This window comes from Dipodomys spectabilis, unplaced genomic scaffold (genome assembly GCF_019054845.1).
Source record: "Dipodomys spectabilis isolate Male_0828 unplaced genomic scaffold, ASM1905484v1 ptg000649l, whole genome shotgun sequence".
NCBI lineage: Eukaryota > Metazoa > Chordata > Mammalia > Rodentia > Heteromyidae > Dipodomys > Dipodomys spectabilis.
Window position 1 is genome coordinate 212,030 of NW_024871326.1, and position 70,540 is coordinate 282,569.

General features: G+C 52.7%; 1 protein-coding gene across 1 annotated transcript; it reads right to left on the reverse strand.

The window, feature by feature from the left end:
* Window positions 1-14,829: 14,829 nt before the first annotated feature.
* Tbx5 (T-box transcription factor 5) lies at window positions 14,830-52,948 on the reverse strand. The gene is made up of 8 exons (XM_042671636.1): window positions 52,802-52,948; window positions 51,143-51,237; window positions 49,010-49,129; window positions 48,111-48,258; window positions 44,656-44,808; window positions 38,056-38,147; window positions 25,097-25,323; window positions 14,830-15,404 (listed from the first exon to the last, which is right to left on the reverse strand). The coding sequence occupies exons 1-8, from the start codon at window positions 52,946-52,948 to the stop codon at window positions 14,830-14,832; spliced, it is 1,557 nt and encodes a 518-aa protein (XP_042527570.1).
* Window positions 52,949-70,540: the final 17,592 nt, after the last annotated feature.

Here is a 70,540-nt window from a genome sequence, read left to right on the forward strand (position 1 = left end):
AAGCACCAGGCACCCAGTTTGAGTCCCAGTCTCAGGCCTAAAAATAATAATTGCAAGAATGTACCCAGAGCAGGGCACCCGGGCCCCTCCAGGCCCCAGCCCTGCCCTCTCCCACCCCCAGCGGGTTCTCGGTGCTCCACCTGGGGGACATCACCATGTCCCACTTGTCTGTGAGCCCCCTGTGACCCTGGACTCCACCCTGGCAAGAGATACAGACTGCCAGACAGTCAGATCCAGAGCCCCGGGCAGGAGGGGGGGGGGGAGGATGGGGCAGGGAGGGGTGAGACTCAGCCAGTGCTAATAGAGTCAAGAGTCATCTATCACGCTGCCATCCATGACAGCTGGGTGGATGAATGATCCTGCTTGCCCTGGCAGCCTGGCTGGGCTTAGGAATTCCTGTGGTGGCAGCCTGGCTGGACCTCATCCACCTCATCCCTCAAGGGCTACTCAAACCCCGTCTCTCCCCAATGCCCCCATTCCTGCATACTTCCTGTCTTCCCCCTGCATTGGGTCTAGGGTAACCCTGTCTTATGTTCAATTCTTACCTAATTTCTTCCTATCTTTCAATAACCATTCGCCCCCTCTGCCTCCCCACATTTATTCTTTCTCTGCTGCATGGATTACGGGGGAGGGGAGGGACATGACCTTGTGATCCCCACCACCGAAACCCATTCTACACACCACAGCCAAGTATCTGATCTAAAACATGATCTGACTTGGGCCATCTTGGATCTATGACTTTCAAGTGATTCAGAGTAAAACTTCAAATCCTCATCATGGTGTTTAAGCCTCTCCAGGAAACGCTTCTAGCTGAGCCCTTGACTCCAGCCCCACTTCTGACCCATCCCTCCCCTCCGTAGTACCGGCCTCTGTCTCTCCTTCAGCAAATTTAATGCTCCTACCTCAGGGCCTTTGCACTTGCCATTAGCTCTCCCTGGCGAGCTCTGATGCCCACGTCTCCGCATGGCTGGTGCACATCCATCGTCCAAATGAGCAAAGAGCTGAGACCATGGATGGGGAAGAGCAGCCATTTCTAGCATCTCCCACCATCCATCCTCCAACACCAGTCCCCAACGGAGCCCGGGGTCATGGAAGGAACACACCCGGAAGCAAAGGATGCTGGGAGCTACGGTTGTAGCAGCTGGCCATCCTCCGGCCTGAGAAGCCCCTCCTAGTCTGTCTGACTTCCTGTCTGTGCACGTGACCTCTCCCTCATGGACGAGAACCCCTCTGCCCCGTGGCACAGGGTCCCCGACCCAGCCAAGCAGGTGGGGCACTGTGCTATGGGGTGTTCAGAACTCTGCCCTTAGGAATCCTTTCTTCTTTTCACATGACCAGTCTTGGGTGCTTCATTACCGAACAGAGCCAGGATTTGTCCAGTTTCCCTGGGGTCCTTGTTGGCCTCCAACATGGCAGCCGAAAGGGGCAAAGTTGAATGGAAAACCAATCAAAGGCATGGCCTGGAACAGCTATACCCCGTACCAAGGCTCACCCAGCCAACCCACAAAGTCTTCCAAGCCTGCTGGGAACTGGAGGCCTGACTTGGCTGTGCCTCTGATCACCAGAGGCAAAACTCAACGCAGGGCCCAGGGCTCTGGGCAGTGCGGGGAGGGGAGGTGGGGGCAGAATTCCAGCCCTTTTCCTGCCTAGAGTTCGATGCATTCTCTGAAGAATGGCTTCCACTCAGAATTAGGAACGGCTTGTGCAGCTCGGCCATGTGTGTGTTTTCTTGGTGGCAGGCCCGTGCTAGCGCGGCTCCCAGAAAGTGGCACGTGGACCCCAAATGAAAACGGGGAGCCCACACTCATTTTGTGGAAAGATTTTATTTCCATATGAGTCCACTTCAAGGCTTTGCTAGCTTTTTGACCCCCCTCCCCCCCAGAAAGAAAGCACGGCTGGGCCTTGGTGTTGAAGTCACTGGCAGTCACATTGCAAACTCTGGGGACCCCCGGAGCCCCTCCTCTGACATTGCTCCAAATTCGGGGCGGGGAGAGGGGGGGACTTGGCCAGATACGGACAAATGAGAAACAGCCTTCTAGCCAGGCAGGGCTGTCCACTCCAAGTCAGGGCCCATGGATCGCCAAAGGAGTCCGGCCCTGTGTGCTGGTTGAATTTAAGATGGCGCAAAACACTCGTACAAGTTCAAGTAGGTATGAGGCTGACAGGAGTCCTGGAACAGAGGAGGGGTTCCGCTGCTAGATCAGCTGCCCTCAGGGCTGGTTCTTCCCTTCCCCCTTCCCTCCCCTCCCCCTTGCTCTCCTCCCTTCCCCTCCCCTCCCTTCCCCCTTACTCCCCTCCCTTCCCCTTCCCTCCCTTCCCCCTCGCCTTCCCTCCCCTCCTTTCCCTTCCCTTCCCTTCCCTTCCTTCTCCCTCTTCCTCTCCCTCTTCTTCCTTTCCTTCTCTCAGAAAGTTCTGGTCTGTGAAGGCTCCTTCATGCCTCTAATCCCAGATAATCAAGAGGATCCCAGTCCAGGGCTGGCCCAGGCAAACGCGTGAGACCTTACCTGGAAAACAAACGAAAGGTCTAGGCTCAAGTGATAAAGCACCTGCCTAGCAAGTATGGGTCCCGTCACCAGTACCGAACCCAAGAAAAGAAAGCATCCAAAGGCGGGAAGAAGCATTTCAGGTTCTAATCATTCTCTGGGTTGTGTACTGGTTTGGACATTCACTGGCTCGTTATTCAGACATCCATCCAGGTTTGAAGAGGGAGAAAACCGTGGTTGCACCTCCCCCCTGCTCACAGGGGTCCCGGAGGAGGGGGGGCGCTCACCCCTGCTCACGGGGGTCCTGGAGAAGGGGGGGCGCTCCCCCCTGCTCACGGGGGTCCCGGAGGAGGGGGGATGCTCACCCCTGCTCACGGGGGTCCCGGAGGAGGGGGGGCGCTCACCCCTGCTCAGGGGGGTCCCGGAGGAGGGGGGGCGCAGACGCCAGCGACAGCCGTCCCGTGACACACGTGGCTGACAGAGCAGGGTCCCGGCTTCCCTGGGCCCGGGTGAGTTGTCTCAGTTGGGGTGTGAATTCTGGGGAGCAGTCGGGGAGGGCCAGAGCCTGACATGGGTGTCGGAATTTTTAAGTCGTAAGCCAAAAAAAGAGCCTGGAATGAAAATGGTCTCGCTGGCTACAGAATCCCAGGATGACCGGTGTGTGTGTGTGTGTGTGTGTGTGTGTGTGTGTGTGTGTGTGTGTGTGTGTGTGTGTGTGTGTGTGTACCTCTGTCCCCTTCCCCCTCTATCCTCATGCCGATAGAGCTGACCTTGGACCCACCAACACGGTTCTATTGCTAGGCCCAGCACCCAGGGCCTAGCAATGCCCCCATGAGCGCCTACCAGGCCTGGGTTCAAACCCAGCATGGCCCCTCCAGCTCTGTGGCCCGGGGTCTGTCTGTGGCTTGTCGAAGGTGCTTACTTCCCGCCCCCCCGCCCCCGGGGATGGGCACAGGCCTGCCTAACGCACCAGGTATTTGTGGTCGGAACGCCACTTGCTGCTGTGTGGGTTTGGCTGAGCCGTCCGGGCATCCCAGAGCTCGGCTCCTTCGGCACGGCAGAGCGCCGGTGAGGAAGTTCCCTCCCCAAATCCAGGTCCAGAAGGGGTGAGACATCTGTGCTGTGTCTACACCAGCTCCGTAATGAGAATCATCTTGCTGGTCCTCACTAAGGATTTAATGTCATAAATGCATATTACTAAGTGTTTTACTATGTGTCAATGTGTTATTAATGTGTTAAATGTGTGACCAAATGTCTTTGTGTTTAAATGCAGTAGTACTAAGGACCATTAGCTTCATGCCCTAAGTGTATTATGGAATCTTAGCTATGTAAAAATGTGTCGTGATTAAATAGCTTAATGCTTTAATGTCGTGTTTTTTTCATGGTTACTGAATAAATAACTTTAAAAAATAAAGGTTATGTGTCAGGAAAACGCAAATCAAAGTGTAATCCTAGCTATTCAGGAGGCTGAAATCTAAGAATCAGGGTTCAAAACCAGCCCAACAGGAAGGAAAGTCCATGAGACTCTTTATCCCCAATTAACCAGTGAAAAGTTAGAACTAGGGGCATGGTTCAAGTAGTAGAGCACCAGTCACAAAAAATAAGTGAATGGTGCTATAGCTCAAGTAGGTAGAGTGCTGGCCTTGAGCTGAAGAGCTCAGGGACAGTGCTCAGGCCCAGAGTTCAAGTCCCATGTCTGGGAAAAAGAAAAGTAAGTGAGAACACAGGGGCCTGAGTTGAAGACGCTCAGTATCAGCACACACATGTGCACGCGTGCACGCACGCGCGCGCACGTACACACACACACACACACACACCAGACCAGCCACCCTGGAGCTCAGTATACAGGTTCCTAAGCACCTAAACCCCTGTAACTGAGCTACTCCACCTCTGGGCACATGCCCAAAGAGTCAGAGTTGGCCTACAAGAACAGCACCTTCAGGTGTGAGTTTACGACAGCACAATACCTAACAGCCAAGTCTTGGGATCCACCTCGGTGCCCAACTGTGGAGGAACAGATACAAAAATGTCATATATATATATATATATATATATATATATATATACACACACACGACAGAGTATTATTCAGCCATAAAAAAAGGAACGAAATCATGTTGAAGGCTGAGGCATGGAGAGACTGGAAACCGTCGCGCAAAGGGAAATAAAGCAGACCCAGAAAGAGGAGTTCCTCATCTTCTCTCTGGTGTGTGGATACTCCAGACCGAAGCACGATAGGCCCTGTAGAAGGAGGACTGTTAGAACAGAGGAAAGGGGTCAGGGAAGGGAAAGCAAGAGACAGCAACGGGGCACTGGGCTGGGCTAAGTCTGTTAGGTGTCCGTGAGAAAAAGTGGCACAACAAAATCCATCCGTCTGTGCAATATGTGCTACCGATAAACAACGAAGTAATGCAATGAAGGCTTTTATTTCTCCCTCTTATTTCCTCCTCCCTCCTTCCTGCTCAGATCATTCAGGGTTCAATGCAGTTAAGCGTGAAGTGGAACACTGTAATGTCTGAGCAGCTCCAAAGAGGAACATTGCTCCTGACTCTCTAGCCTTCTTTCTTTTTTGTTTCTTTCCTTTTCTTTTTTTCCCCAGTCAAAGGGCTTGAACTTGGGGCCTGGGCGCCATCCCTGAGCTTTTTATTGCTCAAGGTTAACTCTCTACCACTTGAGCCCCACAGCGCCACCGTGTTCTGGTGGTTAATCAGAGAAAAGAGTCTCACGGACTTTCCTGCCGGGCCGGCTTTGAACAGGGATCCTCAGCTCTCCGCGTCCTGAGTCCCTGCTAGGGTGACAGGCGTGAGCCGCCAGCACCTGGCTCCATCGCCTTCACTTTTCATCGACAAATCTGCCCACCCTACCAGGAGTCGATTGACACGTGCTGGGAAATGGTGGATGGCTTAAGAGTCTTTTGGTGTGGAGCAAGAGGAACACAGTGCACCATGGCCTGAACCTCGGCGGAGGAGTCCTAAAGACTGAGCCCTGCCCTGGCCCAGCCCGGTCCTTCCGCGCTGTTCACTTCACTCTCATCCGACCATCACATGGAAGCACCCAAAGCTCCCGGTTGGCCTCCACCCTGCTTTTCCCTTTCATTCGTTTAGGCCTTGTACTGCTTCACCAATGAACATTCTATTTCAGGTGTGCCACAGATGTCCTTTTCCAACGGTTTCTAGCAAAACCACAGGACAAAACAAGAGTGCAACCTCAAGTCTGGATGTCATCGGCCTGCTCTAGAGTCTCATGATCATCCCTGAGCCAATGGCCGTCTCTCGTGGAGAGGGACTGCCCCGATTGGCCGGATCTTCTGGGAGCTAGGTGAGCACAAGAGGAGATAAAGATGCTTGATTCTCCAAGAGAAAAGCGTGAGAGATTCTTCCATAAAAAGAGGCAAGCACACCCCACAGGAAGACAAGCATGCCCCCTCCCCTCGACCCCCGACACCCCACGTTGATATGAAGAAATCCAGCTCCCAACTCCGGATCTCCCATCTGATTCCCGCCACCTAAGTAAGCGTTTCCAGAGGTGTCCCGGTCTCCCCGAGAGGTGCAGAGGAGCTGGTCAGCTAAGAGAATGGACTTGAGGGTCTGTCCATCCACAGGTGAGCCACGAGCACGAATCAGAAACCAAATGCCACAGACTTCTTAATTTCCTAGATGGTGCCGGAGAAAGCATGCCAGTCAAGGCGTTCGGAGCTACCTTCCCTACCCCCACCGCCCCGGGTTCTATGGACGCCCAGAAGTGCTCTTCTGCTAGGATCGATTCATCCACTTGATATTCATGGATATCCCCTCCTACTGAACACCCATGCCTGCGAACCCCTCCAGGAAAATGCTCTTCAGGCCACAGAAAGTGAACATGATGTCCAGGCTCCGTTCTGGAGAAGAGGAGCCCGCTGCACTGCGTGAATCAGCTGCAGGAGATCTTGCATAGGGGCACAAAGGTCCTCAAACTTCTCCCCCGAAGCTGCCCACAGGTGTACCCCACAGGGCCCACAGACAGATTCCCACTTCCTACCACAGGCTTTTCTCCATCCTCCCTGTTCTCACTCCGTATTGTTTCAAATCTCTGATTTGGAGTTCGGGGGATGAACCCAAGCACTTTACCTGTATCATTGAATCCATTCGTTCAGGTCTGAAAAGGGTAGATCTGATTTATTTCATGGGTGAGTAAATGAAGACTCACTCAGAGAGGTCAAGTGATTCACCCAAAGCCACACAGCTTGTAGGGAATGGAACCAGGATTCAAATGCACGTCTGTCTGTCTTCAACAGCCTCGGCTTAAGCATTCAAGGTTTAGCATGCACTCCATCTTTGCATCGCCCTGGGACGCAACAAAGTACAAATGGCTTCTCCTCGTTTGGCAGACGATGGCGGTGGAAATTCATAAGCAGGCCCAAAGAGCTCCCAAAAGGCAGAAGGCTCGGCTCCAGCTCTGGTGAGCGGATGTTGTTATTAATCCAGAAAAAAGAGCGAGGCTCAGGGAACCCTCGCTCTCCCCAACATGTCTGGTTTCAGACGCGTGTGGGATTTAAGCTCTTGGCACCAACCAGGCCCTGGGCAGACGGTGCTGAGGCTGGGGCGGTGGACGGGAACGGGTGGGCGCTGAGGCCTCCTGACCAACAGGATGCAACACAGAGCCAGTCATCAGCATGATCAACGGGAGGGAGGGGGCCTGGGCCCCGGGGTCCCCTAGAAACGGGATCCCCAGGCAGGCACCTCCCTTTCCACTTGCATTCAGAGACAGCTCCCAATCCCTTATCTTAGCCTCCAGCTCCCGACTCAGAAGTGAGCCCTAACAGCACCTCCCCACCCCCCAACACACACACACACACACACACACACACACACACACACACACACACACACACACACACACACGAGAGCCCAGTGCACCCTGGCCACAAAATCTCCATCTCATAAATCACCGTGCCGTGGTAAGTGTCTCTCAATCGATCTCTTCCAGGTGTTGGCTCAGACAGTCTCTCAGGGTGAGTGTCTCCCCTGGAGGCTTAGGCACTAAGAACCCCGTCGTCTGGGAACCGTTTAAAGCCGGATCGTGTCTCTGTCTTCGGATCTCTTGGTTCTGACTTGACACCTTCCTCCAGGCTTCACAGACTTGCGGAGGGGCTGGGGGGTGGGGGGGAAGGAGAGCTCTGAAAAACCCTGCAGAGGTTTGAACAGACAGGGGAGGCCGGAGACACACAGTCTATCCACAACCTTCCCCGCACCCCTGCGCACGCATAGCTTGGTCAGTATTTCCAGGAGCACCAGGCTGTGCCTCTAACCCGTCATAGATGTTTGTTCGAGGGAGATGCCATTCTACGTGGACGCCTGGGCACGTGTGGCAGGGACGATGCTCTGTCCGTCTTTTCTTTCCCAAGATTCCTTGTTTGGTTGAAGACCTGGTACCAGGCCTTGGCCAATGGGAGGCAGAGAGGCCTGCCCACAACAGTCCAGATTTGGCAGGGGTGGAGGGAGCCTGGATCACTACGTGGAGGAGGGCAGCCATTCTGACCCCAATCCAACAGATGCTGGAAGTAAGAGGGTCAGACACTGGTCTTATGCTACATCACTAATACAGCGAGGTTCACAACACAACTCCTCCTGTGGGGAGCGTGGGCGGGGCCTACGGCTTGCTGCTAGCCAATGGGATGCATCCAAGAGGGTGACCTCAGTTGGGTGACATCATTTGGGCTTTGTCAGCCAATGTCACAGACTATAATGTGCTGCTTGCCCAGAGACTCACCCTTCTTGGATTTGGGGGGGGAGGGAAGGCACGGTGGGGGAAGGAAATAGCTGGGAGAAACTGGGTTCTCCTGACAGGCACAGGATCTGGGATTTGAAGAAGGTGCTATTTTAAGTGCCACCATTGCTACTTGTTGTACAGATAGACAATGAATGCAAGCTTCTCTGTGAGGTGGTCTCCCTCCCCCCACCCTCCCTCCCTCCCATTTGCCTCCTTTCCTTCCCTTCTCCAATGGTTGATCTTAAAAGCACTCCGTGATAAGCTCTTGACATTAAATTCCTTCTTGGGGGTCTTGCTCATTGAACCTGAGCTGGGTCGTACCCAATACCTTGCTGGCTCCCTGTTGCATTTTGAGGGAAAATTCCTACTTTGTTTGATCCTGCTCAAAAGGACTCTGTACTCCCAGAGAGGTGTGTCCCAGAAAATGGAAGGACCTGGTTGGGTTTGGGAGGATTAAAAAATGGAAGGATGGATGGATGGGTGGGTGGGTGGGTGGGTGGGTGAGTAGATGGTGGGTGGATAGATGCATGAATGGATGGATGGATGGATGGATGGATGGATGGATGGATGGGTGGGTGGGTGGGTGAGTGGATGGTGGGTGGATAGATGCATGAATGGATGGATGGATTGATGAGCTGGTAGGTAAGTGTGAGTAGATGGATGGATGGATGGACCGATGGATTGGCTGGTGGATAGATGAATGGATGGATGTTGGTAGATGGATGAATTGCAATCCATCCTCCCTTCTCCCTTCCCTCTTCTCTCCCTTTCTCTTCTTTCTCTTTTCCTTCCTCTCCTCCCTTCTCTCTAGGTAACTGGCTTGGGGAGGTAGGTTTGGAGACTCTGTTTCCGATCTCCCATTCAGTGCCCCAGCTGCCTGATCTTCCTAGGTAATAAGCAGATGAGAGGGAGGAAGACAAGGAAAACTCTATAGAAAGAGAGATCCTTCTCCGGGTGGGTGGGTGGGCACACACACACAGGCGGCCAGCTAGGCTGGCCGGCTGGGAAGGAAGGGGAGAGAGCAGCCAGTTTCTTTCAGCGAGATAAGAAGCCCATCCATCCGGCCTGACACTATCGGTCTGTCTGCGTGGCTCGCAGTCCTCTCTTGGGAGAGGAAAGGGGGTGACACTGGGGACAGCGCCCTGGCCGGCCACTTTCCCACACAGCTGAACATTCACAGGCTCAAGGGATCAGCGCCCCCTGACCCCGCCTGGCCAGGGGTCTGGAAGGTGTCCACCCGGGTCCCCCACCTGAGGCCCCTCTCCAGCAACTGGGGCCACTTGAAACAGCAGCTTGTCTGTCTCAAGTGTGTGTGGGCAGAGGAGCGGGGGGAGGGGGGTGGAAAAGAGAGAGTGAGGGAGAGGGAAAGGCCCTGGGACTTGAGCCTCTGCTCCTCATCTTCGCTGTGTCTCAGAGATAAGGAAACCAGCAAAGTAAGCCTCGGCCCTGCTAAAAATCTTGCCTCCGGTGGCACACAGCTCACCAGAGGGGAGACTAGAACCCCCTTCTCCAAGGTCCAAAGCAGATTTCTGACCACTGTCGCTAGGGTCTTCTTGCAAGCACTCTGATTTAAGCTGGGTGCTACTATCAGCTGAGTGGCTCACGCCTGTAATTCTGGCCAGCCTCCCCAGAAAACCATCCGTGCTCAGGAAGAGCGAAAGACCCGTAGGGAGACCACAGGGCCACAGAGGCCAGATGCCGTTTGGTGGCGTGCACCGGCTTCTCTGCGCTTTCTGGTTCTCCAATTGTCTTTGTAGTTTCCTCAAGTTTTTATTTAGTCTGAACCTTGATGTTCTGAGCAACTACTACACGAATGATTTCTTTCCGGGGAGCTCACTGATTGAACCCACCACCCCTTACCCACCTCTTATCACCAGTAAAGAAACTGGAATCCAGAAACTCTGTCTGGGTTCCGGCTCTGATAATCACGCAAACTATTCAGCCCTGGGCTGCACGTAGTTGTTCACTCCTGTAATTCCCAGCTAGCCCGGACTGCCTAGCGGGCCTCTCTATCTTCTTCCTCTTTCTTTGCCTCTGCAACAAGGCCTCCTCAGTGCATTTGGTGGTTCAAAGGCCAACGCAAATCTCCCTTAGAAACACGATTTCCCCAAGCCTTTGATTTCCTGAAGCCAAGATCTTTGGGCCAAATGTCGGAGATGGGCAGTAAACCAGTGCTCAGCGTGTGTGGACCCCGTTGAGAGGTGCTGGGAGGGGGTGGTGGTCCAAGGGGGTTTGGAAGACCACTGGGGAGGCCCGCAGAATTAGCTCTCATGGCCAGCTCTCTTGGCCCAATTAGCACCAATTTTTTTTTTCTCTTTGTATTTCTGATGTAGGATGTGGCTGGGTGAATCAGGAAGAAAAGAGAGGCTTATTCTTTGCTCTGGGAAATATCCCGAATATTTGGCTCTCAAGTCAAACGCCAGCTCTGGGCTGAAAAAAAGCTAAATCCAGATATGTTATATATTTATTCAAGGCCGCAATTGGCCAGGAAACGACTATAAAACACACATTTTGAATAAAAAAAAAAAGAGGGGAGATTTATGGGACATTTGCGAATCTGAGTCATAGCTAGCTCTTGCTCTCGCTCTCTTTCTCTCTCTCTCTCCCTTCCCAAGCCAAGATCCCTAATCACTAACATATCCCCAGCTTGTACACTCGGTGGGCACTGAATTGCTTCCTTCTGGTCCCATCCCGGCTAGAGATGTGCCCTGGTGATTGGACCATTTCATGTGATGGCCAGCCGGCCAATGAAGGACCAGTTCACTGGGAGCTTAGACAGGGGCTGCTTTTCTCCTTGAGATTTTATTCATACGTATCTTTGATCAGTGGGGATTTGACAAATTATTTTCCTAGGAGTATCTCTATCCGTAATACGATGGGGAGGGTGGGGTGCTGTGAGGAGCAATGGATTCACATGTACAGCATAGCCCTCATGTCTCAGAAGTTAGAATAATGTAAACGCTTTCTTCCCAGTGTTTAGATCTCTCCTTTCCCGCTCTCCTCCTCTCCCTTCTCCTCCCTTACCCTACCTCTTTACTGGACGTCATTCAAACCCTGAATTGGTTGGCTTTAAGTCACTTCAAGGGGGAATATTCCAGAAAACCTGGTGGGCTTGAGTCAAACAGTCAAAGGCCTCAAAAGGTTTCCCCCCAAGAGAGGAAATCCTGCCATTGCGAGGGGTCTTTGCTCATGCTTTGAAGGTGCTAGCCTGCCAGTTAGGGACAGAGTGACGCCTGCCATCACAGAATTCAGAGGCTGAGGCGTTAACCATCGGCATGACTTAACGAACCACGGAAATGAGGCCAGCATCCAGTCCTGGCTGTGACGCTGGTACCAAGATGTTACACGATGCTCCAGCCGGGGGGTGAAGAAGGATTTCTGGGATCTCTGTGGTGGTTCTTTGCAATTGCGTGTGAATCCATGCTTATCTCAAACTTCAACAATACTTTGGGTGCCAATATGGAGGCCCTGTCCCTGAGCTTCCTTTTGCTCAAGGCTCGCGCTCTACCTTTTGAGCCACAGCTCTACATCCATCTTGCGGTGGCTCATTTGGAAATGAGAGATGGCTGGCTTTGAACCACCAGCCCTCAGCTCTCAGCCTCCGGAGTAGCTGGGATTTCAGGCGTGAGCACTAGAACCCGGCTCAAACTAAAATCTGTAGGAGGAAGAGAGAGAATCTGGCAGCCAGGGAAGGTCCTGTTCACAGATGGCTTGACCCTGCCTTGCTTTGGGCTCAAGAGTCTGGTGGATTTGGAAGGGACCCTTGGGGAGCAGGAAGAAGAGAAAGAAGCAAAGCCATTATTGGGTGGACATGCCACTCCAGGTCTCTGCCTGGTGCTTATGTACCGGGGCATCAGCTCCAGCCTCCCGGCCAGGACTGAGGTTATACAAGTGTGTGGTTGAACGGGCGGAGAGTTACAGCTACCATAGCCATCACTACCACTTGATAGCTGGCATCAATAACAGGTGACAGGCAAGTGTGACACATGCCAAGTTTTATGATTTAATGAATAATTTGTCATTGGCAAGCAAGTTGCTCCTGCTTCAAGAAGCAACCGTTTCCGGGGTGGACTGGGGGTGTAGCTCAGTGGTACCGCACTTGCCTAGCTGGCCTGAGGTCCTCGGTTCAATGCCCAGCATTGCAGAAGGAAGGGAGGGAGAGAGGGATAGAAACAGCAAAGAATTCATGGCATTAACTTTGCTGCTCTGGCCTCTTGTGTTACATAGAATAAATTCACAAATCTGAAATTCCTGGGGTTTAAAAACACATTGGCCAGGCACCAGTGGCTCATACCTATCATCCTAGCTATTCAACAGGCTGAGATCTGAGGATCCTGGTTCAAAGCCAGCCTGGACAGAAAAGTCTGTAAGACTCTTATCTCCAATTAAACATCAAAAAGCCAGAAATGGAACTATGACTCAGGTGGTTGAGCACCAGCCTTGAGTGAAAAAGCTCAGGGAAGGTACCCAGGCCCTGAATGCAACCCAAGTACTGTCACAAAAACCACACCACATTGATCCATGGGTAGTCCAAAGTGGTTGTTTGCACTGGGACTCCCCAACCCCCACCCCCCAAAAAAAAGAAACACCTGATTGGAACACAGAAAAACAAGCATTAGTTGTTACCTACTTGTGATCAACACCACTGTGCAATGCATTGGAATGCCTAAAGCTGCTTGTTTTCCAATGCTAATACAGATCAAAAATGTTTTTAAAAAAGCTAGGGCGTACGTAATCTCCTTCTCCTTCTTGCTCAACTGCAATGGATCTGAAGGCCCCTGAAACCAGCAGAAAAAATCAACTACATGAGAGTAAGAATCACAGGGGGACATACCTGTTTCCCCCACCCAATGTCCCCTCTATTTTCTTTATAGAAACACGAGAGAGAGAGAGAGAGAGGATGCTCAAGTCCACTGCACTTTTTTAAGCACATGGTATTTATTAGGCATTAATTGGCACACAAATATAAGGAACGAGTACTTGATTCTCACCCTCCTCCCCCCCCCTTAGCAACATAAAAAGACAAAAATCGAATAAAGACACACATTCAAACGTACACACTCACATACTTGAACACACTCCTTCTCACAAATTACCCTGTTCTCTTTATTAGGGTCAGTTTTAAAAAATAAACAAAAGAACAACAAAACCAACAGCAACAACAATAACAACTTCTTAAATCGAGAAAGCAAAGCACATTCAAAAGAAAAGGGGGGGAAAAAAGGAAACAACACAAAGTTGATTTTGAGTATCAATAAAATTAAAAGCTCTTGGTCAGCTTCCACGCTGAGTGTTCCTGTTTATTAATTAGAATTCCTATTTATAAATAAATAGTACCAGGAAAATATTACATCTGAGGAACCCTACACGTTAGGTACACATTTGGAAAAACAAAACAAGAAGAGCCAAGACATTTTTACTTTCCGCTGTCCGTCCATGCAACTTCGTGTGGGCATCATCTTGGCAGGGACCTGATGGAGGAAAGCACTCTGCCTCTTCTTCTGAAATTGTCGATTTTTCTCAGCATCCCATTCTTGGGGTCGTCGGTGATGACGTTGAGAAGCTCCGGGCTGGCTTTTTTCTTTTCTCTCAAGGAATATTTATTTTGGCTTCTTTTTGGAAAACCCATTTATCAGCACAGGGCTGGCACGCTGTAGAACCACAGTCTCGCCCGTGTGCAAACCAAGCTTTTTTTTTTTTTAAGTCTTTCAAAGCAAGATTTCCGGACAGGAAGCTATAGGCCAACATTGTAAGGACAGATGGCTGGACAGCACAGTGGAGCTGCGGAAGACAGGATTTCAGATAGAGCCTGACTTTATCCTAAGGGCATCCTGCCTCCCATCCCTAACCACTAGGCAAAACCAAGCGCCTAGAGGCTGGGTCATCAGAAGAAAAGAAGAAAAAAAAAAAGGAAAATACCCAGCGAACCTTTGTCAAAACATCACATGCAGAGGTAGGTGCTGCTCTTAATCAGAGGCTGATGGTGGATGGATGTGGGGGTGTGGGGAGGGCTGGTTTATAAGAAGAGAACCCCACAAGTACATGTTCTGAAACATACTTGCCTCGGTTCTCCCTCTGATAAGGGACTGGGTCCCATTAAAAAAAAAACTAGAAGAAAAAATATATATATTATTATTTATTATATAACAAAGTCAACATTAACACCAAGACAAGGAAGGATTCCCCACTGCAAACCAAGACTGAAATGCTCAGTGAGGCCGGATGTGCTAAAACCCCCAAGAATAAAAAATAAGAATAAAGAACTGGGGAAAACCTGGATGGGGAGGGGCGGGGAAGGCTTGTGGCTGGCCAAGACTAGTGGGGGCTGGTGTGGGGTGGCACTCATCTCTTTTTAAGTTTTGAGTCGAGGTGACAGTCACAACTGGTTTTGAATTCTGCTAAGGAGCAACTGATTCGATCAGTTTGAAACCACCTTGGGTGTTCCTGTGGCACTGGGGCAAGATGGACAGTCTTCTTCCTGGTTCTCTTGGCTTCTGTGTGTGTGTGTGTGTGTGTGTGTGTGTGTGTGTGTGTGTGTGTGTGTGTGTGTGTGTGTGTGTCTTTCTTGCTCAAGCGTCTGTAGGAGACAGGCCGACTCTTAGCTATTTTCGTTCCATTCCGGCACCATGCCAACTCCATGTGCCGAATGGTACTGGTGGGGAGAGAGGGCCCTGGATCCCCCGTGTGGGTACAGGAACTCCGGAGGTTGAAGGCTGCCGGGGGACTGGAGACCAGTCTGGGGTCCACACTGCCTGACCACAGGCTGGTGGGCCATGGAGGTCTGGTGCTGGAACATTCCTTCCCCCAGCTGTGGGGAGCCGTGGTTGGCCATGCCAGCCAGCCGGGGGACCAGAGGCCCCGAGGTGAAGTGAGCAGAGAAGGGCTGGTAGGGTAGCCGGTCCATGGGCTGCACCGTGGTGACAGTGCAGCTGCTGTAGGATGACATGCTGGGCCACGTGTTGCAGCTGATGTCCTCCAGGCTGGGCACGGGCTCGCTGGGGGGCGCCGAGCTGGCGTACATGCACGCCTGCCGCTGGGCCGACTCTGTCCTGTAGGAGGCACTCAGGCCTTGCTGCTGAGGGTACCCCGAGCGGAAGAAGGGGTCCTCCTCGCTGGGAGATGTCTCCATGTAGGGTTTCTTATAAGGATGGTCTGTGCTGGAACATTCTTCCTCTGTTAAGACAGGAGAGAGACACCCCTGAGGCTGAACCAGCCACCCAATAAATATGCAATAAACATTCGCACAACGTGTGGATGGATGGATGGACGATGGATGAACGGATGGGTGGGTGGGTGGATGAATACATAGATAAAGACAGGGATGGATGAATAGAAAGATGGATGAACAGACAGATGATGGATGGATGGATGGATAATGGATGATGGATAGATAGACAATGGATGGATGGATGAAAGATGGTTGAGTGGGTGGCTGAGTACATAGATATATACATGGATGGATGAATAGAAAGATGGACAGACAGATGGAGGATGGAGGATGAATGGACAGATGGATGTATGATGGATGGATAGTCAGATGGTAGATGAATGGATGAAAGGATGGTTGGATAGGTGGATGAAAACATAGATAAAAAAATACATGGGTGGATTAGTAGAAAGATGGATGGATGGACAGATGGTGGATGGATGAATGGATGGTGGATAGGTGGATGGAAGATGGATGGCCATATGGTAGATGGATAGATGTACATGTGGTAGATGGATGGACGGATGGATGATAGGTGGACAGGAGGGCTGCATGGGTGGGTGAGCGGATGGATGGAGAAATGGATGGTTGTCTAAATGAGGTCCCCTTTCCTGATGCCTTGTATAATTGAGCACCCAGTTAATATTTTCTGGGTCACTATGAATGAATGCAGTACTGCTTCTTGGAGAACAAGTTCCTTTCTTCCGCTGGGTACTAGTTAGCTCCTGGTGCTGGGTGGCAGAGACAGTCTCTGAAAAGAGACCTCCACCAACTTCAGGGGGCTCAGGGTAGCTAAGACACAGAGCCCAGCCTCTAAAAAGCCTATCCCAGCTTGGTTCTGCAGCTGGCGCTTCTACCCTCTCCCTCTTTCGTGACTCCTGATGGAGGTGGGGGTGGAATTCCCTCCCCCAGCAGGTGATCCTCGGGTCCCACGCCTCAGAACATGCTCTTGTAGCTAGGGCACACAGCCCGCCATTCTCCAGGTAGAGCTCGTCCAGCCATTTCCTTGAAACTACCAACCAAGCCATGCACCACAACCCTTGTGTTCATTCCTTAGCCAGAGATTTCTCTCTCCTCATCTTCTGATCGCTAATAAATAAATGTCCAGGAAATCAGGTGGTAAAGAGAGGCAGAGGTGACCCAGTTCCTGGAGCACCTCCCCGGATCCCTCCATCCTCTCTGAAGCTGTGAGGAGGCCAGCGGCCACCCTTGACCATGGGCCTCACACATCAGCCATGGAGCGGTCATGCACATTAACAATGAGTCCCTTGGCTTTCTCCCCTGAGCTTGGATTGGTTCCGCCATTCTCACAGGTAGACCAGAAGTCTCCCCGTCCGGTGAGGCTCTTAACCGCAAGCCAGATTCTTTTCAGCTCAACTCCTTCTGGAGCCCACCACGTACCCAGAAACTTGCAACACCCTCCCCAAACAAAACAAAACTAAACGATAACTACAGTCTCAGGTGCTCTGCCTAACACCCAGAGGTTTGAAGACAACCAGAGGAGCGAGTCGCCATATTGTTCACCTCACAACTGGATGGGGCTGGGTTTTGTTTTAGGGTTTGGGGTTTTGTTGTGGGTTTTTTTTCCCTGACTCATGAAGACATTGCCACACTCCAGTTGTTTTTGTCCTGCTGGCTCCTCTCTTGGTTCTTTCCCATCTGTTCTTCCTCCTTCCAACCATCAGATCCATAAATCTGAATGTTTTGTTGTTAGACTCATAACCTTTAGGATTTTTATTTAACTAGGGCGTTCCCTTTTTTCAATAATAGAAAGTACAGCTGCAGGGTACCATTGGCATAAGGAAGAAAAAAAAAAAAGAAACCAAGGCAAGCGAACCATTCTCGACCTTCTGATCCCTTTCCAGATTTGTTACAAGTAAAAAAAAAAAAAAAAAAAAAAAGAATAATAAGAAAAAGACCAGAACATATTTTGGAAAAATCGTAAAATGATACATTCCAGTCTTTAATATCCCGGAGCTCTGATACAGAGCCCTAACAAAAACTAGATGCTGGCTTATTGATGAAAGTAAGACCTGGGCATTGTCAAATGCCTCTCAGCCCTCATCACATTGTAAAGAATTTCCAAAGCAAGGATCCAAATGTCAGATCAGCTATGATCAGTGATCTGGATGCAATCTCGGGGTGCGTTTTGGTGAGGATTTTGTTTCTTTCTTTTTATTGGTTGAGTTGTGGTTACTTTCCACAACTGGGAAAAAGGGTGGTAGTCAACGGTTCAATCTCCTGAGGAGATGAGTCATAGACTTGGGTTTAAAAAGTGCTTATTGGGCTGGGCAGTGGTGGCTCAGGCCCATCATCCTAGCTACTCAGAGGCTGAGAGCTGAGGATCATGTGTTTGAAGTCAGCTCAGAGAAGGAAAGTCTATGAGACTCTCCTCTCCAATCAGCCAACCAAAAGCAGGAAGTGGAGTTGTAGCTCACGTGGTGGAGTGCCAGCCTTGAGCAAAAAAAGCCAAGTGAGAATGGAAGGCCCTGAGTTTAAGTCCTAGTACCAGCACTAAATAAATAAGTGTATAGTCAGCGTGACCAATTGTATGCCAGCCCCACAGAACCCAACTGCATCTCTTGGATAGCAGGGAAGTTCCTCCTCATTCTGGCCTGTAATTTTTCTACACTTTTTTTTCTTTTACACTGGACAAATTGGCTCAAGCAACAAATCCAGAACACATATTTTAAGGCACTGTCCTATGTGTAATGTTCGCTCGAGCCCCATGACCTTGGGCCAACCTTGGACCATTCCAGTCTCAGTCCTCGACTATAGATGGGGTCATACCCAAACTTCTTGTCAGGATTCCTTGAGATCATAGTAAGTGCAGCTTGCTTTCTGTCTGACATCCTCGCCTAGTGAGTCAGCCCTCGGCTTTCTGAACTCTCTCTACTCTCAGCTTTATCTGTCCATGTAACCTGGATCGACTCTCTTTCTCTTTTCTCTCTCGGGAGACTAGGCAGATGGCTCTCTCTCTCTCTATCTTTCTCTCTGAAGGTCATCCAGTCCCAGGAGGTATCTGGGTGGATTCCAGAGCTGGAAAGCTCCCAGATCCACTTGTAAATTGCTAATTCCAGTGAGGGAATATGGTCAGCATTCTCAAGGGGGTCATCTGCCTTGCCAGGAGTGTTGGTTCATAGACTAGTCTTCCTGGATAGAGACCCTGGAGGCTGGAGGGGCACACAGCCCCTCCCTCGCCAAGTGAGATGGGGGAGGGCCTGCAATTCAGGCCTTCTGCCCCATGGGACAGTGCTCTTCCCGACTGATGGCTCCTGGACTTCTGTGTCCATGCAACTCCTCCTCTTCAGCCAACATGGAAAGATAACAGCCTTCACCCTTACAATGCATGCATGCATGAGTGGGTGTGTGGATGGATGGATGGATGGATGGATGGATGGATGGATGGATGGATGGATGGATGGACAGGAGGATAGGCCAGTGAAAAGATGGAGTAGATAGATAACGGGTAGATAGGTGGGAGGGCATACAAGTGGATAAATAGGTGGGTGTGTAGATGGATGGTTGGATAAGTGGGTGGGTGGATGGATGGATTGATTGTGGGTGGCCAGGGAGATGGATGGGTGGATAATTGGATGGACAGGTGTAGGTGGGTGAAACAATGGGTGAATGGATAGGTGGGAAAGTATATGAGTGGATAGATGGATGAACTGATGGATGGATGGATGGATGGATGGGTGGATGGATGGATGGATGGATGGGTGGATGGATGGATGGATGGATGGATGGATGGATGGATGGATGGATGGGTGGATGGATGGATGGATGGATGGATGGATGGATGGGTGGATGGATGGATGGGTGGATAAATCAGTAAATGGATTGAAGAGTAGGTAGGTGGGTGGATGAGTGAATAAATGATGGATGGGTGGATGGATGGACTGGTAGGTAGATGGGTGGGTGGGTGAATGAATAGATGGGAGTAATATGGGTAGAAAGATGAATGAATGGGTAGATGGATGGACAAGTGGATAAGTGGGTAGATGGATGTGAGGGCAGATGGATAAGTGGAAGGATGGATGATGGATGAGTAAATGGTATATTTCCTATGTTCTTTCCACTTAGACTAACATGAGAGAGACTGAAACGGTATTGTAGGAAGACCCTCACCCGAGAATCAAAAGACTCACTTGAAACCTCATCTCTTCACCAGCTGAAGCATCTCATTTGTGGGCTAGCTGAGCCCCTAGTGTTTCCTGATAACAGGGCTGACAGCACCCAGTTCATTGGATGTGGTCAGCGTGTAGTTGATGACCGCCCCCAGATCTGCCACTGGTCCATCAATCATATAACCCTAGAACCCAGCCCGGCCCTCCGTCTCTGAGAAATGGCCGTGGGGCACTTCCTCCCCATCTCAGTCTGCCAGGAGAGCTGGAGGGAGGGCCCGAACATCGATTTGCTGAACCCTACCTCTCATACACACAGAGCCCTGAGAAAATGCAGCCTGGGAGCTGCCCACGCCCCGCCCCCTCCACCTCTCAATCAATAGCTGACTTCCCTCTTGAATGTCCAGTTCTGCAAAGGCTCTCCTATAATCTCAGCTGTTAACGGGAGGGACAAGGAAAGACAGACAGAGTGCCGTCCGGGGCCTCGCATCCCGGCTTTGATTGAATGACGTTGATAAAAGACCTTCCCAGCTTTTTTGACTCCATCCATGGGGGAGAGATAGTCTGGAGACAGCCGGGGTCCACACACAGGGGCGGCCGCAGGGCCGCCGGCCCTTTGACATTTCACTGGGGCTGGCAGACAATGAGGGGAAACCAGATAGCGGGCAGGCAGGGGCCCCCGAGGCAGAGAAACCACCCTGGAGCGCCCCAGGAGTACAAGGAAACCCCTGCAATGCCTTATCGGGTCGCATGGAGACACTGAAGATGAATGACTATTTGTTGTCTCTCAGGGCGGGTGGGACACACAGAGCGCCGGCTGGAATGTTCCCTGTCACGGGGCTCTGGGGTGGAAGGAGGTGAGGAGGGCAGAGGTCTCCCAAAGGCAAACGGCACAGCCCACACTGCCCACCCAGTGGGCCTCAGCAGGCCTCTCTGGCCAGGATGCTAGCCAGTCAGGTGACCGGCGAGGAAGCAGGGCTTGATATCCCATCTGATGTGGGGATGGATGAGTGCCCACCTTGCTACACAAAGTCCATCTCCACTGCTTTCTCCAGCTCCTCCACACACAGAGCAATCCTTTCTGTTAGAGTGGCTGTTTCAAACACAATCACCATTTGACGGGAAGCTATTTTCCCTCAGCCACCTCCTGTTATTATAAGAATTGTTTTTCAGCCTGGCGCTGGTGGCTCACGCCTGTCATCCCAAGCTACTGAGGAGGCTGAGATCTGAGGATCACGGTTCCAAGCCAACCTGGGCAACCAAGTCCAGGAGACTCTTCTCTCCCCAGAAAACTGGAAGTGGTGCCGTGGCTCAAAGTGCTACAGCACTAGCCTTGAGCAAAAGAGTTCAAGAACAGCACCCAAATCCCGAGTTCAAGCCCCACAACCTACCCCTCCCCTCCCAAATTTTTTTTTCTTCTGGGAACTTTAGGGACATGGGTCCAGCAGTAGAACACCAGCTGAGTAAGAATTGTTTTTCCTGGCAGGTTTTGGCCAGGTGGTGTGGCTCAAGTGGTAGAGCACCAGCTGAGTGAGAATTGTTTTTCCTGGCAAGTTTTGGCCAGGTGGTATGGCTCAAGCAGTAGAGCACCAGCTGGGTAAGAATTGTTTTTCTTGACATGTTTTGGCCAGGTGGTGTGGCTCAAGTAGTAGAGCACCAGCTGAGTAAGAATTGTTTTTCCTGGCAGGTTTTGGCTAGGTGGTATGGCTCAAGTGGTAGAGCACCAGCTGAGTGAGAATTGTTTTTCCTGGCAAGTTTTGGCCAGGTGGTATGGCTCAGGCAGTAGAGCACCAGCTGGGTAAGAATTGTTTTGCCTGACATGTTTTGGCTAGGTGGCATGCTCAAGCAGTAGAGCACCAGCTGAGTAAGAATTGCTTTTTTCTTGGTGAGTTTTGGGCAGGTGTCCTAGTTCGGGCTGGTTGCTAGGATACACTTTCAATCCCTTTCAAACTAGCCAGTTGCAAAAGAGTATGAACCTAAGTTCTGACCAATCCGAACAAAGGACAGTACTGGGTGTAAGGGATAAAAACCAGGGTGGCACTTTCCTCCCACCAGCTTGCTTGCTCATCTAGCTTCCTGCCTGTCTTTCTGCAAAAGCCGAAGCTCAACCTCTCTTCCTTTGGTGTCCTCATCCCCGCAAGACACCCCCCTATCCCGAGCATTTCCAGCATCCCCACCGCCTGAGCTGGGCCATCTTGCTGCCTCTCCACGGGTGCCCCGTGCCCTTTGGCTCCTCTGCAGGCTGTGTGGCCTCTTCTCACCGGAGAGCTACCCCCTGACACCCACGGGCCCGATCCTCCCTCATCACCGGAAGTTCCGTCTCCTCCCCCCCCCCCCCAGCTCGCAGCCCTCTCTCCAGGCAGAAAGGGTGCCCCTCACCCGCCCTAGGGGCTTCCTGCGTGTATTTCTCTACTTCTGCGCACTCTAGCCTCTTCTTTGCCAGCTGCTCTTGGGGGCTCAGCTTCCGATTTTCTCCTCCTCCCCGTGTGTATCAAACACCGACACATTACTGCATCCCGTGGCCAGCTATCAACAATTACAGAGTTACCTGCGGTCGCCCTGAGTTCCCAGCAAGGCGGGGCAGTGGCTGACAGCCATAGCTGGGCACGCAGTGTTTTCTGTGGGCTCTCTCTCCATCTCATCACACCCTAACGGGGAGTCAGCAAGGGAATCCTCCCTTGCCCAAGAGAGGTCATCAGAGGCCCAGAGAGGAAGCCGCGCGCCCAAGGCCACACAGCTGCCAGACCAACCACTGCCATTGTTTGTGCAAACAAGCCAGCCCTGGACGCCACCCTGACTTGATCCCTGGGAAAGGCAAACGCTCACGTCATCAGAGGTTTACTGGCTGTGCGTTCAAAGTGCTTTCCTCCTCCCCCCGCCTTCCTTCCCCAGCATCTCTGTATAAGGGGACTGCTGTAAATATTGAATCTAAACTGCGCTTTGATTCTTTTTAACTTCTCCTTCCCTTTCCCGCCCTCTCCACCTTTTTTTTTGGTCTGGTATTCATTTAATCGACCAAGCTCCCTAATTCAAACCTGGTGAGATCTTCATGTTTGACCCAGTCCCCCCAAACTGATCTTCAGGGCAAGAGGAAATTTCTAGAAAGCCGCTAATGGTCGCAGAAACAGGAGAGGCTGATGGTACGGAACACACACCAGCTGGATCTCCAACTTACACACCAGGCCTGAGTTCACATTCAACTGCAGAGAAGCCGGGACATCTTCTCGACTTTTCCCGGCCTCAGTGTCTCCTCTGCCAAGGGTGTTAGCACTTTTACTGGACAGACTTGTCAAAGGCCCCTATTAGAGTGCACCCTTCAGGAGGGAGGGCCCAGGGCAGGGTGTGTGGACAGGCCCCGATTTCCCGGGGGCAGGATTTGCCTCTTAGTACTAGCTGCAAGTCAGGTTTGCTCTCGGGCCATCTGGCCCCCAGCAGCCACCATACGGCGGATGTGCTGGCTGCCGGGCTAGGGAGAGGAGCGTGTTGGGATGATATTGTTCAGACCTTCAAGATCCAAGGGGTTTGAGCCATCTGGAGGCAAGGCTTCCACCAAAAAGGCCCTGGAGCCCACGCCAGGACCTACACTGGCTTCCTCCCTTCAGACGCCCAGGATGGGGAAGCCACATTCTCGGCTCTGCTGAAGGGCCCTGGTTTTATGGGGGCTTCGAGGTGTGGGGTCTCCTTCAAGGCCCAGGTTTGGCCTCCTGGCCATCCAAAGACACCAGGCCAACTGCCAAGACTGTGCAGTGTAACAGGCCATGCAAAGATCTGGGGCTTTTACAGCAAAATTGGCTACAACCGAGTCCGTCCTGCGCTGACACCTTTATACCAAGACTTGGTGACAAGTCTGACCACAAGAAGCTTATGAGAGAAACTTGGAGAGTTTAGGTAGCAAATACCCAAATGCTAAAGGATTGCTGATTGTCTGATCTTAAAGGCCATAGGTTACATGCTCAAGATCACCTTGGCCTCCCTGTGTCTCTCCTCGAGCCCTGCCCTGATGCACGGACACCCTCCTGGACTCAATGGCTGGAGCGCTCAGTTTTCTCCTCTTTAACCATGGCTGGGTGCTGGTCAGATGTCAGGTGCTATGCATCCACATTTGCAAAGTGGGAAATTCATGCAACAAGTCAGCAGCAGACCCGAGAGGCCAACCGGGGTGTATCCAGCCTCACTGCTGGGGCTGGCCCCTCTACCCATGTTCCACGCAGAATCAGAGTTCCAATGAGCCAAGCCTGACCACCCTATTTTCCCTCCCTCCCCTTGGTGGTACTGGGGTTTGAACTCGGGGCCTCATGCTTGTGAGGCAGGTGCTCCACTGCTGAGCCGCGCCTCCAGGACTCAACATCTATTTTAGGCCCCCTGTCCTAGCTAGGACAACAGGCCCACGCCACCATACCCAGCTTCTCCCGCTGAGATGGAGCTTTCTTGGGGATTTTTTCCACCTGGGCTAGGCTGGCCTGGGACTATGATCCTCCAGAGCTGGGCCTCCCACAGTGAGAAGCCGGCTGTCCCTGTGTCTAGCTAGTTGAAGAAGCAAGTTGCACAGCTCAGGCTGGGGCTGCCCTTGAACTGGGATTCTCTAAGTAGCTAGACTGACAGGTGCAAACCACCAATGCCCGGCTTCATTTTTGGTTTCTGAGAGCTCATGTCCTGTCTTGGCCCGCGCTGGCACAGAATGCTCCATCTTCCTGCTTGAACCTCTGTAGCTGGGCTTGCACATGCCCTGCTAGAAGTTTCGGGGTGGGGGAAGAGGGGGCTGACATCATCCCTTCCGACTTGGATGCCTTCGGCACAAGCGATCTGTTTCTCGTTTGACAAAACCATGGCGCCCCTCAGACAGGAGCTCAGGGGACCCAGAAGGAAAGGCAGGGAAGGGAAGGGGGATCGCTGCGATCGCTTGCGTGCGGGTGCGTGTTGTGTGAATTTGATCTGGAAAGGGAAAGGGCGCTCAGAAGCCACCCGGGAGAAACGCAGCACCTGTGCCTAAGAGGCGTGGATGGTTACAAGGCTCCTACCAGCTCAGCTAGTTAACAGATCCCAGGGAACCCATGTGGGAACAGCCCCTCCCGCCAGGGGGCGCTGCTGAGTCCGCTCTGCCATGCTCCCTGCTCTCCTGCGGGGCCACACTCTCCTCCACAGGCCACAGGACGAGGTGTAATGGAGCAATCTAAAGCACAACACCAAGACTGTGTGCAGGGAGCCCAGGGCTCAATTCCCAACATACACACTTTAAGTATTTAAGTCAAGTTGGACTATGCATGAAGCACAATGTCGCTTAGGATGAAGGTGTGCACGCATGCACTCCTGCCTCGTGAAAATGAGAAAACAGGTCTGGATATTCAGTTGTTTTTGTTTTCTTCAAGGAAGGGGCTGGCTTCAGATCTTATAGAAGCAGCTTTGGCTGTTAGCCCCTAGGGTTTGAATTTCTCATCATCAGTATGGGATTGAGTGTTGTTTCCACGCTCTCAATGAATGCAACGCACCCACCCACACAGCGGAAGGAAGTGATGGGAGGAAGTCCCGCCTACCTTTCCTCTTGGTGCAGTGGTAGAGGTGGCTCTGCTCGGGCACCAGTGGGTAAGGGTTGGGCGGGGGCAGAAGGTCCTGGGAAGAGCCGGAGACGCCGTTTTCACACTGGTACTGGGATCCTAAGTTGGACGGGGTGGAGAGAGCTCGGGGCTCACTGCCGAACGGGCTGTGGTTGGAGGCCACCTTCTGCCTCACCGTGCTCCGGGGAACCACGGGGTATTCTTTACTGCAAGAGAGAAGATGGGAAATCACAGTTATCTGTGTCCTGCTGCAGGTGGCCCGACCGGCTGAGTCACACCTGGAGAAGCCAAACAAGCCACCGAGGAAGAAACCCAGTTATACTCAGTGGGCTGTGTGTGTATATAGGTTATATAGATAACCTCTCATGTGACACTGTGATTTCATGTCTGTACATTAAGCAAGTAGGACTAGGAAGAGACTGACTAGATAGATAATAGATAGGTATCTGCAGAATGACCAAGTAGCATCTCTAGTGAAGAATGTCTCTCCATAGCCAGGTATGGTGATACACAGGTATAATCCCAGCACTTGAAGCCTGATGCAGGAGGATGAGGGGATTTGAGGTAAGCCTGCACAACCTAGCAAGACCCTCTCCCCAAACATAAACCAGGGCTTGCTTGAGCTGTTAGTGCAGGTGATAGGGGACTGGCCTAGCCTGCACCGTGCACTGGGTTCAATCCCCACCAGGGGACTGAAGACTCGTTAGGGAAGAAACAGAGGAGACTTAGAAAAGGACACCACATGTAATAGGTGCTCCATCAAGGGTGGCCATCACTGCTATTGCTAAGTTTGGGGGAGAGAGAGAGACGAGGGAAAAGGAGTAGGCTGAAGCCGGGAGAAAGCAGCACGGAGCGTAAGAGTCAAGGCGAGATCCTGTCTCTAGCACAGACGCGCATCCTTCCAACTCACACCCTTGCTGTCCCTGCCTGCGAGGCCAGGCTGAGCGCCGTGGGGGCCGGCCGCATCCTCCGGACCCGGCCTCTCACTGTGAGGGCCTTCTTAGTTCTTTGCCTGTAGCTTCCAGGCAAGCCTGTTTACCTCTCAAAGAAAGCTCCTGCCCTGCAGGAGAAGGGCAGTTTCTTCCAGTTATCTTGCTGGGCCCCGTAAGTCTGTATCCACAGCATGTGTTGGTTAGGAGTGATCATAATGGATCTTTTTTTTTTTTTTTTTTTCTTTTTGGTCAGTCGTAGGGCTTGAACTCTGGGCCTGGGCGCTATCCCTGAGCTCAAGGCAAGCGCTCTACCACTTGAGCCACCGCTCCACTTCCGGTTTTCTGGTGTTCATTGGAGATAAGAGTCTCACGGACTTTCCTGCCGGGCCTGGCTCTGAACCATGATCCTCAGATCTCAGCCTCCAGAGTAGCTAGGATGACAGGCGTGAGCCTGCTTGGCTCATAATCAGTCTTATGAGGCAAAAGTGCTGTATGGTGGTGGCTCCTACCCGCCATCTTCACCCCTCAGGAAACAGAGTTGGAGGATTGCAGTTCAAAGCCAGTCCAAAGCAGAAAAGTCCGAGACTTTTCCATCTTCAGTGAACCAGCAAAAAGCCAGGCTGGAGGCATAGCTCAAGTGATAAAGCACCATATGTGAGTGGAGAAAGAACAGGTACAAGTTGGGTTCGAGCCTCAAAAATAAGAATAATAAAAAACAAGAAGGTAAGCCCACGTAGAGACGAAGCCTGAGAACTTTGCACACACAGGGGAAACAAGCAGGGAATTTAACTACGTATTTTACTGTAACACCAATTTGTTTTTTAGGGTTGGTCATTTCTTCTTAGGTGCGAGACTGGGACTTGAACTCAGTACCTGACACTTTGGCTCACTGGCTGGCGCTCTACCATCTGAGCTGCACCTCTGACCCCTATTCTTTTTGAGAAAGGCGCTCACTGTGTATCCAGACTGGACTCAAACGCACGATCCTCCTGCCTCAAACTGTCTCGGGGTGTGATTCCAGGCACCGTGCCTGTGTATGCAAACCCGCCCCCGAGGGGCTGGCGGTGCAGCTAGCTCCGTGGACATCCCTGGACCGCCCAAACCCCCACATGTTCCTGGATGACCATATTTCAACGTACGATTGCTTTCCCTCACAACACACGCCTTGTATTTTGTGCAACGAATCTCGTTATTCTAAGCAAGGGTCCCGCGGGCTTCCACGCACTGAACTCCCGCTCTGAAACCCAGAAGGAGCGTGTACCAGGAAATCCTTCCTCACCTGTATTTTTTCAAATTATTTTTGCTGTTTAAATTCCAAATAAGCTTTGTCCCCATCCGTGCCATTAGTATCTATGAATTCTGGGCTTGTGGCACTACATTGATTCCCGGTAGGGGTGGAGAGCTTTGCTCCTGCCAAGGACTGGTTGGATATTTATTCTATCATCAGGGCCCTTGGGAAATGCTCAGTATGGACAGACATCCACTGGCAGTTAAGAGGAGGCATTGTGTGCTGGTTCTGAATTTCACAGGCTTTTGTGTTGTTGTGGTTGCTATGGTCGACCCTGGGACTTGAACTCAGGGCCCGGGTGCTATGCCTGAGCTCTTTTTGCTCAAGGCCAGTGCTCTACCACTTTGAGCCACAGCGCCACTTCTGGTTTTCTGGTGGTTCATAGGAGATCAGAGTCTCACAAACTTTGCTGCCCTGGGCTGGCTTTGAACCGCGGTCCTCAGATCTCAGCTTCCTGAGGTGCTGGGATGACAGGTGTTGAGCATCAGAACTGGTGGGTTTCTGGGTCTTTCTATGTCCCATGGCTCATACTCCCTGCTGCGTGCGTTAAACACTTAGCTATTTTAAAGTTAAAGCCAACACCTGCTACGTGCCCGTAGCGGCACGCGAGCATGCCCAGGGCTGCTCCACGCGCTCTTGCCACTTCCCTGCACCTCCATTTCACAGATGGAGACACCGAGGCCCAGAGAGACAGCATGTCCAAGGCTCCAATGATACAAAAGACACCACATCGAACCAGGCTCGGTAGCTCATGCCTGTAATACCAGCAGGAGGCTGAGGTCTGGAGGATCAAGATTCAAAGCCAGCCTGGGCAGAAACTTCTGAGAGACGCCATCTCTAGTGAACCAGTGAAATGTTGGACTGGAGGTGTGGTTCAACTGGTAGAATGCCAGCCATGACAAGCAAGAATGCAAGGGTCTGAGTCAAAATCTGGGCCCTGGAGCGCGCACACACACAGCACAAGCACCATTGTAGCCTACTATTCATACAGCCTCCTGATTCTTTCTGTGTCTTTAGTAATGAAATCTGAATCAAGGGCTTTGCACTCGCCAGGCAGGTGCTCTACCACTTGAGCCACACACCCCTGGCCTGTTGAGTCTTGATAATTATCCCCAAGGTTGATCTCAAACTCTCCATCCTCTTGCTTCTGCTGGGATTCAAGTAGCTGGGATTACAGGCATGCACTACCACACCCAGTGATTTCCCTTTTTAAAGCACAATAGGCTTTGGAGAAAAAAGACAAGGGTTTGGGGCTCAAGACTCCCTTCTCTGGCTCCTCAGGGGTATAACCACCCTGGTCCCCTCTCCCCACCCCTCCCCCTCCTTGTCTGGCATGGGTAAACCCCATCAGAGCTGCCAGGAAGGGCAAGTTTCCACGAGACTCCAGACGCATGCACAACACCCAAGGGCGTCCTGGCCCCGCTTCTCTGGGCACGTGAGCCATGTGTAGGGCCAGGCTGGAGCCCCCGAGCCAAGCACCGTCCGAGCCGCCCCGTGGGCCAATGAGTTGAAAGGAATGGAATTCGCTTTATAGCTTCCAGCTACGTCATGGAAAAGAAAAATAAAAAGAAGAAAAATCTAGAAGAATAAGAAAACACTAGCAAAGCTGTCGGATCTCGCCGGTAATTCTATTTGGGTCCCGAGCTGAGCTCAATTACTGGACTGTCAGCGTGCCAAGAGGCAGGCAGGGAGGAATCTCCTCGGGTTTTATATATTTAACGGGGAGAGGTTTTTTAATTAAAGAACTCCTGAAAAGTTGGCTGAGGGGTTTTACAAGGAGACAAATCCACGGACTCTGAGAGATCCTCCATGCGCCAAAAACCCCTCAGAATCTCTCAGTGAGAAAGGACCAGCCTGCCCTTGATTATACACAGTCCCAGAAGCAGAGCGAGAACGAAACGCCAGCCCTCCGCCCAGAAGCACATCGTCTTTCTGTGCCTCGATATGAGGCGCCAAGCCCAGGTAACAGGTGTCAGCATCTAGAGATAACCAAGTTCTTTGTCTCCGCGAGGCCCCAGACACGGCGAGGGGACACACTGGGGGACGGGTCATTGGGTTTGTCGGACAGGACACCCACGGGTCAGAATCTCCACAGCAGAATCCAGGCGATGATTTCAAGAGAAAGCGCCTGCCGGCCTGCACGGCTTTAATAGAGAAACCGGAGCAGGAGAGAATTGAAGCAAGAGCGGAGCCGGACGCTGTGGCTGCCGCCTGTCATCCCGGCTACTTCAAGAGGCTGAGACCTGAGGATCGAGGTTCAAAGCCAGCCGAGCAAGGAAGTCCGTGAGAGTCTTACCTCCCATGAACCACCAAAAGGCTGGAGGTGGAGCTGTGGCTCAAAGTGGTGGAGTGCTAGCTTTGAGCAAAGGCCCAGGCCCTGAGTTCAAGTGCACCACCCCCCGCCCCCCCTCACAACTCCATCCTGGGAAGACCTTCCCACACCTGGGCTTAGACGTGCTACAGAGAGACGCTCAGAGACGCTAAGCACCTGGCCACAGATTGCACAGCTAACGAGAAAACCAGGACGTGAACCGGCATCAGCCCCGGGGTGCTTGCTGTCCTGTAAACCTTGTTCGAAGACGCCTGCGAACCGTCCCAGAGACCGAGGCCACGTCTAGGCCCAACGCCAGTCCCACTGTCTGTATGACCCACTGCGGGCCCGCCCTGCAGCCAAGCCTGCCCCGGAAGAATAATCAGGGTCTCCAGGCTCCCCGGGGGAATGGGAGTCAATGGGGGAGGGGGGCTCTGCCAGGCTCCAGCCCCTCCCTCACCAGGGAGGGCAGTGAACGGCACCATTGTCCCAGGTCTGGGCTGTAAAAATATTACAAGAGAATATTGAAGCCCTTGGCCCGGGCTGCGGCTGCTAACGAACAAATGAACAAAAACGCCTGGAGAGGACATTTTTCCACTGGTGCTCCTTTCAGGGGAGCAGGTGGTAGGGGCGCCGGGGTGGGGGTAGAGAGGGTAGGGGTGAGGAAATCTCTGAGGGCCTGTGCACTGTCCCTGAGCTTTTTCTTTCAAGGCTGGTGCTCTACCACTTGAGTCGTAACTCTGTCTCCAGCTATTTTTTTTTTTTTGGTGGTTTCTTGGCAACAAGAGTCTCATGGGTTTTTCCTGCCCTGGCTGGCTTCAAACCTGGACCCTCAGATCTCTGCTTCCTGAGTGGCCAGGATTACAGGCGGGAGCCACCGGTGCTGGCTAAAGGCTGACACGTTCTTTGGGGAGCATGTTCCTCTTCATGACTTTGGACTTTGGTGACTGAAATGAAGAAAAGAGGCAGACAAGCCTTGGGGAGACTCCCTGGGGTCCTTACTTTCTAGCATGCTAGGGGGTGACTGTGATCTTGCACATGTGGGCAGGGTTGACCCCAGAGGAAATAATATTCATGTTTTTCTTCTGTCTTCTCAAAGTGATTGAATCCAGGCAGCAAGCAGGAGAAGGGCAGGGGCCAAGGCTCCTCCGGGAACGGGGAGGTGCAAAGAAACTATGTTTACCCAGAAACCCCAGGCCCCAGGAAGAAGTCTACACTTGCGCTGGCTACTTAAAAGTTAGTCTGGGAAGGCCCAGGCGTGGAGCGCACGCCTGTAATCCCAATTACTTGGCAGGCATAGAGAGAAGGATGTCGTCTGAGGCCAGCTAGGGAATCAAATCACAAGAGCGGATCTGAGAAATAAGCAAAAAGGATTAGGGGGTATGGCTCAAGTGGTAGAGCACCCACTTAGCAAGGCGCAAGACCCAAAGTTCGATCAATCCCCGAGAATGCTTTCAAAAAGGGAAAGAAAAGAAGGAATGGAAGGGAAAGGAAAAGAAGGATCTCGACTTCCTAAAACGGTTTTAGCACACGCTGTGGAGGAGCCCTCTGGAATTGTGGGAAATTCCTGGACCGGCTGTATGGCCCAGTCCTGCCTGCAACCTCTGCCTCAGTTTTACCATCTTCAAAATGGAGAGAACCAGGCTCCTTACATCTCCCAGAGAGAACACTGGGTAAGAAGCTAGGCCCTGGGTGGAGGGAGAGGATGGGAAGATGAAGGAACGGGAAGAGAGAGGAGGAAGAGGACAAAGGAGAGGGGAGAGAAGGGGAAGGAGAGAGGGAATGGAGGGGAGAGAAGAGAGCGTGGAAAAGAGGCGCGAATGGGACTGGCTGAGGTGGTGGGACACTTTGGGTCAAGGATGGCAAAGTGCGGAGGCACAAGTGGGTTCTGGAAATCAAGCCCGGCAGGTGGCTGTCTGAGCAGCCAGGCCCCTGATGGCCAACCACAGTCCAAGGTAAGACACACAGACACACACAGACACACACAGACACACACAGACACACACACACACACACACACACACACACACACACACACACACACACACACACACACACACAACCTCAAACTTCCATCTCCAGGCAGCCAGGCCCAGCCCTCACACAGCCTTCCCAGGAGTCTGTGGGGCAGGCCGCGGTACAGGGGAGGGGCCTGAGGGCCAAAAGCAGAGCCCGCAGCAGCGGGGAACATCAATCCCCATGAACTGGGCGTTTAGATCACCCACCGCACACCACGAGGCCCCAGGACACAAGAGGGCCAGGCCTGCCCTGTGACAGCCATCACTCTGCGCCAGGGAGAGGGAGAAGAGGGAGTCGAACCTTGGGGAAGGATTCCCACCACCACGGAGTCCCTTGAAATAGTTGGGCTTCTTTTGCTTGAATGGAGAAAAAGGGGCTCTCAGATCCAGAGTTAGGGGCCCCCTGGAGGGAAGGTTGGGGGTGACACAGGGCGCTGGGGGAGTGGGGAGAAAGATCAGTGTCCAGGGTGTCTGGACAGAGTCCCTGTGATGTCCCACGGCTGCGACAGAGTAGAGGTCGGGCTGTGGTCTAGCTAAGATGTCCTGGCATCTGAGCTGTGGTTGGATGACTCAAACTCCAGGAACCTCAGCTTTGGGGAGACACTTTGGTCCCCAGCCTATGCATTAGTAGCCCGAGAGCCTGGCACTGATGGCTCATGGCTATCATCCTATCTACCCTAGAGCTGAGATCTGAAGGATTGAGGGTTCAAGGCCAGCCTGGTCAAAAAGTCTGAGACTCTGTGTCCAAAATCAGCAAAAAGCAGGACTGGGGGCATGGCTTAAGTGGTAGAGCACCACCCTGCCACAATTTGACAGCATCTGATCATGAATGCTCCATAAACACCAGCTGAGCATCCCTAAATCCCCAAATGCTCCCAGATCCAAAACATGGTACTCCAAATTGGAAAGTTCACACCTGTTTCCTGTCACAGGTGTTCAGCTGTAGGTGCAGGAGTTGGGGGTGTGGCTCAGTGATAGAACACTGGCCTAGTAGGGAGTGGGCTGGGGTACATCCCCAGCATCACAAAGAAAACAGAAGCAAACAAAGCAGAAAGCCACCCAGGTACAGGAAAAGCACTGCACAGCATAGCCTTCTGCTTTTGTGTTGTAAGGTGTGAGGAAATCTAAATGAATTCCATGCTTAGGCTCAGGTCTTCTCTCCATGACTCATTATATAAGTTCAAATATTGTTTTTCCTTTGCTGGTCCTAGGGCTTGAGTTCTGGGCCTGGGTACTGTCCCTGAGCTGTTTGTGCTCAGGGCTAATGCTCTACCACTTGAGCCACAGCACCACTTCTGGCTTTTCCTGAGTAGTTTAGTGAAGATAAGAGGCTCACAGACTTCCCTTCCCCAGGCTGGCTTTGAACTCGATCCTCAGATCTCAGCCTCCTGAGTAGCTGGGATGACAGGCGTGAGCCACCGGCTCCTGGCTGTGTACCAGTACTTTGAAGTCCAGTATCTGAAATGTTCCTGGTCCCATCTCTGAGAATAGGTGGCCGTTGTGGGCAAGAGAAGAAAAACCTGGAGCTAAGGGTCCGGGGCTCCTGCGTGTATGGATTCTGGGGTTGGCATGTCACTGCTGGGCATCAAAGCAGCCCCTCTCCCACATCTCAACGAGCTGGGCAGTCCTGGTAGGTCCGCCTAGAGTCTGGCCTTGCCAGGATGTACCGGGCCAATGCCCATCCCCACCCCCCACGGCAGGGCATTGCTAAACCTGACACTGTGTGAAGGTCGCGGGAGTAGGGACATTTGTCCTCAGCTGTGGGAATCCAAGCTCCCGGCTCCCTCCCTAAATCTCTGACCTACAAATGATGAGCAGAACCAAGGTGCCTCCTGGCACTGCCCATGGAACCATGCCCACAGTGGTGCTTTTTGCTGTCCCTACGCACCCCAGCAATGCCTGGTCTCTTCTAGCACGGTGTTAGCGCCATCTGGCAGATTGCAACTCTGGGACCCAGGGAGACCGGGAGGGCCTCAGAGCCTTCCGTAGAACGGCCGCGGTCACGTGTACCTCGGAGTCACCGGGAAAGCCAGGGCACCCCAAGATCCCACAGTGGCTGGCCTGAGGGGGGGGTGTCATCACACACAGAGTGAACGCAGCAGACTGGGGGCTGAGACCCCTCCGCGGGCCATGCGAGGGTGCGGGTGTCATTTGTTACGCAGCAGTGGGTGACTGGCTTTGCAGGCTGTGGTTTGGAGAAGAGGCCCTTGAATTGAGAGCTTGGTCCTCAGCTCATGGCACTATTACCCTAAGGGGCCTCACACCTGTAATCCCGGCTACTCGGGAGGTGGAGATCGGAAGCTCATACCTGGCCTAGGTCGAAGTTTAGTGAGACCGTATCTCAATAACCAAGTCAAATGTGGTGGTGCACACCTGTAGCCCCAGCTACTTTTAGGTGATAGAAGGAGGAGAACTGTGGTCTGAGGCTGATCTGAGGAGATACCTTTCTGAAAGACGAATGAAAAGGACTGGGGGTCGGGTTCGAGGGAGGACTCAGGGGCTAGCGGAAATTAAAGGGTGAGGAAGAGCCCTCCAAGGAGATAGTGCGGACCTGGCCCCTTCCCAGCTCAGACCGCAAGCCTCTAACTCTTCATTTCACCCTGGCAGTGGCCCTCAAAGCAAACCAGAAACAAACAGATGCGTCTCTGGGTCTCCGCTTCCCCTGTACAACAGGGAGAGGTTGGCTTGAACGCTGTCTTCTCTCCCTTCAGCCTCTCGTGCTCCGGATCTCTGGAGCCGGCTGTCCTCACCCCCACGGGGCCTCTAACGCTGCCTTCCAGGGACCTCCTGAATCTGAACTCCCTGCTCTGCTCCTCTGTCCCACTCCAGAAAATTCTTCCTCCCGGCACGTGTAAATCGCAGCCACCCGTCCCCAGAGTCCTTCATCCCAGCCCAGGCCCAGTGGGGCCTGTGTCTCCCAGGAGGCCCGCACGTGGTCCAAAGCCCACCCCAAGGCCCACTGAGGAAGAACAGTGAAGACACAGCTCTGGACCTCCCCCAGCTGAGCCTGGCGCTGTTCCCAGCTCCTGTTCTGGTCACCTGCCCTGCCCATGCCCTGCCCTGCCCTGCCCATGCCCTGCCCATGCCCTGCCCTGCCCTGCCCTGCCCTGCCCATGCCCTGCCCTGCCCTGCCCTGCCCTGCCCATGCCCATGCCCTGCCCTGCCCTGCCCTGCCCATGCCCTGCCCTGCCCTGCCCATGCCCATGCCCTGCTCTGCCCATGCCCTGCCCTGCCCTGCCCATGTCCTGCCCTGCCCTGCCCTGCCCATGTCCTGCCCTGCCCTGCCCTGCCCGCAGTCACCCAGCTCAGCATCCACATACTGCTGCCCGGCTAGTACCGTCCCCTTGCTGAACACCACTTCCTCCCTCGCTCCCTCCCTCCATCCCTCCATCCCTTTCTTCCTCCCTTCCTTCTCTTTTGTCTTTCTCTTTCCCTTTTCTTTCTTCCATCTCTCTCTCCTTCTTTCTTCCCTCTCCATCTTCCTGCCTGCCTGTCTTTGCTTTGTTCCCTCTTTCCTTTGTTCCTTCTCTTCCTCCTTCCCTCCTTTCCTTCCTTTCCTTCCCTCCCTCCTTTCTTTCCCTTCTTTCCTTCCTTGCCTCCCTTCCTCTCCTCCCTCCCTTCCTCTCCTCCCTCCCTTCCTCTCCTCCCTCCCTTCCTCTCCTCCCTCCCTTCCTCTTTTCTATTTTCTTTTCCTTCCTTCCTTCCTCCCTCCCCCTCCCCCTCCCCCTCTACTTCCAACTTAATCTCACCCCCCCCAACCCCTATGAAGTCACAGCGCCACACCACAAGCCTCCGCCATCTCCAGCCGGCCCCCGACAGCCTTTCTAAATAATCCCGAGCACGTTTCCCTCCATCGCTGGAGACTGGTGGCTCAAACGCTTTCTTCATTCCTTTGCATTACGCTCCCGTCTTTATACCGGGCAGCAGCCACCACCCTGGTTCCTTGAGACCGTCCATGGAGGGTGGAAAATAACTTAGGCATCCTCTGCATTTTCCCAAACAGGGTCAGGCGAGGAGAGCCAGCAGGGTGCGCGCCCAGGCCAAGTGAGCCCTGGGGTGCAGGGCCCCACCCCCTCTCCTCACTGTTGGAAGCAGAGGGAGCCCGGTCCCTCCCGCCAGCCAGCTGTCACCGGCGTGTGGAGGACAGGAAACAGGATGACAAGATTAACAGTGGGGCCCTACTCCTGTGCCTGCCTGGCTGTTATCGAGACTCACCCCGAGAGCCCCAGCCAGCCCTGTCACTACCTGGGGGTTGGGACCACGGCCCAAAATAAATCCATCGCCCGCCAGGACAGAGCTGAGAGGGGCAGGAAGTGCTCTCCCAAGCCAGGGGGCATCTGATTCAACCCGTCCGAGCACTTTCTCACGTCATGTTCACACGGTCCCCTAGAAAGCGGAAGCTAGGCTTCTCTGTACCCATTTCACAGAGCGGGGCACTGAGGCCCGAGGACGGGAAAAAGCAGAGCCAAGGGCTGGCCTCCTCTCACTGCCGCTCGATATTCCATCCTCATGGTCCCCCAAGAGCATCAGGGAGCCTGTGGCCCTGGCTACCCCGCCCAGCCCGGTCAGTGGGTAGTTCACTCCGCAGGTCCCCAGTACAACCCACAGGGCCACAAAGATGGAATCCAGCATCAACCACCGAGGACCTGCCACGCTTTCCGCCCCACCATCTGCCAAGCTCCTACTGGAAGGAGACCTGGCTAACCCCAGGGCAGGCAGGACAAGAGTGGTCCAGAACTAGGCCCCACCCACCCCTCCTCCGTCACTGGGGGGCATGGCCTGGATGGGGCGTGGCCTCCCAGAGCAGAGGTCTCTGGACCCTGCACTAAAGGTAAAACCAAGAGACCCGAGTGGCGTTATCTTAGGTTTTACAAGATCTCTGCAGCAGCTGCCTGGGGAAGAAGGTTCTGGAAGGGAAGAGAGCTGCAGGGTGGGGTCCGAGTCAGTCAGGAGGCTGTGGTGGCTGATGAGAGCTGGGCTGGTTGGAATTAGCAGGGTGGCAGGTAAGAAAGAGAAGGTCAGTGGTTGAGGTTGTGCTTAGGCTATACCTGGTCGGATGGACCAGGTATAGTGACTGAGTAAGCAAGGGGGTGTGGGCAGTGCTGCTGAACCCTTAAGCCTGTGGCTTCCTGCTCGTGGCCGTGGGGGAAGGAGGCTGTGAGCGAGGCCAGGGTCCTTCGGTGCCAGGCGTGTGCGGGGTGGTTCTCGCTAGGCAGCCCCCACCCGCACGGTGGGAACATGCCATGGCCAGGTCCTACCTTACAGACACCCTTCAGAAGGGGTGGAATCTGAACACCAGAGGAGTAAACGTGAAGGTTCCCCCCCCCCCAAAAAAAAAACCAGCTCCCTCTCTGCTAAAGTGTGGTATTCATTTTGCAAGAACAGGGATTTGAACTCAAGGCTTATGTTTTGCAAGAACAGGGATTTGAACTCAAGGCTTATGATGGCTCAGCAGGTGCTTTACCACTTGAACCACACCCTCAAGCTAGCTTTTTGCGGGTTATCTTCTCAAGCTCAGACTGACTCGAACATCAGTTTCACCAAGATGCTCTGTATTCATAAACTGACGTGTCCAGTGGAAAACCCTGTGTACAACTACTTCCGCATGGAAACCCCGGGCCGTGTGGAATCTATCTCTCTCTCTCCCTCTCTCTTTCCCACTCTTTCCTCCCCTTTTGCTACACTGCCAGACTTTCCCGTGTCTTCCACTCAGGAAGGGAAAATATTTCATTTTTGTGTTGTAACACTAAACCCACGAGGAGAGTAGGGCAGGGGTCTGGGGAAGGCGTAGAGATGGCGATGTTATTTCTAATTCTCTGAATATGCTAACGTTATTCCGGAGGCCTACGGAGAGGTGAGAAGAATGTTTCACAGAACGAATCAAATCACACCAGATTCCCACAACCTACACTCACTCTGTCTGTCCGACCACAGAATACGTGAGGAGACGGCCCAGACTTTACCACCTGCTTCTAATCCCCTGCCCTGGACGCCACATGGTACCATTTTCCCTAAATTTTCTACACAGACCTTCTCTTCCCATGTGCCAAGAGCTGTGCCAAGAAGAAAAAATATTCAACTGTGACTTAGGGAAGGAAAAGAGGAAGAACTTCCTGAGATGGAGAGAGCACCAAGGAAAAGGAGAGGTGTGTCGTTTCTGATCCAGGGGGTGGGGGAAGAGGAGAGCAGGTTCAGGACCCTTTGAGGCACCTGTAACCCCTGGGACAAATGTCCCCTGGGTGGCCTGGTGGCATTGGTCACCTGTGAGGAGAGTGGGGAGGTGGGCAGATGGCACTCTGTCCCCTGCTGTGGGAGGGCGAAGCTGGGGGAAGGCAGTTTGGGGGCCTTGCTGGGGTGTGGGGAAAGTCTGCCCCACCCCCTTTCCCTACCTTTGCATTCTGGACATTCGGTGGAGCTCCATGTCATCACTGCCCCGGAACCCCTTGGCGAAAGGATTGTTCTCGATCTTCAGCTGTGTGATCTGCAAGAAGGGAGAGGACAGCACTGTGGTTCCCATGTGCTTTTGGCAGGAGGACTGGGGGAGGGGGGGGCTGATGACGAATGTCCTGAAGACCAGGCCCAGGCAATCAAGAGAAGGCAACTGGCCCAGTGTGGGTGGCTAGCACCTGTGATCCTAGCTACTCAGGAGGCTGAGATCTGAGGATTGTGGTTCAAAGCCAGCCTGGGTAGAAGAGGCCACGAGACTCTCATCTCCAATGAAATACACCCCCCCCCAAAAAAACCCAGAAGTGGAGTTGTGGCTCAAATGATAGCACACCATCCTTGAGTTTAAAAAAAAAAAAAAAAGTGCTCAGAGACAATTCCCAGGCTCTGGGTTTAAGGCCCAGGACCAACAAATAATCAAGGGGTAGAGGAGCTAGATCTGGTTTTGCCCATGAGTTGGAGTCCTGTCTCCACCCACGGTCAGGGGTATATGAGTGTTTAATGTCTCACACACAACCCACGCTTCCACACGTGTCCCTGCCCCCCGGCAAGCTGTGTGTGTGGACGTGGTTATCATATGGGAGGAACAGCATGCACATCTTGATTTTCGTGCACCAGTTCATGTGCACGTCAGACTTGGGTAGAGGTAGCTTGTGGGCCCAGGTGGAAAAGTGTGGAATAAAAGGAAAAGAGGCTCTGGAGTTCACGCCAGGACGGGAGGGCTCTGCCTGACAGACCCACATGCAAGGTACAGTGCTTCACTATTGTGAATGGAGCCTTTTTTTCCTTAACTTGTTGGTTCCAGGCCCAGAACTTTAAGCCGTCCACACGTATTAGAGCCGTGTGAATGTTCAGTAGCAGGTGCAGGTGACAGAGGGCATACAGGTGGACCTGGCTGGAAGTGTTTGCCAAAGTTGGGTGTACATTCGGTTTTCAGACATGGGATTGCAGCACCAGTGTGGGGTGATCTGGGTCCCCTTTCGGTCATTCAGAGTCCCTCTGAATCCTGTACTATATGTGTGTGTGTGTGTGTGTGTGTGTGTATAAATTTAAATCAAAATATCTTGTGTATATGTATGTGTGTGCCAGACCTGGGGCTTGAACTTAGGACCTGGGCACTGTCCCTTAGCCTTTTTGCTTAAGGCTGGTGCTCTACCACTTAAGCTATACCTTCATTTGGACTTTCGGTGGTTAGTTGGAGACAAGAGGCTCATGGACTTTCCTGCACAGGCTGGCTTTGAACTAGGATCCTAAGATCTCAGCCTCCTGAGTAGGATTACAGGCATTAGCCACCAGCAGTCAGGGAGCTAGAAGTCAAGGCCCAGGCGCTGTCCCTGAACTCTTGTTCAAGGCTAGTACTCTACCACTTTGAGCCACAGCTTCACTTCCAGTTTTCTGGTAGTTTCTGGTGTCCTGCCCAGGCTGACTTGGAACCATGATTCTTTAGATGTCAGCCTCCTGAGTAGGTAGAATGATAGACATGAGCCACTGGCACCTGGCTCGAGTTCCTTTTTATTGACCTATGATTTGTCTTTCTGTGTTTTCTTCCACAAAAAGAAAACGGTGGTGTCAAGTGTACTCTGTGACAGAAAGCTCTGAATTCGAAAGCTGCCTCTCCTGGTTTCAGGAAGAGATGCATGGCTATTGAAGAATTTCACAAAAACCCATTCCATGACGGCCTCTCTGATGGAAGCTGGGGCCCATCCGTGCAGAGCACACAGCCTTCCCCCTATGATCCCACTGCGTGCACACCTCTGGGCTTCAAGGAACTCCTGCGAGGCTCTGGCATCAAGTCCCAGGACTGCCAAAAAAGAAGTCTGAGCTCAGCACGGGTGGCTCACACCTATCATCCTCCTGTAAGCTGAGATCGGAGGATCATGGCTTGGAGCCAGCCCAGGCAGCAAAGTCTGTTGAGACTCTTATTGCTAATGAACCACCGGAAAACCAGAAGTGGCGCTGTGGCTCAAAGAGGTAGAGAGCTAGCCTTGAGCGAAAAAGCACAGGGACAGCACCCAGACCCCAAGTTCAAGCCCCGTGACTGAAAAACTAAAAAGTACGGAAGGAAGAAACAGCCTATAATCCAATCTAATCAAGAGGCTGAGGTCTGGGGATCCAAGTTCAAAGTCAGCCTGGGCAGGAAAGTCCAGGAGACTCTTCCGATTAATCAGCCAAAAAGTTCAGACGTGGAGCTGTGGCTCAAGTAGTAGAGCACCAGCTTGGAGAGGTAGAAGTCCTTGAGTTCAAGTCCCGGGGTGAGCACAAAACCAAAATCAAACAGAAAAGGAACTAGCCTTGAGCAATGTTTACCCATAAGCTTACGCGTAGATGAAAACATGCCCCGGGTGCTCTCCATCCATCTGTGAATACTACAACCCTGTCTGAATTGCCTTCTACCCAGACTGCACCTCAGCTCATAGAAGTCCAAACGGGTCCACCTGCTCAAATGCACGCTCTCCCAAACCAGCGTAAAACCGGATATCCGGGAAAGCCAGGGAGGTGGGGGGGGTTGGCGAGCGGTAAGAGCCAACAAATATAAATACCAGCTCCAACTGGGGAGACAGAGGTTGTAAAAATTAATGAGAATAATTGTTGTGAATTCTTGCTTTTGAAAAAAAGAAAAACCTCATGAGAGCCCCTCGCCCCCCCCCAAAAAAAATCTTAATTATGTCTCTCTATTAGAGGTTCATTTCCTGGTCCTCACCAGAAAGCTCATACCTCATAAATATGAGATCCATTCACAATAATTTAGGCAGGAGGTAAATGCCTTTGGATGGAAACTTGGCTAATAGGAGGGGGCGTGCGTGCGTGTGTCGCTGGCTTGCTCACTCGCTGGCATACACAGACATTGTTGTCAGAGCAGGAAAGTGAATTCTCACGTGATCGCTTTTAGCACCTAAATATTTCTCCGGGATAGCTCTGGGAGCTGTTGACAACTGTATTGAAAACTTTACAAAAACGTGTTTCACGGAGTGAATGTTGTTGCCAGGGGAAGAGTCTAGTTTTTAAATATCTTTTTTTTTTTTTTTCCCCAAGCTGTCAGCCATCTGGGGAAATAACGCTCCAATCCAGCTTGGAATTTCAAGCTGGACTGAGAAAAGACGTCTAGCCAGTGGGAACGATTTTATATCAGAGGAAAAGTAAAGTGTGGAACCACGTACCTACCTCTCTCTACCTTTTTCTACCCAGGGACACATAGCAAAAGACATCCCCATGGTAGATACTGAGGGCTTTGACCCTTCCCGCCTCCCCCCTCCAAAAATAAAGCATTGGTGGCCTAGATTCTAGTAAATTCTCCTGGATGTTGAATCCCAGGCATATTTAATTCCCTCACACTGCTCATTTATCCCAAGCAAAATGCTAGACAAATAGTCCTGGAACGAACATCTCAATGGGGGAAAGATCCAACAAAACCACAAAGACTAACATGGGTAGTTTTTCTTTCTTTTCTTTTTTTTTTTTTCAACCACAGTAATAAGAATTTATTTGAAACCTCAACTGCTCCCCATTCTAAAATAGCCCAGGAGTGACACGGAGCGGGCAAGAGTCTTCTAGAATCTTACAATTTTTGGACTCGGGGATTCTGGGAGTGAACGGACATTAATTAAGTAAGCAACCAGTGGCCGCCATCATCCCCGCTAGAACTGCAGTGTTCATTCTAGACCGGGCCGTGTATTACATATTACTATATATTTTTCAAAGATGGGTAGCTGGATCATAAATACCCCACTTTCACAGACAGGGAAGCTAAATTAAGTCTTTTTTTTTACCCGAAGTCTGGATCTGAGAAAGAGAGGCTCTGAATCTGAGCAGTTAGACTCACAACCCTTGTACCCAGGTGATAGAGACTAAGAAAGAACTCGGCTAGTTTTCACTCATGAAGTCACGGGTTTCAACACCCCGGCCAGGTGGGCCAATAAAGCGAGGAGACCGGCTCCACAAATCACACACGACCTCAGCTCGCTTATTTAAATCACACATCATATATCCAGGCCGGTGATGTCTGTCCAGGGCCCTTGAACTTGACTGGAAAAGTGTAACTGCCTGGGTACTCGCTCCTCCACAGAGCAAGCATGGCTTATTCTACTCCATCTAGGACAGAATGTTGCCCCATGGAAATGCCTATTTTCCATATCCAGGATTGGTCCAGCCATGAATCAAGATGCATCAGTACGCATCATCCATCATTTAAAATGGGAAACCCTTTTGGACAACTACTTGAAAGATAATTTTGAAAAGATTAAAAAAGTAAGGTTGTTTTTTTTTTTAAAAAAAAATTCTGGTGGTGGTTGTTTTGTGTTTAGCTGGCTGGACTGATTTCTTTTATCTGCGGCTCAGCTGGGCTTCCTGGCCAACTAATGAAGCAAAAACTACCACAATTCCCTCGGGTGAACATTTTGTGGTCCCCTGATAAACATCCACGCTCAGAGAGATGGACGCACCATTTCTCGATCGTGTATTTCTGGTCACATTTTGATGGAATGTGTTTGGCTTCTCCAAGGAGCAGGCAGCCTTCACGGCTGAAGTTCTCTCAGTAAATACGTTGCAAAATAATTTTTTAAAATTAGAATTTGGGCTGGGCACTGGTGACTCACGCCTGTCATCCTAGCTACTCGGGAGGCTGAGCTCTGAGGATTGCAGTTCGAAGACAGCCCGGGCAGGAAAGTCACTATGAGACTCTGATCTCCAATCGGAAGTGACACTGTGGCTCAAAGTGGTAGGAGCATTAGCCTTGTATACCAAGAGCTCAGAGGACAGCACCCCAGCCCTGAGTTCAAGTCCCAGAACCAACCAAAACCAAACAAACAAAAAACAGGATGTGGGGGCGGGAGGGTGGCTATGCCTGAGTTTCAGAGATAGTTTTACTGATATGTCCATGAACTTGTACCCTTCAAGAATCCAGGATGAGTCCAGTGCCGGCTGCTCACTTCCCGTCATCCTAGCTATTCAGGAGGCTGAGATCTGAGGATCACAGTTTGAAGCCAGCCCAGACAGGAAAGTCTGTGAGACTCGTAAAGCAAGCAGCAAAAAGCCAGAAGTGGAGCTGTGGCTCAAGTGATAGGGCACTAGCCTTGAGCAATAAAGGCTCAGGAACAGTGTCTGGTCCTGAGTCCAAGCCCTATCACCAGCATTTAAAAGAGAGAGCAAATACAAGGTATAGTTCAGTGGTGTATGCTTAGCATGTTTAAGAACCTGAATATAATCCCCAGCTTCCCCCACCATAAGTAAATGATGTATTGTGCACAACAGAAATTGTATGTTACATATGAAAATTAAATTTCAACAAAGCAATAAAGACAGAGCATGCCACAGACTACCCAGAAGTGCAGGTCTTGAACACATAAAACTTAGACCGGCCCCTTCCTTGCCAGGATCCAAACACTCAGTTTGGGGGGGCGGGGGCTGTTATTTTCATTCATTCGCCCTTCCTGTCCTTTCTCCATGAACCTGAACTTTTCCTTGGAAGAATTTTTAGAAGAGAAAAAGGCCTGGTTTATTCTGGGCTCCAGCGGCAGGTCTGGGCGCTTTAAGCACCCACATGCAGCGGCGGCCTGGTGGGTATTTTCTGGGGTGATACCACCTCCACAGAGATAAACATGAGTTTTGGTTTTTGTTTTTTGCAGCAGCCCTGGGAGGGACAGACTTCCAGGACTGACACTCCCACGGACATAAAATCCCTCTGCAACTCTCAGGACACTGAACCCCACTGGGGGAGCCCAGGGTGGGCGTGGAGAAGAGAAGAAAGTGGAAATCCAGAAAAGGCTCCCTTCCCCTTTAAATGAGCAATGGTGCTGGGGGAGGAACGGGGTGGGGTGTTCCTGGGGAGGGAAGGAAGCTTCTCCGGAGATCTTGGAAAGACCCATCCATCAAAGGATCGGCCAGGCCACTGACAACCTGCATTTGGAGATTACCCACGATGGGCCCTTGGTGGAGGTGGGGGGGGGCTATCTGGGAAAGACCTTCATGGGGTAACCAGAGACTTTAGGGAACTAACCCTCCTCTGGGCTCCCCTGCCAGGCCCTGAGACTTGGCTGGGGACGCAGCAGGACGCAGGTAAAGAAGAGAGGAAGGCGAGAGTCCCCCTTCTCCCCACCCCCACCCCCAAGCTGTCTCCAGGTCTTTCCCACGCTGCTGATCGCACAAGGACACACGCACACACGCTTTGCCCTCTGATGTTAGCCACCTGCCTAATGGTCCCTGGACATGAAAGGAGAGGAGGAGGGACATTAGCCCAAGCAGAAAAGGTGAGCTCGGAGGAGAGGGCTTGGCTAGCCAGCTGAGCCAGCGGGAGACAAGTTCAGTGACACTGAGTGTGTGTGTGTGCTGCCGTCTGTGAATACAGTTCAAATGTGTGATCCTTAGACGAAAGCTGTATCCCTGGCCAGCATGCTGGGGTAGCCGGTAGGGCTGAGGATGGGTTCAAATCACCGCACCGTCTCCCCCCCCCACACACACACCTTAAGCCAGAAACAACTTTGGAAAAGCCAGAAAATTCGTAGGAACCAGCAGGTGGCCCCACGTGCTGGTCCTCTGGTGCCTCAGTTTACCTTGTGGTTCTGGTAAGATGTCACAGCGATGAACGCTGTCTCCGGGAAGACATGGGTGCAGAAGGCCGTGTTTTTCGAACCAAATCCATTGTTTTCGTCTGCTTTCACGATATGTAATCGGGGCTGGTATTTGTGCATGGAATTTAGAATAATCTAAAAATAATAATCATAGAGAAAAGGAGGTCAGAAGGAGGAAAAAACTCAAAACTCCCTTTGTTGTTTCCAGATACATCCCTGCCCCAACCCCCACCCCTACCCCCCACCCCTGCCCTGAGCCTCGTTAAAAAGCCTCTAAAAAACACTCGTTTCCACCCCCCCTCCTGTTGTGAAAAGGGGCCAGCAATTTCCTCGAAAAGGAACGTTTCAAAAATGACAATTTCCAACTTAAAGAAAAACACAAAAACCAAGGTACGATTCCAGAAGTCTACCCAAGCCACACACAGGGCAGTAAATCAAAATTCTTAATAAAGTTTGTTTAATAAATTAACTCGGCACAGGGCATTCCCCGCCCAGCACGGGAGCAGAACAGGAAGAAGTATCTGGAGAGCTCCAGACAGCAGTTTTGGAATGAGAGAGAGAGAGAGAACACGAACAAGCTCACATACATACAGACCAATTACACCCCCCCCCCAAAAAAAAACCCTACAAGGAAAAAAATACTACAAGGAAAGGACACTTGCAAACGGAATTAAAATCGCTGGCTCCCTGACCAACACGTCGTGCTAAGGCTTGGCGGGGTGAGGGTGGACAGACACAAGTCTTGGCCCGTTGTTAACTGGAGCCACTGGAGAGGGGTGGATATTGGGGTGTGGGGGTAGGGGCTGCCTTCTGGCCTCTTACCAACCCTAGGTAGGAAGCCTCCCCCCCCCCCATCAGAGCAGGGGCTGGGCTGATGTCCTTCGGGCAGTTTCTAAGCCCCACTTCGGCCATGTTGCTGGCAGAATCCACCATCGGCAATGATCTACTGGTGTGCCGTGGCCAAATCTGCCATAGAAGAAATGGAGAGGTCTATCTCCTTCTTGGGGTGTTTCCTGGCGGGGGGGGGGGGGGGAGGCAAGCAGGGTCTCAGCTCTGTTACCATGACAACAATGAGGAGGAGGAGGAGGAGCAACCATTCTGGGCTGTCTATTTTTCCTGGAGCCAGAACTTTTTTTTTTTTTTTTTTACAGGTGAGCGCCTCGGTCTCCTTAATCCAGGTTTGTGGTTTCCACGGCACCTGAGTCTCCACCCTGGGCTAAGTCTTGACGGCTTGTTACCGCCGCCGCTTGCCGATAGGTACCTTCCCACCCGCACACACATCGCTGCATTTAAGGGTACCCCTACCCCGAATCTGGCTGGTTTATAACCCAGCAACGAAAACCCAAGCAGCAGCGATCATCTCCATGTCTTTGATTATTTGAGTTGATGACCTGGGCATGGCCACCCCCCACCCAGAGCAATCTCAGAGAGGGAGGGGTGCAAACCCGTGTCTCTGCCCCCTCCACACACACACCCCGGCCGGCCTCAGACTCTAATCTCAGGCCCAGACCCCGGCTGCCTTCCCGGCCGATAGCGACGCCGGGCGGGCTGGCGACAGTGAGACGCTGCCTGGGCCCCCGCGGGCCTCCCCAGCCTCGGACGCCCCGGCCATCCTCCCGGCTTAGCCAAATTGCTTTGACGGCTGGGGACAGCATGGGGACGCGAGCGGAGGGCGATCTAGTGACTCCTAATTTCATTAGGGAGGTCGTGGATTCGCGTTGGAGGTTCGGCATCTCACTCTGGGTCTCCTGGGCTGCTCAGGAAGACCTAAAATGCATCAGCGCACCCCAAAATCGGTGGCAGAGCTCTGCACCCCCCTCCAAAGAGGTAAGGTAAGAGTTGCTGTGGAACCCCAGATGGAGAGTCCACCCTGCTACCACTCAGGGGTCAACTCCTGGGCTACCGCAGGAACTTCACCCACTTTACCCTCTTTCCTCTCAGGGACTTAAATCTAACTTTTGGGGTAGAGACAGGTATACCCCCAAGCCTGGTAAGCCAATGCCTAAGAACAAAAACAAACACACAAAAGACACCCGAAATCATTTTTGCACAAGTTAGAAACTGAGCAAGAAGGACAAGGTTTGTGGTCACTAGAAATCTTTCAGCGCCCCCCTTAGGTCCTTATGGGGGGGCAGCGATCAGGTCCCCCAGACCTAGAGCAGCGGGGAGCTCTCTCCCTGGATGGAGGGTCCCGCTGTAGTCCTCTATTCCAGATCCCAGCAGCGAGCTCAGAACTGAGCCCCTGCTGCCCACTCCACCCCTGCCCCAGGGCTTTTCTCACTCCAATCCCAGTCCCACCCAAACTGGAGACCTGGTGCCTGCATCGCTCTGGAGAGTCAAGCCGGTGGAACACAAAGAATCAGGGAGACAGCCTCAAGTCCCACTCCCCGGCACCACTTCCTTTAACAAAGGAGGCCCTGCATTCCGGGCTTGGACCTGCCCGTTAGAAACGCCAGAAACGGACCTGAAGAGTCTGAATGCGAAAGTCAGGGGCTGATCAATTCTAATAAATTCTAATTGCAACCAAGAGATTTGGAGAGGGTCCCCCCCCCAGAGAGAAGGGGGAGGGAGGAGGAGAAGGAGAACACGGAGGAGAAGAGGAGGAGGAGGAGGAGTACCTCTGTTCTTTGTTTTCCTTTGAGGCAGAGGGGAGATACCCAACTGAGAACCCACTAATTGCCACACCGTGCCTGGGGTTGGCATATCCTGAAGACAGATTTAGGGGGAATCACCAGACCCTTCTCTTAGAGCTAATCTAGATCCCAGGTTTTGCACCCAGTCGGTGTGCGTGCTGTGGGAATGGCGGGAGAGAGAAAGCTGGGGGTGGGGTGGGGGTGATTGGTTGCAGATCAGCACACCAAGGATCAGACTAAAAAGGGCCGCGGGTGCCAGGGTCCCCTCTGTGAGCTCTGGCAGGGGTCTGTGCCCACCGCCCTCTCACCCAGCCCTGCCTGCCACAGCCGGACCTGGATGGGAAGCGGGAAGGTAAAGTAGAGGAAACTCCCTCCACTCAGCATGCTGAAGAGGACTCGGGCATAGACTGGCTGTGCAGCTCCCGCAGAACTGCGGCGGCGGGAATGCGTGGCACGATTTATCCCTACGCCACGAAAATCTGGGGCCCTGTTCTCCAGCCGCCCGGACAGGGACAGACAGTCTCCAAGTTAGACCACAAGGAAGACTACAAAGGCTGTACTTTGTAAGGAGGAGGGTGATGGAGGGAGAAGTGGAAAGAGAAGGAAGCTAGGGGAGGAGTAAAGAAAATGAGAGGGGACGAAAGGAGATTATTATGAGGAGAAGAAGAAAAAAGGGAAGGGGAGAGGAAAAAGAAAGGAAGAAACCCAGGGGAGAGAAAAATGGAGGAAAGAAATCAGAAAAGGCCTGCAGTGGGGAGGGGCAGTCCGGATGTCTGCCATACCACTGGTACCACTGGTACTCACATGTCCAAATGGGTCCAGGTGGTTGTTAGTGAGCTTGAGTTTCTGGAAGGAGACCAGTTGCCGCATCCAGTGGGCACCGGTGGCCGGAGAGTCCGGATGCACGTAGAGACGGCCGGGCATGGCGGGCTCAGCCTTGCCAGTCACAGACCTATGCCAAGGACAGGTGTGAGCAGGGCCAAGAAGAGACTGGCGATGATCTGGAAGCAGCCTGAGCCGCCTCCTTTGTTTACGATCCTGGCTGACCCAGTACCCAGGCAAGCTAGCTGCTTCTAGTCCGTTTGTCCCCTAGTACCCTGCCTCCCCTCCTCTCCAGCAGCCCCTTACTGTCCACACACCAGCCGAGTCTGAATGTGCAAAAGAACTAAAAATCTTAAACTCCTTAAATGTTTTCAAAGGGAGACTTCTCTTCCGACCTCCTTTCCATCCACAGGATTGGTTTGGCAGTTGTAGAAACAATAGACCCTAGAAATGAGCCTCCCCTCTCCTGCCTTCTTAACTCAAATGCCATGAGGCCAATTTTGAGATTTCATTTAAAAAAGAAAAAAAGGGCATGCTCAAAGCAGGTAACTCGTAAAAATAACTGTAAATGCGTTTATGCCTCTAGAAATATGTCCAGCACTTGGTAACAATACCCTTTTTAAAAAATATAAATGCACACAACTCATGGATATAGTGATAAGGTTGCACTGCCTCAGGTCTCGGTTTTCTGGTCTATAAAATGGGGATGGTTGCGATCTGTTCCCCATCCTGGAGGGGTCAGAGGGAAGCAGCAGGATTGGCAGGCACACATCTCTGGCACATAGTAGGCCTTCAAATATTCTGGGTTTGGGGTTCAATCACCGGAGGATGAAGCGGGAGGGAGCCTCATATCCCCGCGCACGACTCGACTCCGCACCTACCATTTATTGTCTGCAAACTTGTATCTGTGGTCATCCGCGGGCACTATGTCCATGAGAAGGATGTATTTGGTTTTGGGGTTAAGGCCGGTCACCTTCACTTTATAACTGGGGAACATTCTCCTGGGGGAGAAGATGAGGAGAGGCAGAAATGAATGCCGGCTCTGAAAAGCATCTTCATACATTTGCACCGGGAAAAGGAACACACACAAACCAATTCTCTGAGACATGTACAAAGAAAGATTATCCCCAGTCCACTCTCTGGATATCCACCCCGGGTTTTCCCTGAAGTTACGGGAGGAGGAAAGCAATGGGAGGAAGGAGGAAGAGGAGGCCAACGTTGTCGGTGGTATCCAGGAGGAAAATAGAAGCCCGGGGATTGCAGCTCACGTAGGCTTGGTTTTCAAGATGTCCTGAAAGTCCCCACCTGCCCCCCACTTTGAGCACCTACTGGGTTCTTCTCAGAGCCACGGCCTACAGTTTCCAGGGAGCAAAGCAGAGGCTCCTTGGGTGCAAAGTTGGCACCTTGCTCCCTCCAATCAAGTGCTGCTGCCCGTGTCCAGGGACTGCAGCGGGGTGGGTAGACTGGAGGTGGCCGGGCCTAGTGCACGGGTGGGTGGGGGTTGGGGAGGGGAGCGTTGCCTGCCGGCCTGACTTTGGGGATCTCCTAAATGGCAGGGTTTACAGACTGGGTTGTCGACTTGATTTGGGGGTCTCGTCTCGGGGTCTGGCGGGGAGGGATTTACTCCTAGATGTCCCGACACTTTCTCCTCCGAGACCCCCCCTCCCCATCCAGGACTTCCTTGGAGAACTTGAACATTTTGGCCTTCCATGAAGAAATCACAAATCCATCCAGATTAGGTTTTGGAAAGAGCTTGGGCTTGCCCAGGGATCCGGCTGGCTCAGGATGCAGCAACCCTGGAGGCCACCTCTCCTCCGGGGCATATTCTGCCTTGTGAAGGATGCACCCCCCCAAAAAGTAAGAATGCCAGACTGACTGGCAAAAAGATCAGCAGCCACAGGAAGGGGGTGACTGGAGGCATCATCCCTCCTAGCAGAGGCTCAGAGACTCCCCAGACCTTTTATAGTTAAATCCCCTCGGCTAAGGCTGGGGAGGGGGGGCATGGCCGGCGGGTTGTTCCTTCCTAGGGGCCGGTGGGAATGAGATGAGGACTTACATCCCCGGGTATAAACAGAACACCACCTTCTAGTTCCACTCAGACTTTGGGGCTGAGTCGGGGGAGGGAGCTGACATTGTTTAATTTGAAATAATAATAAATGTCACTGTTGTCGGTTTATTGCAGAAAGCCTGGGCTGGAGAACGGAGTTTGGAGACGGCTCCGCCCTCCCGGTTCACACGCCCGCCCGACCGCCCAGCAACGTGGGCCTCACCGGCTTTGCCTGTTGGCTTTGGGGGTGGGGGGCTGCAGCCCCTCTGGATGTGGGGGACCAGGACATGCACGGGGAGGCATGTGTCCAAGTCCCCAAGCCTGGACACATGCATGCACAGGCTTTGCACACACATGCACACTCACTGAGATCCCGATCTTCAGGACTCTGCCACCCACTGCCTCCACCCAGCCCTGCTAACTAAAGCTCCTGAGAACGTGGAGGGGAACACGGGGCGGGCGAGCAGCTTGGCCAAGCCGCTGTGTCTTTGCCGGAGTCTGTGCTTCGAGCTGGGCTCTAGTTCAGTTTCAAAGGCTTTGCCTGCTTTCCATAAACAACGAGAGGGGTAGCTAGCGAATAGATAGATTTGCCTTCTGATTGGGTTTGGCAATTGGGTGAGACCCTGGAATTACTCCTAGGTGGAGGGAGGGTGAGGATGGAGGGGGGCGAAGATCAGCCCCTATCTATGAAACCAAAGCCCTTCTCTGCGTCTCCCCCTCTTTCTTCTTCTTTCTCTCAGACGGTTAATCCATCCAGAGCGTTGGGCCTCCCTGCTATGTTTTTGGAGTTGAACAATTTCCTCTATCCTGCTGAGCAAATCGGTGAAAGAATTCTCCCTTCAACTCTCTGGAAAGAGTCTAACCATTTTTCTCTCTGTCCGTTCTTGCTCCCTGTCCCCTCTCCTTTCTTCCTGTCTCTTCCCTGCGAGGCCACCGTCTTCCTCTCTGTCCCTCCAGACCACCTCACCTTCCGGCTTTGGTAATAATCATCTCCGTACCCACTTCGTGGAACTTCAGCCAGAGTTCCCTCTCGTGGAGGAACACCTTTATGCCCTCCATGCCCTGCAGAAATGAGAGAAAGAAAAAACTCTGCGTCAAGCTAATCTCCCCACAAAAGTGTTCTCGTGCCCCCCCCCCATTTCTCTTCCTTCTCTGAGACTGTGAGTTCAGGGGTTGAAGCCCCCCCCCCCCCCCCCGCTGAAGCCATCTGGGCTCTGGAGAAAGCCTGTGCCCGCCCGGAACCCTGGTGCAAACTCGGCTTTCCAAATATCCAGTGATGATTTTCCTTTGAGCCCACAGGGCCTCACTGCCTATGCATGGAAAAACTCATCCAGAGCTTGCACCCGTGGCCAGCCACCCCGCCGTGCCCAGACGGCCAATTTCAACGGACTTCTGAGTAAATGAAACCTCCTGGATCTAGAAAGCCCCCACCCAAGATATTTTCAGGTGGGCATCCATCGGGATTTCCACTCGCAAAGTATACACCTAGTTCTATGAAGACTGTGTATGTTTATTTTCAACCACCGTAGGTGCAAATATCAAACATACATATAATTCAACCACAACGGATGCGAATGTTAAACATACGTGCAATTTTAACTTTAAAAAATGTTTGATTTGTTCCCACAGTCCAACACCAAAATTAATTCTCAAGGTCTCTGTTAAATGTCCCCGACCTGTCCCGCATAGTCTCACAATTAAAAGGAGCCGGTTTGAAGCCTCTGGGCATTTTTGTTTTCAACCACCCATGCCGAATTTGAACATTTCAGATACAAAGTCTCATTTTGAGACTGGTAACCTCCTAGAACGTGGATTCGCTTATTTTTTTTAGAAGGGGGGGGAAAAATCTGTGTGCAACAAACTACTTCTACAGAGATACAGTACCAAGTTCATGAAACCTGGGAGGGAAAAAAAAAAATTCGAGGAGAATCTCCAAGAAGGGTTTTAGCGTTGAGTATGGATTTCTATATCTCTTTTGGATAACTTGCCTGCTTTATATCCTGGGACTTTTATGTTAAAATTGTCAGGGCTTTGGGGGGAGCCACTTAAAGCATCTGCTGTGCCCACCTCTGGGCAGTGTCCTCTCCCACCTCTCCCTCCCCTCTCTCCTCCAGCCCACCTTCCAGCCCGCATAGCCTGGGGCTCCTGGGCTGCTTTAGGCCCAGGCCAGCGCGCTGCCCTCGGCCAGAGTGCAACAGCCAGCCAGAACTACAAGACAAATCGTTGTGCACGGGTCTGAGGCCGCAGAGGAGGCGGGCAGAGGGTGAGGGGTAAGGGAGATCTAAAGAGGGGTCAACTCATCGCTCACGCCAGCCTGAAGCAGCCGCTGACCTAACCCTTATTACGCTTCTCAGCGCCAGTTGTAGGAACGGTGCAGCCCGGAAGGAAATTATCTGGGCCATTGTTAGCTGCCTCGGAAATAGTCGGATAACTGAGATTTCTCCCAAAATTCCACTAGGATTTCAAAGAGGGTCCCCTTCTAGAAACAGAATCAGCCACCGCCACATAAAGTGGATTGAAATACTGTGGGAGAGAAAGATGGAAGAGGGGTACGGGTGGGGTAGGTGGCCGCGGCCCACCCCCCACGGGAAGAGGACCTTGGAAGAGGGGACTGAGGCTTCCTTACCTGCTGGGTGAAGGCGGCCTGCGGGGAGGAAGGGGACTTGCTGGGGGCTCCCAGCGCGCTCTCGGGTTTGGAATCACAGGACAGATCCTTCGCGTCGGGCCCTAGAGGCGTGTGTGGCAGGCCAAAGCCCTCTTCTGAGTCAGCCATGGTATCCTCCGGGCCCAGTGCCCGCGTGAGGTTCTGCTCTGAGAGAGAGAGAGAGGAGAGAGAGTTGGAGAGTGCGTTCCAGAAAAGGGGAGACGTTTGAACCCCCCCTCCAGTTACCAGCACCTTCAAAGCTGAAGGAGGCTTCTATTACGACTTATTATTATTATTCAGGTCTATTATTACTTATTATTTATTAACTTTGCTCTCCGACCACAGTCTTCTGCAGAAGCCGGGGAGGAGAGCAGGCCTACCTCTCCCCACCTCTCCCCGGCCAGCGAGCGCAGGCTCTGGGCGATAAGCCAGCCAGGCTGCCCGTCAAATTTGTCTGAACTCCTGGAAGAGTCACTGAAGATAAGGTGGTGGGTATTTTTGGAAGGCACTGGACACAGTACCCAAAAACAAAACAAAAACCCGGTGTCCTTTTGGGAATTTCCCCCCCACCGGAGCTCTTTGTGATTGTCTTGAACTAGACTCCCCAAAAGAGAGGGTTGTTTTTTTTTTTTTTTTCTGTAGTAGGCCGGAGGCCTAGATAACCCGCCTCTTGCAAAACCAAACATGGGAGCGGGCACCCCACCGGAGACCGGGCGCCTCGTTCCTCTTCCAGATCAGTAACAGGCCTGACGGGGTGTTTTAAAAATCGTTTTAAGACACCCCAACTTTCCCAAGGAGGAATTCACATCCCCCCCCCCCTCCAAAATAAAACCAAACCCAGCACCGGGCAGACTTTAAAAACGAGGCGCAAGAAATGGCTCCTTCCCTCCCCGCCACCGTAGGTCACCCTACCCGGCCGGGGTTTGTTTTTGGGGGTCTGGGGGAAGGAGCAGCGATCACAAAGGGAGGGAGCCGGGGTTCGCGGCGCGCTCGGGGGGCCGCGGGCGGAGCCCACCCCGCGCCCCCGGCCCGGTCCCCGGAGCTCCGGGCGGGCGAGGAGACGAAGGAAATGCGGTTTGACAGAACCAGGCCGCGCGCGTCCCGCCGCCGCCGCCGCCTCTCGCCCGGGGAAGGTCGGGGCGCGGGGCGGAGGCTCCGCCGAGCGAGGCCGCGCGTCCGCCCGGCGTGCGCCCGCCCCGGGGCCGCGGGGGCTCCGCGCTCCGGCCCGGCGCCCGCGCCCCGCGCCCCGCGCCCCGCGCCCGCGCCCGCGCCCCGCGCCCGCCCCGGTGGTTACCTCGCCTGGCGGAGCCGCGGCCGCGTCCTAGCCCAGCCGCCGGAGCCCGGGCGGGGGTGCGGGCATGGTCACTCGGGGGCTCCGCTGGTGGACGAACGCGCCTCCGGGCCGCCGCGCCCCGGGGCGCCCGCCGCCGCCGCCGCCGGCCCGGCTCGCCCTGCGCCCGGCCCGCGCGCCGCGGGGAGACCGCGGGGGGAACCGCGGGGGGAACCGCGCGGAACCGCGGCGCCCGCGGCGCCCAGAAACCATCTAACCTCCGCGCCCCGCGCCGCCCGGATCCGCGCCTCCCCCGGGGAAGGAAAGTTAGGCGATCAGAGAGAGAACGGGGGAGAGAGAGAGGGAGGGAGAGAGAGAGAGAAGGAGGGAGGGAGAGAGGGAGGGAGAGAGAAGGAGGGAGGGAGAGAGGGAATTGTCTGAGTCCTCCCTGAGTGCTGTTTTCGGGGTTAGAGTTCCAGAATTTGAGGTAAGAGTCTCTCTCTCTCTCTCTCTCTCTCTCTCTCTCTCTCTCTCTCTCCCCCCCCTCTCTCTCTCTGAAATGCAAGCCAACTCGTTGAGCAGTGATGTTTGGTTGTCTTGATGCCTGCAAAGTACTGAAATTGCCTACCCAACTAGCTCTCCCTCTCTCTCCCTCTCGCTCCCTCTCTCTCCTTCTCCCTCTCCCTCCCTCCCCCTCCCTCCTCCTCCCTCCCTTCTTCCTCCCGGGCTCTCCCCCCCTCACCCACCACCTCCTTCACCTTCTCGTCTCCATTTTTCCACCCGATTTCTCAAAACACTCTCATCTGCACCAGACTCCTCAAACCCTCCCGGACCTGGCCGTCCTGCCCTGCCGGGCCCCTTCCCACCACCCGCAGCCAGCCAGGGCTGCGAAGAAAATCCTGCCCTCAGCATTGCAAGCCCCGGCTGCCTGCTGCTCAGGAGACAAGGCGATTGGGGTGTCTCAACCATGCAGAGAAGGGAGCCTGGATGCATGCACACACACACACACACACACACACACACACACACAGAGCAATCTGGCTAGCTCCTGCACTTGCTCGCTTTCCTCTCCAGGGCTGACCTCAGATGCACACTTGCGTGACCCCACCGGGGCTGCTCTGAGGTAGGACTGGCTTCTGTGACAGCTAGCCCCCCCCCCAACACACAGTTTATTCACCCCCACTCTCAAGGAAGAATGGGGTGAAGTCTGAGTGAAGGTGCATTGGGATGGGAACCAGGATCAAAGATGCCAAGAAATCACGGAGTCCCTGCCACCCCTACGCACACGTGTGTACACACACACACACACACACACTGCTAAGGCCACCAGAGCATCCTGGCTGACATAGATGGTGCATAGGCTATGTCTAATTTTGTTAAAATAATCAAACAGTCACTGGGGACCGGCTGGGGTTTCACCTCCTAGCGTTCCTCTTCCTGCCCAAGTTGGTGGGGTGAGTCAAAGCGGTCTGCACTAATGTGTATACAAAGCTAGCAGGTCCCTCGGCAGTGACTGAGTTCAGACTAGGACACTTGGAATAAAGGCTCCTCTGGCACAGAACCATTCTGTTCCCCACTCTTGGGCCCTTTGGTCTGCATCTTTTCTGGGGCCCTGATTTGAGATAAACCCGCCGCAAGCCAAAATCCAGAGAATGAGAGATGGAGGAAGAGAAATACCCCTACGGCTCACACCCCAGCCAACAGGGTAGCCCCCCCCTTGGCTGCTGCACCCCCAAATTGCCAGACCAGGCCATCCTTACAAAATTCCCAAGGGGGGGGATTGTCCAGAGTTGGAGATGGGACCCCACGGCGGGAACTGGCGTGGACGACCCCAATGCTCTACCGTCCAGGTAGACCTTGGTCGAGGCTCGTTATCTTACTTTTTACAAAAAGAAATGTCTTCAGTCTTCTAAAATGTCAGCTCCCAGGCCTCTGGGCTTGCTAAGGAGAAAAGTTCAGGTGGAAAAGGAAAGAGAGGAGGGGGGAAAAAAACAACTTGAAGGTTCCAGAACATAGCAGCAAGAGGAGCCTGTATCCTCACCTCGCTGCTGCTCGAAGTGGGCTATCCAGAAAGACCTCTCCAATCCCTCTACAGTCACAGAGATTTGCGGATAAAATTAATCCCCATAAATAACCTTGCAAGCCCTTCCCGAGAGAGAAAATCTGGATTTCCCGAACTAACAGCCCAGACAGGATTTCTCCATCCATCCCGGAGTTTGCGTTGCGATGGTATAGGCCCACCAAGCAAAAACATCAAGATTTTCAAATCTCCTTGGGGTTTGGGGCAGGGATTGGGGGGGGAGGGAAGGGGGGGGAGAGGCGGGGGATCTGTTCTTGCAGGTGGTACGAAGAGGTGAGATTAAATTCTTAAATTCTGAATTTGTCCGGCAACAACAGCAAACTAGAAGGGAGGGCGGATTTGGCCAGGCCTGGCTAGGGTGGGAATTGAGAGCACTCCCTCCCCCCACCCCCCACACACCGATGCTAAGTTTTTAATCCACAGATACTTACCTCCAAAAATTCAACCTCTTCTTTCCAGCTCAGAAGAGCCCGGAGCAACAACAGAGGCCCTGAAGCAGGCTTGGGGAGCGCAGAGGAAGAGTTTCAAGGAGATTTCTTAAACACACACACCAAAAAAAAAAAAAAATCACCTGCCCCTTTTCAAGGCTAAGCTTTTCTTCCTGGATCTATCAAGAGACATAAGCACCTCCCAGCTCGTCCTTGGTTTGTGGTCTCTGACAAATTAAATATTACTGTTTATTACCAGGCATACCCCAATAAAATAAAGAGGTGACCAGGCAATACGGGTTATCTCACTAGCCCCTGCACCTATAGGACTTAGAGACGTCACAAGTCCCACAACCGGCCCCTGCTTGTCAGTCAGCCTTTCTCTGTGGGGCAGCGGCCGGAAGGTAACTTCTCTCTGTGCATCAATCCCACGGTCTGCATAACCAGCAGCCAGTCCGTTGTAAGACACTTCAGCCCCAGAAATAAATAAAGAAATAAACAAAAATCGAGTACTCTGGCTGGAGGGGGTGGGAGGGAAATAGGAGTGGTGAACCTACTATCCAAATACAGCTAAGATGGATTTGTCTTAGAGGGTCTTGGTGATGTGTGGTGGAGACCTACTTCATAGACAAGGAGAGTGAGTGGGCCTGAAGGAATGAAGTTTCTCCTGCAGGAGGCAAGAGATTCTAATTATTGGCGAATTAATTTTTTTTTTCCTGAGGAGGAGTTCTTGGCCAAAATGAATACAGAAGCGCCTCTTTAGCGAAGTGCAAAAATGCAGTGTCCAATTGCAGATCTGCAAAGAAGTAATTCTGGATTATCTTGGTGAAGAAAGGAGACACCAGATTTCTGAGAGAGAGAGAGAGAGAGAGAGAGAGAGAGAGAGAGAGAGAGAGAGAGAGAGATCCCACAATGTTGCTGGTGGAGGGAAAGGACCTTTTGCTAAAGATCTTGTAGTCCAGGCATCTAGGATGCAATTTGTCCCAGTTTGTCCTGGCTGGGTGGGGTGGGGTGGGGTGGGGTGGGGGGGTAGGTAGGATACAGCTAGAAAAGCCTGGTTTCTCTGCAGGAAAACAAACATGCTAATGCTGGGTCCCACCGAGGAGACGAGCCTGTCCTGTATTTTGTTGTGTAAAAATGACAATTATTTCCAGCTTGATCAACTGGTACCACTTCCAGGTTATCGTGTGGATATGTGCAGGGTTTTTGTTTTGTTTTGATTTCTTTTTTTTGGCACACATTTTGAGAACCCTCGGAAACAGCATAGAAGCCCCGCGCCACCAGCCGGGCAGAGAGCTAGGCCAGCCCAGCCCAGAGCCATTGAGCGACAAGAAGGCAGCGCCAGGCCTTCTGGAAGGGTAAGTTCTCAGCCCAAAGTTGGGGGGGGGGAGGCAGGGAGCTATGCCTGGGCTTCTCTCCCCAGCTTTGGGGTTCCATCCTAAGTTGTTGTGTTGTCTCCAACCTCCAGGGTTTTCGGAAACATGCATGGCCCTTGGCTTCTAGCCCGATCTACTCGGGATTGGAGCCACATCTAGTCCTGGATGGGGTGGGTTACTCTTCCGCAGGACGAAGGTCAGGCCCTGGGGGACAGCGGTCAGTGGCCACTGGCCAGTGGGACGTGAAGCTCCCCCCCCAGACACGAGCAACTGGCATCTCTCTCTCCGTCTGTCTCTCTCTCTCTCTGTGTCTGTCTGTCTCTCTCTCTCTGTCTGTCTGTCTGTCTCTCTCTCTCATCCTGGCTGCAGGGTCTTTCCAAAGCTTTACTTTCGATTCCCAAGATCCCAGGCTGGACAGCCGCAGCGTTCCTCCCAGGTGCCGGGACTACAACCTGAACTCTTGAGCCTAAACTCCAAGTGTGCTGACTTTCTTTCCCCGGGAATCTCTGGGGCCCGCCTGCAGGAGCTGGAAACCAAGGCCCTGGGTCCAGCGGAGAGAATTCCAGACCGAGCGAGTTCCTTTCTGTTTGGCTCCTTTCTCGATTTATTTTTTTTTCTGGACTCAAATTTATCTGGACCGGCTCAAAAGGAAGGGTTCAAAGTGCCGAGGCTCCCACATGATGCACTTTCCCAGAGCTTCGGGAAGAGCGAAAACCTGAAGATTCTAACTGGATTTCAGAATTCCCCCTTTTCCGCCCCAATCCTCTAAGCACGGGCGGCCACACGCGCCTCCCTCCCTTGCTTTCCAAGAATTGTCGCTGCCAAAATGCCGAACCACCAGCGACGCGACCTGATCCCAGCCGAGCTACGGACCGACCGAAGGACCCATCGCCAGCCGCTGGGTTTCATCCCACAAGGGCACAGTGCTCTCCTTTTGCAAAATTCCCTGCCTTGTTTTTCATATTAAAAAACAAAGGGATTCATCGCTGTGACGCTTACACATTCAAGGGTTTTTTTTTTTTTTTTTAAGATTCACCTCAAAAACCAGGCTTATTCTTTTCTTTTGAAAAGGGAAGACTCCAAAGACAGACAGACAGACACACTCTTCCCTTTCCCTCCCGAGATGGCGCCTCTCCGTCTCTCTCTGTCTCTATCTCGGTCTCTTTCTCTCTCTCTGGGGTCAGAAAGTAGAGAGGAGGGCAGAAGTGGCTGGGAATAAGTTAATAAGGATCATTAAAAAACAATAGGGGGAAAAAAAAGACAAAACTCAACTTTGACCAACTTCTGGGGTTTGGGAGGGCGGGAAGTTCTTTTCTCTCTGGAGGTCTCTTCCCTCTTGCCTAGTTGAATCTGACTCCATGATTCTATTTTTCAGAATCCGATGGGGATGCTCTGGGTCTCCCCCTTCCCCTTAGACCCAGGACGGTTATCATTATTTTTTTAATCCAATATGCAATAATTTCTCCAGTATTTCCTCAAAGAAGGAAAAGTCTGTCTCTCTAGATAAATGTGGTTTTGTGTTGGTGTGTTTCGCTCTTCTTTTTCAGGCTGAGAGATGAGAAATGGAATGTTCTAGATATTGGGCTGGGTGAGGGCCCACCAGAGGTGGGGATTTGCAGGGAAAGGGAAGGAAGGCAGCCTCTCTAGTGGCCGTGTGCGCCCGCCCGTGTGGGGCACAAGGATCAGAGCACAGAGCCTGAGCCGTATCTGCACCCCACAATCCGCTCAACGTCTGCACCGTCCACAGCCCCTGAAATGTGGGAGAAAAGAGTGAGGGTTGGGGTCGAGGCTCTGGCCTGGCCGCTGAGATCTCAGGCTAGCAAACCACCCCCCAGGTCTGGGTCTTGTGGACCCCCCTCCCCCAGCTCTCGGATCATGGAAACTTAGGAGCCACCGGTCTCTGGGTCTCTGGAAAGACAAATTTTCTTTGGCAAACTCAACAGTGTCCCACTGTCGACACCCAGACTATTTTTCTTGTTTCTTTGCAGGGTGGGAGGCGGGGGGGGGGGGGGGGGGGACGGAGGGGGGGAAGGGAGGAGTGATTGAAGAGAGAGAGAGAGAGAGAGAGAGAGAGAGAGAGAGAGAGAGAGAGAGAGAGAGAGAGAGAGAGAGAAAAGAAAGCAAGAAAGAAAAGGAAATTAAATCCACACGTGTTCAACTTGCTCAAAGGGCCGGATTCTAACACAACTCACTGGCTCACAACTCACAAACCTCTTTCCAGCCAGCCCGGCCCCAGAGCAAGGCTCCCTCCCCCCCACCCCCCACCCAAGAGAGAATTCCATTGCAATTTTATAAAACAACTGCATTTAGCGTGGGATCCGGCCAAGCCCACAAAAGAAACTGGGGGCTTGGCACCCCTCTTGGAAGGCTGTTGGGCTCTGTCTTTGCCTTCAAGCCATTGAATCCAGCACCGTTGGCTAAAATGGACCAGGCCCATAATCCTAAATGCTCACCAGGCTTTGGGGGGGGCTGGGTTCCCCCTGGGGTCTAGAGGACCCCAACTATTTTATGGAAGCCGATGTTGTGGGACTCTGGGGACACTGGCAGCCCTCACTTCCCTCCCCCTCTTTTTTTTTCTTTCCCAGCAAGAAGTTGGTAGGACCGGAGGCTACTGCCCGGCCGGCCAAAGAGAGCTGGGGTATAGGGAGGGGTGCAGGGACACCCCTGCCCATATGCATCTGCTTGTGAGTGAGGAGTCGGGTAATGACCTCGAGGAGGTGAAGGGAGGTAGCTGGGGGTGGGCGCGGTGAGGGGGGCCACCGAACCCCCTTCCACCAAGTGGAAGGGCTGGTCACCAAGACAACCATCCTGTGAGGGGAACCTCACATGTTTTTTTCTTCCTCATCAGCTCAGATCTCCAGAGTACCAGCCGAGCCCCCTGGGGTCTGCCAGTGCTGGGGTTTCTGGCCTTTTCATGGGGACAGTCTTGAGAGATAGTAGGAGATCTGAGCCACGTCTCTTTCTCTCCCTTTGTCTGTCTCTCTCTGCAAATCACAACCGAAAGACTGGTGAACCAAGTAGACCAGACTGGAGGAAAAAGTTCCTGGAGAGTAACCATAGCAACTGGCATCAACAGCACCAGGACAAATCCTCCCCCCCACACACACACAATGGGGTGCTGGGCACGGTCATTCTCTTGGCCACCCATCCTGGAGCCGGTGGGTGCTTTCCACCAACGTCAATGCCAGCGGTGGGCGCTTCTCCGCGCAAGTCTCCTCTGTTGGATTCTGGAACAAAAGCCCCCTTGGGCTGAGGAGAGAAAGACCCTCCCTAGCGGAGGAACCCCACGTGATCCTGCACTCCAAAATGGAAGCAGAAAAATCAGAAACGAGGTGTTCAAGCCAACACGGAGTTAAACCAGACCCCCCTCACCCTTTGAGAGAAAACCAAAACCAAATTAAAAAAAAAAAAATCAAGTGGGATCATGAGTATCACGGCAATGGCACTGAAACCATATTCTTTTGTTACTTGTGGTTATTTTGTTGCTCGGTCTTTTACCTCCCCTGGGCCGTGGGCAGGGGCAGCGGCCACCGTCTTTGTGGGGACAGAGAGTGGACCTCGTGGCCCCGAGTTCCCTGCAAGCACTGGAAAAGTATGGGGCTTAGTGGCCACGGGAGAAGCAGCAGGGACAGCGAGGAGGGCTTGGGCGGGGAAGGGGGAAAGGGGGAAGCCCCCCCCACACCCACAATGTTTTTGTGATGGGGGAGATCTGGCTTTCCCAGCCTCGTTCTGCTCCACGCCATGCTAACCCTCTCCAACGTGGCCAGAAAGACAACCACCATCCAGTTCTTCCCGAATTTCCATCCATCCCTGACCCTGGCCGCATCTGCTCTCACCCCCCTGGCCTGGTGAGTGTTTTCAGAGGGGTCCAGCTCTGCGCCCCAGGAGAAAAGCCAATGGGGCAGGCGCCTGAGGAAAGGTTAGCTTCCCAGTTTCCACAGGATTGCCACAGGCCAGTTCAGAAGGCAACGGTCACCCCCGACTGTGCAGAAGGGGGTTCCTGAGGCTGTGGTCATAGTCACGGTCTTCTGCCCGGATTCAAACCCAGGGCCGCCTGACTCCAGAGCCCTCAGAGCTTTTACCAGACTGAAGCTTCCGAGTGAAGCCCGGGAAGGAGGAGGGGGGGGGGGGAGGTGGATGCTGAGTGAGTGCAAAGGCCACCAGTCTGTGTTCTGTCCCCAAACTCTGGTCACCACAGCCTGAGAGATAGTACACACTGTCCCTGTGAGGGGTGAGGGGGGGAGATTAGTGTGGGTGGCAAGGAGAAAGGGTTGCCTGATTTCCTTCTCTACAGGCAAACAGCTAAGCTCAGAGATGGGGGACTGGTGGGGGGGGGGGGTTGGACAGGACTTGTCTGGGTTCATTGTGGTCCCTTGCATCACAGGCCCAGCTCCTCACCTTTCCCCAGGGTCTGCCTCTAAGCCCCAGCAGGCTTAGTTCCTTTAAAGGCACCAGCGTTTGTAGGGGAGGCTCTGGGCAGGATGCTGGTTCCCCAGATTTGTATTCCCAGAGAGGAGAGAACCACCCAAGCCCAGCCCTTCCCCTGTCTCTGCGCTGTCTGCTGGAGGCTGGTAGAGTCCTGTCACCCGCAAGGCCTGGGGGAGGGTCGCTGAGGGACCCCAGACCCCGGCTGAGTGCCCCTGAGCGAGCCCTAGCAGGGTAGGGGAGGCCTTCTTCAGAAATGGGGTCCCAGGAGCTGCGGTTGTCCTGGAAAGGGAGGGGTCCCTTTAGCCTTTCCCCTCCTCCCTGGCCTCCCACCCGGAAGTGCCCCGCCCTCTGCATTGACTCCCCTGGGAAATCCTGCCCCCCCCCCCAGATCCTCCAGGACATGGGGCTTCCCAGAAGACACCAGGCTCTGTGTGTTTGGGGGTGACTCCCAGTGTTCTACCGCCCAGCTCCTCAAACCAGCCGTTCTCCTAAGGGCTCCATCTCCAGATTTCAAGGTTTTAGTCTTTGGGTTTTGGGGGTTTTGTTGTTGTTGTTGTTTGGGCCAGTACTGGGGCTAGAACTCGGGTCCTGAGTGCTATCCCTGAGCTTTTTCACTCAAGGCTAGGGCTCTACCACTTGAGCCACAGGTCCACTTCTGGCCTTTTGCTGGTTAATCGGAGTATGAGAGTCCCAGAGACTTTCCTATCCAGGCTGGCTTCAAACCAGGATCCTCAGATGGCAGCCTGCTGGGCGGCGGGGTGGACGGGCCACTGACGCTAGGCTTTGCCTTCAAGTTTTGATGAGCAGCCAGGAAACGGCCTGCTAGACACACAGTCAGCACAGCACGGTTCCAGTTCTGTCCCCTTCCCAGTGTCCACCTTGTCACCACAACACCGCAAACCAGACTGCCTGTTTTTCCTTTGGCCAGTTGTGGGGCTTGAACTCTGGGCCTGGGCGCTGTCCCTCAGCTCTTCAGTTCCAGGCTAACGCTCGCTCTACCACTTGAGCCACAGCACCCACTTTCAGGTTTCTGGTGGTTTGTTGGAGATCAGAGTCTCACGGACTTTCCTGCCTGGGCTGGCTTTGAACCCTGATCCTCAGATCTCAGCCTCTTGAGCAGCTAGGATGATGGGCAAGAGCCACTCACACCCCAGGGAGCTGTTTGGTTTTGAGGCAGGATGTCACCCAGGCTGGTTTGCAACTCTCCTTAGCTCAGCCTCTGGAGTGCTGGGATTACAGGCAGTAACCACCGTGCCTGGCTTGTCCTTGAGTCTTTAGGCAAGGCTGTGTTTATGTTTGAGAAGTGTGTCTTTAAACTGTTGTGTTAGTATTGTGTGTATCATGGTGAGCTTGAAGGGCAAATAAACAAATTTAAACACACACAATGTACACCAGTATATCTAAATAGATACATAGAGGCATTTTCATTTTTGGGTGTCTCTTTAAGGGCTTGTGTTTTACAGGCACTCTCTGGAGTGTGCAGGTCTGGGTTGTGGAAAGTACTGTGTAGATGGAATTATCTAGAAGGACACTTCACACCCAGTTATCACCCGGCCCAGAGGTATCCTGCCTCAGAACCTGGGGCTGAGCATCTTTCCAGTTTTACTGACCACTTTTTCGTTTTCCTTTTCCAGTTTGAACTGGGGTTTGAACTGGAAGCCTCATGCTTGCAAGTCATGGGCTCTATCACTTGAGCCACACCACGGCAGTCTTTGCGTGCCCCCGCGCCCCCCCACTTCCTCCCGGCTTTAATTATTTTCAAGTAGGGTCTTCTGCTTTTTGCCCAGGCTGCTCTCTGTCCGCCATCTACCTAACTTTGCCTCCCAAGTTGCTGGGATTACAGGCGTGCGCTACCGCACCCAGCTTTATTGGCCACTTCTAGGATGATTATTTTTATTTTTAACCCACAGCTCCAATCAGGGCTTTCTGAGAGAGGTATTTTGGGGCTGCCCTGCGGCCCTGGAGGCCGGAGGGACTCTCTGTAGGTGGCCAGGCCCACCTGCATCTATATTTGGAAATGAATTCTGCAGCCACTTCCTGGCATCTGGGCTAACGGTGCCACAGGGAGTCCTGTAAAGGCCTGCGGGTCCCTGTCCACAGCACCAGGGGAGGGGGCGGGGGAGGCCCCCAGGGGTGCCAGATTGCAAGTACATGGTAGATTAAAATGCCTGGGTGAGCTGGTGAGCAGGCGACACACACACACACACACACACACACACACACACACACACACACACACTATGCCTACAGAGCACAGGAGACCTGCCCCCTCCCAGGAAGAGAGTGTCGGGGGGGGGGGGAACAAGGGAGGGACGGGGACTCTGATCCCTGTGCCAGTTCATCCCCAGAGATCTGAGTCTCCAGCCTGGCTGCCCCCCCCAAGGGCTCAGCCCTGGGCCTCATCCCCAGGTGCCTAGGCCTGGGGGAGCTCTGGTCTGGGTTTGTTCCCGGGGGCTCTGTAGAGCGGGAGGCACTGGTGGCAGACCTCGCCAGGGCCAGCCATACTGCTGTCTCTGCACCAGCACTGCGGAAGCTCCGATGTAATGATGCTGTGAGCACACATACACATCGCACATAGCCCTGTCACACACGTGAACATGCACTCACACACGTGTGCGCCCACCTCCCGCCCCTGTCCTGCCCCTGCAATCCACTCACCTCCTACTCCACACCAGCCTAGTTCCTACCTCAGGGCCTTTGCACCTGCTTCTCCTCTGCTCTCCGCTCTCCGCAGCCAGGCCAACCTAAGCCACTCTATTGTTCCTTTCCCCTGCCCTCTCAGGCTACTTTCTTGTCTTCCCCAAAGCAGCCAGTGGCAGAGGTCATCTTGCTCATGTTATTTGTCTCCCCATCTTTAAAAAAATAATAAAGCTACGCACATCTCCCCACGCACGTTTTTGCTGAGAATTGAGTGACTAGAGCTACAACCCAGGGCGCCTGGTGCCTCCTAAGCCCTCCATTAGCGTGGTCTTTCTTACGTGGCTGTTTATGTTTACTGTACTTGTCATGTAATCCTCGGGAGAGATGTGGGCCTCTAATACATAGACGCCAGTATTTTAGCAGAGGTCTCCAGACCCAAGGAAGGATGTGGGGACATTTCCAGCCCGTGTTCAAGGTGTTGATAAAAGACACAGGGCATCTGCGTCCCCCACCCCCATGCCCCAGCAATAAAAATAAGACTGGCGATAAGATGGGGTGGGTATAAACCCCGCTCCTGGCTGAGCCTCCACCGGGCCCAGCAGCTTCCTCCCTCCCTCCCACCGTCCCCCGAGCCCGTCCTTGTCCTCAGCTCTTATTTTTGCCCACCCTTCTGTCTCTCGGCAGAAGCCCAGAGAAAGGAGCCATAGATAAGTGAGTATGGTATTTTTATAGGCTGATAACCACCCTCCCCCCCCCCACACTTATCTAGAAAGAACTGTTCCATCTTCCTGTGCCCCAATTGGCCATTTTCCCGGGGCCCCTCCCCTGGGAAAGGTGACCCCAGCCGTCCACCCCGGCCTCTTGTCTCTGCTGCACTGCTCTCCTGTCTCCCCAACTCCCACCCGCGGGACCCTGAGCCGGGGAGGGTAGGTGGAGTCCCGGGGAAGTGCCGGGGAGGGGGGGGCTCCCACCTTCCCAAGCCAGTGTGGTGGACCGCGATATAAAGATGCCAACTGTATTAAATCCTATACTCGAGCAGTCTCTTAAATCCGTTTACAGCCCATACTGGACCCTGAGCTATAATAATAATAAAAATAAAGGATTTATGCACCTACAGTGTTGCCCCCACTGGCAGGAAAGAAAGCGCCATTTCGAGCTGCTTTGGCTGGCTCCGCGCCATGCCCCGACCTCCTGGATTCTCCCTGGATGGAGGGAGCGAGGAAGTGGGGGGGACGAAGTGTGGGGGGGGGAGGTTGGGCCAATGAGGTTCTAAAACAGAGAGAAGAAAAAAGTATTTGCTGGGCATGTCTTAAACTGATCCCCCCCCCCACACCCCCAAACTACAGTCTCTTTGCTTCCTTCTTTTGGGCTCCTATGGGAGGATTTTCTTTCCTGATAGTATGAGCAGCTAGCTCTGCACCACCCCTGTGCAGAGAGAGAGAAAGAGAGAGAGAGAGAAACACAGGTAGCGGTAACACAGTTGAGGAAGGCTCAGAGAGGAAGCTGGGTACCATGTTTAAGCTGTTCAGCTATAGGTTCAAATCCTGACCCTGTGTCTTCTTCATTGTGTTCGGAATGTGTCACCAGAATGTTGGTCTCCGGTGAGCCCAACACAGGTGGTATCCTGTGTGCAGAGCCCACGTACGGGAAGGGCTGGACGGAAGTCATACTGAGAAACGGGGAGAATAAAAGAGTCACTGTGTCTCTAGGCCCCTGGGAGGAACGTAGAACCAACTCACTAGTACCTGCAAGGAGGAGCCGGGAGTCAGCGCCTCTGACTCCTGGGGAAATCGAGGCAGGCAAGAACTGGAGGAGAAGCTCAGAAAAGGCCCAAGGTCCATCTGAGGCCCCAGACAGCCCGGCCCCAGTTCTAGGTGGGAGGGGGTGGGCTGGTCTTCTGCAAGCTCATCTCATCCACTTTATTATCCGGGGCCAGAACCTGCCTTCCCTATCTCTGCTCTGCACTTAACAACATACAATGACCACCGACTCCAGGGCCTTCGTCCCCAGGGACAGAAGCTTCCAGGCCTTCAAGGAAAGTTCATGGTGACTGGGGGTGGGGGAAGAGCTCAGTGGTAGAGCACGCATCTAGCCATGCGCAAGGTGCTGGGTTCAATCTTCAGCACCTACAGGAGGAAGGGAAGGAAAGGGAGAAAAAGAGGGAGGGAAGGAAGGAGGGTGAGAGGAAGGAAAGAATGAATGGAGGAAGAAAGGAAGGAGACTCTAACCCACAGACACTTCAGCAAAACAAATGTGTATTGTCACAAGACTCCAGGGCTGCCTGTCACGCAGCATTACCGCAGAAATCCATGACTGTTACAAGGCCTGAAGACTCATCTAGCTGCCACTAGCTCCACACCCCAAGTTTTGCCCCCCCAAAAAAAGACTTTTATGGTTCCAATTGCAAAATCTCAAGGGTTAATATCTGAAACATCAGAAATATCAAAGGCTAATCATTTCAAACATCGGAAATAGGTTGGCATGCCTGGCTGCAAACCAAGAAAATAGAAGCAGACAAGAAGCCCAGCAGGGCCAGGCCTGTACCGAAGCAGTCTAGCTGAGGACCAAGCCCATGAGGCCGAATGACCAGAAAAAGCTTCTGCTTCTTTAACCGGGTGCCAGTAGCATCCATTTCCCCCAGGATTCAGCGACTGTGTTTCCCTTCCCCTGCACTGGACAATGGGCATCTGATTAGCATATTTCAGCTCCCTGCCGCAGTGATTGGTTCCACAGCAGGTGTGTGTCCACATTCTGTCCAATCAGAGTTTGCCATGGGAATTTGGCCAGAAATACCGAAAAGAAGACCTAGCTGGCTCTCTTTCTCCCTGGAGCTTTAGATTTTGTTTCATGGTTGGGTTTGTTTTTCAGCAAAGAATCAAACCCAGGGTCTTATACATGCTAGGCCCCGATACTTCTTAACTAAAAGCAAGCATGTGTGGATGTAAGAATTTTTTTTTTTCCTCCTGTGTTCCTCCAAGTAGCTGGTGAGCACATGTTGTGCTGTGCATCCTTCCAGACCCACTAGTAAAATGTCAGGCTGGTACTCTAAAGTAGCAAGGAGCCGGCTGCCATTGCCATATCCTGGCCTTGTTGACTGGGAGAGGTTTGAAATGAGGCACCCCAATTTCCCCCAACACCTCCTGGTTGCCATAGAGCACTGATGGAGAAGATGTTTCCTTGAGATGGACCAAGTTCAAGGCCTAAGGGTCAGGGAGCTGCGTGGAGCAGGGGCTGAAGGGCATCCCAGTGTCAATGTAAATTTCAAGGGTGGCTTCAGGCTGCATTCTCTGTCCAGGGATTCAGTCCTGATGTGCGTGTGCATGGCTGTGGCTCTCCTGTCTAATGGACATTATTCTAGCAGCACTTTCTGGAATGGCGCAGAGGGTTAAGATGCTGGAGGGGACAGATGTGGAGAAACGCTTGTTCTGTTTTTATGTGATGTAATGTGGAGAGGAAGGATCTTTTTTGTGTGTCGGGGATGATGGTGGGGGGCGGGCGCAGTTGGTAGTCCTGGGCTTTGAACTCTCTAGTCCTTGAACTCTTGTTTGGCTTTTTCCACAAAGCCTGGTGCTCTGCCACTTCTATTTCTGGCTTTTTTTATTTTTATTTTTGCTGGTTAATTAAAGATAAAAGGCTCTCAGATCTCCAACACACACACACACACACACACACACACACACACACACACACTCCTGCCCCTGGCTGGTGTCATTCAAATTAAGATCCTCAGATCTCAGCCTCTTGAGCAGCTGGGATTAAAGGTGTGTCAGCCAGAGGTGCATTTTTTCCCCTCCCTTAATACAACTAGGGTCCTTACAGGGCCAAAGCACACCAGCCCTGGGCTATGGACTCCACTTGCCTGTGGCAAGCTTTGTACCGAATGTGGATAACCCACTCCATCCACCTTGCCTCCAGCCCCGCCCCCCATCTGCCCTCCCCTCTCCTTCCCTCTTTCCAGCTCTGTGATTCCCATATCAGCACACAGGTTCAGAACAGCCATGGCACCACACAGGTTCAGAACAGCCATGGCACCGTTAGGACTTGGCTGCTGCATGAGCTTCCATCCTTGGTTAAGTCTCAATGTGATTTCTTCTCTTTCCCTCCAAGGATGGGTTGCATTGATTTTTGTTTTCTTTTGGCCACCAACAGCAGCCAGCATCTTTCATCAGGTCTTCACCACAGATTCTGGGGCTTTATTAGCCAATGAAAATGGCCCAAGTCCAGCTGACTTCAATGGGGTCCTAGAGGAGCAAGAGCCGAGTATTTCCTGTAGAGGCCCAGTCTCAGACAAAACAGTTTGAAGACAAGCCAGTTGGCTTGACTCAAGGTACCCGAGAGCTATTTTTGACATAAAAAGAAGCTGAATTTAACTGATAACCGATTAAAGAAAATTTAAACACAGCTAGTTGGCTGCGGTGGGGGGTGGGGGGAGTCGGGGTGTAGTTATATCTTGGCAATGGTGTCTGATAGACAAAAGGAAAGGCACTGTATTTGGTCAGACAAATTATTTGGAAAACAAATACTTGAATCCCCACCAAATGTTTGCAAATCCAGTATTTTCATCATCGGCTTTTCATGTTGCAATCTGTTTTGTTTTCCTCTCCCCCCAACTCCCCCCTTCCACTTTCTACTACCTAAATTCCTTTATGCAGAAAAACAAAGCCTTCCTATTTTCATGAGCCTGAAGTTGGCACAGCAGAGCACAGAATGGAATCCCATTAACATGGAAAGGATCTGGTCTCCTAAGTAAACTCATTTCAAAGGGTAATAAGATTTTTTTAAAAATGGCCTCAAATATTTTGGGTATGTCCATGACATAAAAGAAACGTTTTTGCATATGCAGTGAAATTTCACATGCAGAAAAGAATACTTTTAAATCTAATTTTCACATCTCTCTTTCTTTCTTTCTCTACTTTCTCATACTGGGGATAGACAGCAAGGCCTGTCTGGTACTAGACATTTGCTCTAGAGTACTAAGCCGTACTTCCAGCCACTGGTCTCTTCCCTTCAATAATTTGAAAGGAATTCACACACACCATTCCATCTATATTTCTTTATAACAGACTGATTTTTAAGGCAAAAAAAAAAAAAAAAGAAGTATCAGCTGGGTGCTGGTGGCTCATGCCTGGTGGTGGCACATCTAACTACTCGGGAGGTTGAGATCTGAGGATCATGCCTGGGCAGGAATGTCCATGAGACTGTTATCTCCAATGAAAACAGGAAGTGGGGCTGTGACTCCAAGTGGTAGAGCACTGGTCTTGAGCAAAAAGAGCTCAGGGAGAGCACCCAGGACCCAAGTTCAAGCCCCACAATGGACCAAAAAAAAAAAAAAAAAGTATCATTTTTTCCTTGAGTCCTGGAGAAGGAGACATCCACAAAACCCAGGGGTCCCACCCAGGGCCCTAAGTCGGCCTTTGGTGGCAGAAATAAAAGTGGGGTTCTGAGGCTTCCACTCTCCACTGCTTCCCACTTCTAGGTTGTGCGGAGCAATTTCATCTT

What these genes read in the sequence shown, in the direction of transcription:
- Tbx5 (XM_042671636.1), bottom strand. Translation starts at nt 52,948, where the DNA reads ATGGCTGACTCAGAAGAGGGCTTTGGCCTGCCACACACGCCTCTAGGG. An exon ending in ACCTGGACCCATTTGGACAT is followed by an intron (nt 44,809 to 48,110) that starts GTGAGTACCAGT and finishes TATTATTTTTAG; the next exon opens with ATTATTCTAAATTCCATGCA. An exon ending in CGAATGTCCAGAATGCAAAG is followed by an intron (nt 25,324 to 38,055) that starts GTAGGGAAAGGG and finishes TCTCTCTTGCAG; the next exon opens with TAAAGAATACCCCGTGGTTC.